Genomic DNA, 69,740 nt, shown 5'->3' with positions numbered 1-69,740 from the left:
GAGGATACTGGGATTCCTCTTTGGTCTTTAGCGGACACCAATAAGCGAATAGTATCGGTATCATCCTCCTCTGTTGCTCTGATCAACAAGTTGCTACAATGTATGCCAGTAGCGCCGCTATTGATCAATTTCGACAAGATACCTACGCGATCCGCCGACGGACAACGTTCTGGAATACGGCCAACTAGCACAGATGCTAGTTCTGGATTCAAAACTTGTTTCTGCAAAAGAATCGTGATTATATCAAGTCGATTAGTCTGAATGGCATGACCAAGAGCTGCCGCCTCGTTAAAGTTGATATCTGCTCCATGAGCTAAAAACATATGGATAAGGTTGAGGTTGGAGAGCATCGTCGCTTAGGCCAGAATGTTTCGCGGTCCCTTGAGGATTGCCGCACAACAACACCTCTAGCATTTTGGCACATTCACTCATAATATGTGCTGGTTGGCTGGTGACATATTCGAGAGCACGGTCAACGATGACCCCAGAAGGCGGATAGTTGCTGCTCATGAGCAGAGCTGTTGTGATATCCAAACGACCAGCCTCGACGGCATGCAGAAAAGCTGATCCATTACTATGACTCGCATCGGCTCCGGCTCTTATAAGTTGAACAGTTGTTTTTAGGTGGCCCAACTTCGCCGCCGGAAACAAGGCTCGTGATATAGAAATGTTGGACAATCTTATAGAGGAACGTAAAAACAAATCCACTAGTTGATCGTCTTTCTCTACAGCTTGTAAAAACGAAGCTTCGTGTGGGGACGGATCCGCTCCTTAATTGTTCGTCAGCATGCAATGGCTAGCAACAGTGATTTAGAAATACGAACCGTATTGCAACAATAACTCTACAAACTCAAGCTCCCGTATCAATATTGCAATTCGAAGTGATTCGTTAAGGCTGAGTTGATCAGCCAGAGGTGCCAAGATCTGGATGTAATGAAATCTTCGTAGTTCCGTTGCCCTCTGAAGGAGCGTTCCTCTCTGCTCAGGTAAGCTCGAGCTTCGAAGTTTTGCCATAGTGCCGGTTTTAGCCTTCCTTGCAACATTGATGTTTCCATTGTTGCTCCTGAACCTCCGAAGTAGTATCTCGAATACACCAGGTGGGCCATTCTCTTCCAACGCCCGTTCTAAAGCTGCATATAAATCGACATATGTTGTATCTGGCTTCGATTTGTGAAACGACGGACGTTTAAAGCTTCGGTGCTTGGGTTGATGTTCAGCTCCCTCGATCTTCATCTGACCTATAATTGCATCTGCCCGCCGTTCGTCATCAGGAACGATGGAGGACGGCACCTGGCTTGGTCGGCAGAGCAGCTTCTCTGGGCCATCGGGCACCGCACCATATTCTTCAGCAATTTCTCGCAATCTCCTCGAGCGTTGAGAGCTTTGACTTTGATCCATTGTAGTGGTGATTTGGTAAGGCTGGGAGCCTCGACGTGTCCAAGATTTGAAGTTACAGAGTCGTGTGGTTATAAAAACTGTATGGTGAATATTTATGTGGCAAGAAAGGGGACCTGCTTTAGTGAATATGACAATTTAGTTTGTTGTAACTATTGAAAGAGTATTGTCTCATGCAAATTATTACTGATGTCCCTCAGCTTGGAGTACCTCAAGGGCTTCGGCGGCGTCCAACGTGGTACATGAGGCTGCACCGGCAGCTCCATGAAGGTACCATTGCAGATGATTGGACTTGAAACTTCATGACAGAAGTAAGCTTCAACAACAAATCAAATCAAAAAGCAAGAGGTTGCACACGGCCGAATGGTGATAAATTTGTTTATAGTTAATGGAAGTCAACAAACGAACATTTTTCTTTGGCGGCGATGCTGATTCCATGCGGACCGAGCCGAAACTCTCCCCACGTTTTCAGCGGCCCCGCATTCGGTGAAAAAACGGATACATCAACAGGTGGTGATGGACAATATGAGTGGCAGAAACTTATATTTGTATTCAATGCAGTAGAAGATTATGAGATAATTCGTCGACCAAGTTGAAAATTTATCGCAAGTTCTGGCTACTTTTCAGTAAATAAGAAATTTCCAGACCCCCTTTCTGTAAATCAATAAGTGAAAGTTATTGCCACTTACTTAATATGTCTACCACGAGCCGAACATTATTTTCTTAGTACCAAGAAAGAGTCGCATCAGAGAATGGTTACAGCTCAGGACCGAAAACTTTCTGATTAACTTACCGACTATCTAGAAACCAAAAAGTCACATGACCTGGATATTGTCATTCATTTGTGCTCAGCTTTAACAGAGGCTATGGAAAATACGTGATGTATTATCTGATTTGTTGAAATGGGCTTCTCTTATTCCAAGGACATTCACTACAAACGGGCTCTTCCTTCGTTACAGATCTCATGTAGTCGTTTTAGTGAATTGTTGCCGAATGAGAACTGTTGAACTGACTCACTCTTGAGCCAACGAAAACAACCAGATTCTGGGGCTCGAGACGTGGTAGGCTACCAAAGCTTGTTTTGCAGATATTAATCAGGGTAGCATCGCAGCTACGCGGATATAACATCGTGAAGCGTCGTCCCTGGGACTGCAACCAGGAAAACACTTGAAGCGTGTCAATGCGCGGTGAGGGATGTCGATTGCCTGAAGTACATACATGCAGTTGAAGCATGTAGGTTTCGATTGGGAGAATAAAAGCGAGTTTCTTGCTGATTCCTTTCAGGTTCTGCTGGTATGATCTACAGCAATGAATCAGCAGCTATTGCGACAGCAGCTATTGCGACATTCTTTGCTTGGTGGCCTGATTATACTCGGGAGCGTCATAATTGATTGTATTGAGCCTTGAAGCAACTTGGAACCTTCAATCAAAAGAGGATTGTGCCTGATGCGAAGCCCACCTTGGCGAAAACGATTCCCTTCGCACTTTGGTACAAGCGTCAATCCGAGTAAGCATTCAGCAGCGCAGATCGTACCCAGTACGGCTCAACATCAGTCCATCTATTCAAGTTTCCAAGGCAAAGGTAAACTTTATCGTACATATAATGATGCTCCATTCTTGGGGTGGATCATCTTCGGATGCAATTACACGCAAAAGAAAGTCAATGATCCGCTTCGCACCCGCATATCATTGGTGCGGAAAGCAATGCCAAAATTCCAAGAGGCAGAATGTAGATGTTAAAAAGATTGTGGAGTTGCGTTGAATTTCCCAGCTTATCTTCGGGCCTACCTCCTCGAGTCCAAATACATACTTGCACATAGAGTTTTTGATAGGTGATGTACTTAGCAGCCGTCCTTCGCTTAAGTCCGGAGAAAGCCAATGATGTCGAACAATCTATGATGCTGACCAATTAGATCCATGTCCTTTGAGAAAGGTCTCGGCCATCCCCAGGTTGTACAATGGTCTGAAGTCGTCCCTTTTTCAGTGGATTTGGATCTGGAGCTAAGATCTGACAGCGATAAGAAGCCTCTTTAAGTTAGCCGGATCTCATGGGACATTGTCTTTGGCTCCTCAACAATGTACCAAGTATGATTCACGATAAGGAGCTTTCTTTACTTGCACTCATCTCATATGCAACTCGGGGAGTTATACACAGGGGTTTGGTGTTAGTCTATTTCGTAGCGTGGAAAGCATCTTACCTAAAGGGACATGTAGAGTCGTATTCTGGATGCGAACTACTGTACGACATCTTGTAGAACAGATAGTACAGTATCTTCGTTTCCCCAATTTGGATCCCTACCACATACAAATGCACTGGCTCTCAGGCGAAAAGCTGCGGAAGGGTTGAGATCGTAGCTCAATATGCAGGTACCGGCGGCTTCCGGATCGCCCGCCGCTACAATGTACCCCTCGGTCAATTACCAGGTAATCAGTATTTGGTTCGACTTCTAGATGATTTCATGAGTTTAAGTTAATTAAATAATGCACTAGAGCCAATATGGATGTGGGGGTCTGTGGCTTTGGCTGTGCTATTCGATTCTATACCCAAAATCACTTAGTGGTACACTCAGTAAGTGTATACTTCATCGGATACCAAGTTATTAATTATTAGTTGGCTTGTTCATCTCTAATGTTTTACTTGTAGCCATTACAGATGATCACACGAGCCTCTTGTGTATTATGGATTTTCTTGGAGTCAGTCTCGAGCATTTCATTTTCTGTTTCTCCTTCAGTAATTGATCTTTGTACATACATCGCTTGCTACGGTACGCATTTTGCACCAAAAGATCAAATCCCTAGAGTCATTATCAGGGTTTATGGATAACCTAGTTCGGGTTTCGATCATGGGTGTAATCATCCTTACCATTCCATAGTTCGGTACTACAGAAAACCCTGACGGGTAGATGAAGCTACTGCATGTCGAGATCGGGAATATAGTGCAACCATCGCTCTCAATACGTTGACACATTTGAACAGGGAGCATAGTGTGTAGGCATTTCCGGATGTACTGCTGGGTCGTCCCGTTGTCCCGTACATTACTGGTTCAGTATCCATGGTACCGATGTCTGTGGTACAACATATCTGCTGAGATCCAACGTGGTTGCTTGCTTCAAGGACTTCTATATTATCGACGCATTGGTTCAGATACGCACTCTGCAGCTGAATAATGTCTGGGAGGGAGTGAGAAATTGTTGGGAAAGAGGTGATGGATCGTCTGAGTACCCTTGGTACATTTGGTTATGCCTCACACCCTCACTTGTACGATAAGCTAGATCATCTCTTAACTCGACGGTTCTCCGTTGTCTCTGTAGTATCTCTCATCTGTCTCATTCGGTGATTCCCCGTATTAATCGTCGATTTTGAAGCATGAAAATAGCATGTCGATATGCTTCGCCAGAGCCTTCAATTGAACGAAGGGCACTCCCAAGTCAATACTGTTATAACTTCTGCAAGGAAAAACTTAAAGTGAAACGCTCGTACCAAGGGAGGCTGAAGAACCCAGGATCTTTCTTGGGATCCATGGGTAGTCGAAGATTTCGTGCGCTGCGGGATATGCGAGATCGTCTGAAAGGGGAAGACTATCGTCCCAGCAAAACCGTGTGGTGTGACTGCATTCTTCAGGCCTTACCCTTACACGTGGGATATGCGGTGTTTCTAAGCTGCAGCATCTGCTGAAGTGGTTAATATGAGAAGCTGTTGGTTGTCATTACGCTAATCGGTTTCCTGGAATAGAGTGAATAAAGCCTAAAGCCCAAAAGCAGAACTTCTTGGTTGATGCACGCATCCTATTCAGCTCTGAATTTCCACGATCATTGGAAGACTCAGGAAAAAGCAATGTTTGGAGTATCATCAATACGTTTCTAGACCTATACGGATGAGAAAGTTGATTGGATTAATTCCTGTCGAGGAAGCCACAATTCATGTCTATTCCGCACATCGTACCGTAAAACCGATTTCCCTACACCCTTATCGATATTATTTGGAATTCTGGGACCAGTCTGTCTGTATCCGTTCGAATTGCGAGCTCTGAGGAACAAATTCGCTCTCGAGGCGCAAGATTTTCTCAATTTCGACTTTCGAAGAAGCCCGACCGCGGCGAGTGAGCCTTCTTTCCGAAAGACTTCTATCTTAAGATTTTGAGAAGATTAAATGTGGAAGCATATTTACCCAGAGGTTGCAAAGCTCAGAGGATTGACTTGGAAACTTGAGGATAGAGCCCTGGCCACGGCTGCGATGAGCGATCGTCAACGTTGAATCCATCGAATGAGTGGCAGCGCCGCATTTAAGTGCATTGTTTCCAATTCAGTAGAAATTAAACCATGTTTACTCTCAACGCCTGGAGCACTATCAGTGAGAATTGATAGCTATTTTCATCTACCTTCAGTACCAATGACAATTTGACGACAGCATACTGTCGAACAAGCATAAAATCAAGACACTTGTGCGTAAATCACATGTAAATAATGATACAAAATGTTTAGTGATAGATTGAGTTTACCAAAAAGCAAGCTTGAGTTCTTCGATTTCAAGGGCTTCTGCCGGTCGGGATATGTACTACAAATATTCCCTTACCCTCTAAATTTGTGCCACAAAAGCCACTGTGCGCTGGGAAAATTAGACGAACCACTCATGCTACTTAGTAATCTAGAATGAAAATGATTATTCGTCCATTACCTCTCATAGTTGGAAACCTACAGTCTCAAACAGCAGCTTTGGTTCATAAGATTTCAGAAGTAGAATGTCAGTCAGTGCGACGCATGTTAGCGGTGTGTGTTATTTTGCTTATAGATCTACAGTCATTTGACTCTTAGAGTTCCCGCAGAGACAAATTGATGCTAGAACCTATTGCCTAGCCTTTAACTTAAAGTGTGATTCAGAGGACGGTAGATAAGCTTATCTTAATTTATGAGTTTTGTTTACTCAGCCTCTAGTAGGATGTATTTTTTGGAACTAATAGACAAACATGCAAAATTTCATAAACTTAATAGAAGAAAGACCGTGTTTCGACTGCGACCCATTTTGCCTACTAACAAGCTAAGCGAGGATTGGAAAAGGGTCACTTACAGATTTGGGAAAGCACAGATGAGGCCACCATTCAACTCGAGGTCGGGCATGCCAAATCAAACTTTGCAGTAAAATATTATTCCGTTAACCACTGAATAAAGAATGTTTTCTGGCGAGCAAGATGTTGTGTAGAGAATAAACGGTTGATATAGACTTGCAGTGAAGTATCACGACTTTGAAGTATAGCAATACATCAGCCTCAGATCTGTTATAAAAAGAATTAGATACATCAAATTTACAAGTCGGACATATGGAGCCTCGCGGTGGACAAAATAAGTGGCAGTCAAAACACGGTATTTTTCCGATTAAGTTGACAAATTATCGTTATTTAGTGGATTAATTTGGAACAATATGAGATATTTCGTGTATCATTTTGAGTAAATAAGACTTCTTGCGCTCTATTCGAAGTCGAATTATTTAGTCTAAGATTACATTGGGCAGGTGACTGACATTTATTTTGTCCTCCGCGAGGGAGCGACAGTTTACTGGGAGAGAGACTACTTTTAAGCGATCAGATACGACAGCACTGTTTTTAATGTGAGAATATCAAATTTCACAAATTTCATGTCGAGCGTAAGTTTTTGGTACACATCTAATCGCGAAGTTTTGGCTATATTGGACCAAATCAGATGTCAGTTAGTTAATGTAAACGTTGGACCAAGACAAGCGGATAATGGCCATGCCGAGGTTTTGCTCAAGTCGCTCAATATAGAGTAATGATCTCTTAATCGATTTATTTTATAGGAAATTCCCAAACAGATCAGGCTATGTTCTTATTCAATAATCCAATAGAATATCCCCTCGGGGAGAATCATCTTTTCAACATCAAGCTGGAGATGATATATACGTGGATGTGACTAAGCAATAACCATTGAATCAGCTGATGCCAAGATCAGAGTCGGTCTAAGCACTAAGACCATTCCAACTTTTTCATTTCGAACCCCCTTGATCAAAACGTCAGTGTCAACGCGACACAAACAACCCAAATTCCCATCATCCAAGAGAAGAGGAACTTCGTCCAAGGCAGTCTTTATAAGTCCTATATGCTTGTATTCCCACCACCGTACCTCTTTCTTGCGCCGACGACTATCCTACAAGAACAGCCAGATATCAACCTGGGTAGTAGTCCATGCCTTTATGAACAACGCGCAGAGTCCTGCTTTGAAGCCACGCATCGGTATGGCGCGGGCATTTCGATGCCGTTTATCATAGCAGGAAAATATGGTACGAAGCACGGCTTCTGTTGTTATGGCAGGGCGCCCAGGTTTCCTACGATCGATGGATCGGGATATGTCGAATGTCGAAAATTTCTCCGCTGCCAACGATCGACAACAAGATCACTATCTTGCCAGACAGGAACAGACGAACGATGTAGCCGCGTACTTTCTTTTGGAAATATACTTAGTGTTGCTGTAGTTGATGTGTTGTTCGATTCAACGTTAGAGCGGTCCGGCAACGGGCGTTCTTATTATCAATCGCTTCACATGAAAGATGCAAGCGCATTGCATTCCAGAGCACCATAGCTGCGCAATTTGGCCAATTCCTTGATATTCCTTTCCAAGTCTGTACCTGGGTATTGGTTGTTCTATAACGAAACAACAGTTGTGGTTGACTGGGAAATTTCATGCCTTCCCCTCTTGATTGTGGCTCGTTGCTTCTCTAGGCAGCACACTGGCCAATAGTCTTGATAAAGAGATTTCATCTGATGAAATTCCCTGGCGCTGATGAGTGTCCATGATTTTGCCTAGTATGAGTTTATGCTACTCAGGCGCGCCGGATCGTTTCGATGCTGGCAGAAGAAAATTTCTATGAATGTCTAGCTCTGCGGTTGGGCACGACTTGGCTAGCATTAACATTTTCCAAGGCTAACATCGTGAGTGACTTCAAACTTGCCTGTTGTTACAGAGGTCGCCATTGCAGCATCTCAATGATCACAGCGCTGCAGTGGGAAGTTCGTCGTGCCTCACCAGTTGACATTTCATTCGCAGATTTCGTCATTGTCCTTATGTATCTTGTTTGCCAATTGAACTGTTTCAATAGATCGCTTCGAACCAAGAAATGAGTTCGTATGCGATATTTTCAGATGGTGTCTATAGATGAGTAGAGTCAATTGGTTCCCTCTTGGTAGATTGGTCGGATACTTCAAAGGTCTCCTCGGATTACAGCTATGTTGCTATGCGCTGTCCTTTGTTGGCGGAGGGTATCATCTACCCACCATTCACTCTCTTTTTGAGGAGATATGATGCAATTTCCATGTGAAAGGCACTTCTGGTGAAATAGTGCCATCTAAGCTTATGGCTTATTCCTGACTGCTCCGTCGATGTCGTCTTAGCGTATGAAGAACAGCTTTCAGACCCGGAAGAGGGCAGGCACTTTGTGGCAACGTTTTTGTGGCAATGTTTCTTGCTGCGATTAAAGAACCAATGCAATACCACTAGTAGTAGCCATGCAGTCCGTAGCCTCCGCCCTACTCTGTGGGTAGCCTATCATTTGCGCAATTGCTATCTAGGAACCGGACTTCCTTTGCTTATGCCTTTACATTTCGGTTTTGGAATTCGAATTATGCAAGATAACCTGCCTTTTAAAGCCCATTTGAGCCTGCAACACGCTTGGTATTGAAGGCAGCCACGAAGTACCTGTACCAAGTCTTGGTAAAGAATTTGTTATCAATTGAATATGCCCGCAATATAAAACAAACAAGATACATGTATCCTGAGATTGTATAGGTTAAGTCCTAGGATGGTGTGTTGTTGTTTTAATTGCTGTTTCCATAATTTGTCTCTTAGCTCATGCACGGGTCGGCTTTTACATATAGGCGTTTTTGAGTAGTGCTAGCTTTACTCCCCGTTTAGCGATAGCCTTGCCACCACATACTTCCTAATCGCGCGGACTACCGTAAGGCCAGATTTATTTCGCAAAGCGGCACTGTCGAGATGCCGCATTCTCTCCGGTTCTCGTACTTCGGCACCGTCGCGGTTCCAACCACCAATGAGATTGTGTTGCTCAGAACCATCTTTCTACTTGACAGCGAACAACGGTTAGAGCCAACTTTGCAGTGCCGCTCTTTCCCTTTGCAAATATCAATCCGATTCTTACATTAATTGCTACCTCAAACAGTTAGATGATTAGATAGCAACCATCTTGCTGGAACTCTATGGCAACCTCAAATATGATCACGGCATATTAAGGTTTGAGACTTCCCAACGTGGGTCTTCATCTAGTTCATCTCTCTGATTCCTCTTTCAGGGGACGAGGGTACATGTCAGGAACACCCGCATGCGACGAAAATTCTCCTAGAAATGAACAGTCGGGATTGGATTACTTGTGCTCAGCTTTTGGCTTTCAGGCTATATCGGAATTCGAGATGATGGTATCGTTGTACCTGCTGTTGTTGATTTTTTAGGAGTTTTCCCCGTCAATCACGTTCGACTTTGTTGCACACGAAATCACGGGTAGATAACTTACAACCAGGTGTTGTGTAACAGCGAGCTGCTTCCGTTCCACCGTCTCGGACCTGCGTCTATAATGAACCTACTCTGAATCTCTGAGTTCCACTCCATACTGTTTCCTTCGTCTCTTCAAGCTTGTATCTCCGTTAATTATCAAATCTGGCAGTTCGTGTCGATATACTCTATCAATGATGGCAGGATCAAGGTACGAGGACGTCCGGGTGTCCCACTAGTGATCGTGCCTCGTTTATGAAATCCAAAACTCTCGCTTTTGTTGTTACCAGTATCTAAAAATGAGTGGGGATGTCCGCCGGAGGAATGGCCTACGGACTAAAAATATGTCAGTCTCCACTGAGACACCCAACCCCTGGTTCGGCAAGCGTAGTTGATTATGTACTCCCGTACTGAGCATCGTTCGTTACTCGCTTGTTGGTCGCCTTTTTGCTCGCCGAGATCTCTCTTTGACGCCTGTTTCGGTCTTCAAAGAATGGAACACGATGCTGGCAATTATCTTATCGCATGTGCGTTGACTATCCCATGCAAGCCAGTCTGATGGGATCGTCCCTGTCATAGAAAGTGTCTATAGTCATCATGACTTTGGTGTGGGTGAAAGTGAATATAACTGCTCAATCTGCTCGATGAATTGCTCTCCATCAACCTTTCCAATTCACAACTGGAATACACAGTCCTTGAAGATGTCGGGAACCTCTAACCAGAAGGTTTTTTTTCTCTTCGGGGACCAATCACTTGACACATATGGCTTCCTTGCGAATTTCCTTCATCGCAGCTCGCCTAGTCTACTGTCGAAGACCTTCATTGAGCAGGCCTCCGATGCCCTTTGCCGCGAAGTAAATGCTTTATCGAACTTGGAACGAAATAAGATACCCAGATTTTCCAGCCTTGAGGATCTCAACGAACGATATCATATTAGTGGGATCAAGCACTCCGGTATCGAGAGTGCGTTATTATGTGCCACTCAAATTGCACACTACCTTGAGTAAGTCTCCCAACCCCATGCAATGGCAAGTGTAATTGCTAACATGGCGCCTATAGCCGTGCAGAAAAGGTGCCAGAGGACTCTGCTTCTCCCAACAACACAACCCTGGTAGGCTTAAGTACAGGACTATTTGCCGCGGCCGCCATATCTTGCTCGGCTTCATTGTCTGCACTTATTCAGGTTGGAGTTCAAGCGACAGTCCTCGCATTCAGAACTGGCTCCTATGTTGCTGCGTTGGCTGATCAACTTGGTGGAGCCAACGACAATGCCAATCCGTGGGCATACTCCATATCAGCAGATGAAGCGCAGGCCGCATCGAAGCTTGATGAGTTTCATGCTGAAAAGGTAAGCTTAACTCTCTCCTAAATCTAATCCTAATAAATTTCCTTCAAGCAATTGACGAAATATCAATATTTCATCAATCGTTTTGGAGAAACCTCTTACGGACCTGTGACTTGCATCGGCCACTTTGAGTGTGCTCTATATTGGCATATTCCTCTGGATCAATCGATGCTCAATTCTTCAAAGTGATTGACGAAATATCGATATTTTGTCAATCGTTTTGGAGAAGCCTAATGCTTTGACCTATCACTTGTGTCGGCCACTATGAGCGTGCTCTAAATGGGCATATTCCGGTGAGCCTATTCAAAGCAGTGGACGAAATATCGATATTTCGTCAATTGCTCTGAGAAATCATCATCGTCAATCACTTATCTATCACGAGAGCTATACTAACATTGCTCAGGCGATCTCCCATGCTAGTAGGGCTTACATTAGCGCTACCACACCAGACTCTGTAGCCATTAGCGGACCACCCTCCACCCTTGAGGCTCTATGGGCTAGTGATGCATTCTCGGTAACACCAACGCCATTGCCGCTATATGGCCCATATCAGGCGTCACATCTTCACCCAGAGCTCCAAATCGAAAAGGTGCTAGGTCTTAAGAACTCTCGTATTTCCGATGTATTGGAGTCCTCCAGACCTAATTCTCGAATCTTGTCATCAGCAACAGGACAGTCATTTGAGGAGCAGTCCGCTCTACAGCTATTCTCGGCGGTTGCTGAGAATGTTCTCACCAAGTCGTCTCACCTACAGAATGTTCTTGATGGATGCAAATCTGAGAGCACTGGCCGAACTTTGGTCATACCTGTAGGCCCGACATCTTTCGCGACTACAGTCGTGGATTCGTTGAGGTCTGCAAGCGGGTCGGATGTGGTTCTCCGAAGAGCGCCATTCGGCAACAACGAACCAGCCCCTTTTGCTGGCAGTGGATCATCTAGCACCGGAAAGCTTGCCATTGTTGGCATGGCTGGAAGGTTTCCAGATGCCGCAAGCCATGAGTTGCTATGGGAGCTCCTAGAGAAGGGACTCGCTGTACACAGAGAAGTTCCCCCAGACAGATTCCCAGTCAAGACGCACGTCGACCCTTCTGGAAAGACTGTGAACACAAGTCACACTCCTTTTGGTTGCTGGATTGAGAACCCGGGCCTTTTCGACCCTCGATTCTTCAACATGTCTCCTAGAGAGGCCTTCCAGACAGACCCCATGCAGAGGATGGCTCTTTCCACGGCTTTCGAGGCTTTGGAGATGAGCGGATATACACCAAACCGTACACCTTCCACCAGACTTGATCGAGTTGGTACCTTTTACGGGCAAACCTCGGACGACTGGCGTGAGATTAATGCCGCTCAGGAGGTCGATACCTACTTTATTACCGGTGGAGTAAGAGCGTTCGGGCCAGGTAGAATCAATTACCACTTTGGGTTTAGTGGGCCTAGTTTCAATGTCGATACTGCCTGTTCATCTAGCGCGGCAGCACTTCAGCTTGCCTATACCTCCCTCTGCGCTAAGGACTGCGACACTGCTATAGTTGGCGGTCTTTCCTGTATGACGAACAGCGATATTTTTGCTGGTCTGAGTCGTGGGCAATTCCTTTCAAAAACAGGACCTTGCGCTACATTTGACAACGACGCAGACGGATATTGCCGAGCTGATGGCGTAGGGACGATTATCGTCAAACGTCTTGAAGACGCCATTTCCGATAAAGACAACGTTCTAGCTGTCATCTTAGGTTCGGCAACGAATCATTCAGCTGATGCAGTCTCAATTACTCACCCACACGGAGGAACTCAAGAAATACTCTATCGCTCTATCCTCCGCAAAGCCGGTGTTGATCCTCTTGACATCGACTACGTTGAAATGCACGGCACCGGCACACAGGCGGGCGACGGCACAGAAATGAAGTCTGTCACGAACGTCTTTGCACCAGCAGACCGTAAGAGGACGGCAGAGCAACCTCTGTACCTTGGTGCTGTCAAAGCAAATGTCGGCCATGGTGAAGCAGCTTCTGGTATCACTGCACTGATCAAAGTCCTCATGATGCTGCAGAAGAACGCCATCCCGCCTCATGTAGGTATTAAAAACACTATAAACGTCGGTTTCCCCAAGGATTTGGCCGAGCGCAATGGTGAGTTTCTCAACTTTGAGGGGATTAAAGTCATAACTAACATTCGACAGTTAACATCGCATTCCATAAAACTCCTCTTCGGGCTCGAGCTGGCATGCCCAGACGTGTGTTTTTGAATAATTTCAGCGCTGCTGGAGGCAATACTGGTGGGCATTTTCTTTTATCTTATGTGGTTCTTTTAAAATCATTTTTTTGGTGTTTTGGGAGTTGAAGAGAAGGGAGGTTAGGGGACCCACACCGTGGTGGCAGAATCACTCGCCACCCCTGAGCGGCCCCCACCGCCTTTTCGCGATGGAACAGAATCTGACTGCCCTGGCAATCGAAACACGATAATCCCCAAAACAATTGACGAAATCTCACATGTTTCGTGAATTGGTTACAGGACATATGCGAGATTTGGTCAATTGTTTTGGGCAAATATAACACCCTAAGAGCCAAATTCGTAGGGTACTATCTAACGAGAGGACGAAGTACTGACCTGTTACAGGAATTCTACTAGAGGATGGCCCAACATACAAGAATGCCACAGTTGATCCTCGATCAATGCATGTTGTATCGGTTACAGCAAAGTCCAAGTCTGCGATGTTTCGAAACGCTTCCCGCTTGGTCGACTACCTCGAAGCCAACCCAAAAACTACCATTTCCGACCTCGCATACACCACTACCGCTCGAAGGATCCAGCACAACTGGCGAATGACCTTTTCAGCATCTGATATTCAGCAGGCGAAGAGTATCATCAAGAGCAAGATGAATGACACTTTCGTCCCCGTTCACTCCGTGCCTCCTAAGGTTGCCTACACCTTCACTGGCCAAGGCTCTCATTACGCTGGTCTCGGCAAAGATTTGTACAACAACTCATCTGTCTTCCGAGAAAACATTCTAGAGTTCGACAGAATCGCCAGAATTCAGGGCTTCCCATCATTCCTTCCCCTCATCGACGGCAGCGTTACTGATGTTTCTACGCTGTCACCAGTCGTTGTCCAGATTGGTATGGTATGCTTCGAAGTCGCCATGGCTCGTTTGTGGGCATCCTGGGGAGTCAACCCTAGCGTTCTTGTCGGCCACAGCTTGGGTGAATATTCAGCCTTGTGCGTGTCTGGCGTGCTCTCTGCCAGTGACACTATCTATTTGGTCGGTGCTCGGGCTCAGCTACTTGTCGAGAAATGCACAGCCAACACTCACGCCATGTTGGCCGTTCAGGGCTCCGTGGATGCTTTGAACGAAGCTCTCCCTGAGATGGCAGGCAGCTTGAGCGTTGCCTGTATCAACGGCCCACGCGAGACGGTGCTTGGTGGTGAAGCAGGTGCTATGGCAGATCTTGCTGAAAAGCTCACGCAATCGGGCTTTAAGTGCACAAAGCTTCAGGTACCATTCGCTTTCCACACCGCACAAGTGGATGCTATTCTTGATGATTTCGAAAAACTTGCTGCCTCTGTTCGCTTTGGCTCTGCAAACATTCCTCTGATCTCTCCGCTCCTGGGTCGTCCACTTTCCGAAGGAGAATCGATCGACCCCACCTACCTCCGAAACCACGCTCGTGAAGCTGTCAACTTCCTTGCTGGCTTGACTTCTTCTCAAGAGCTAGGTATCATCGACGAAAAGACGGTTTGGATCGAAGTTGGTCCTCATTCCGTCTGCTCCGGCATGGTGAAATCCACCTTTGGCGCAACCACTATTACTGCACCTTCTCTTCGACGCAACGAGGAAGCCTACAAGACAATCTCCGCTAGCTTGTGCGCTCTTCAAAATGCCGGTATGAACATCGATTGGAACGAATACCATCGCGACTTTTCCGACTCCGTCAGACTCCTCAGTCTTCCCACATACTCGTATGATGATAAGAATTATTGGATTCAGTACGAGGGAGACTGGAGCTTGAACAAAGGACGCAAAGCTGCCGGTGCTCTTCCTGCACCAGAGATTGTCAAATCTTCATTGAGCACGACCAGCGTTCACGAGGTCGTTAAAGAAACGATCAGCGACCATGTTGCTACAGTCGTCACCGAAACTGATATTGCGAGACCAGATCTACGTCCGTTGGTGACTGGCCACGTGGTCAATGGCTCTTACCTCTGCCCATCATCTCTCTATGGTGATATGGCAATGACGGTCTGCGAATATGGCTATAAATTGATTGATCCTGATGTCAAGGATCTGGTCATGGATATCACCCATATGGAAGTTCCAAAATCTCTGATTGCGGATCCTGCTGGAAAGTCGCAGATATTGACCCTCACTGCGACAATCGATATCAATCGTCGATCAGCAAGTCTTGTCTTTTCTAGTGGATCAGACAAATCCAAGGTCGAGCATGCACACTGTCGTGTGCTATTCGGTACTCGCGAAGCCTATCTTTCCGAGTTTCAACGACAATCTTACCTCATCCAGTCCCGTGTGGACTGGCTCAAGAAAGCTGAGAGTGAAGGAGAAGCTCACAAGATTGGGCGTGGTCTGGCATACAAGCTCTTCGCTGCTCTGGTCGATTACGACAAGCGGTACAGAGGTATGGAGGAAGTTATCCTTCACAGTGAGAATATGGAAGCGACATCACGCGTTGTCTTCCAGACAACGCCGGAAGATGGCACATTCAATTGCAGCCCATACTGGATCGACAGCGTTGCTCACATCTCGGGCTTCATTGTCAACGGCTCTGATGCCATTGACTCCAAAGAGAATGTCTACATATCTCACGGGTGGGAATCCTTTAGAATCGCCGAACCACTCTCGGCTACAAAGACGTACCGCTCCTACGTAAGAATGCAACCAGTAGAGAAGAAGGTTCTTCAAGGTGATGTCTACATCTTCGATGGTGACAGGATCATTGGTATGGTCGGTGGTCTCAAGTTCCAGTGCATTCAACGAAGAGTTCTCAACATGCTTATGCCACCTGTTGGAGCCGCTGCTGCTTCGAAGCCAGCTGCCCGTGCTGCACCACCTCAAGTTACCACAAAGAAGCCAGTGAAGACTGCTCAGGTGACCAAGGATAGCATTTCCAAAGTCAACCAGAGGCTTACATCTGTCACCTCTGCCGTCATGAACATCCTTGCCACGGAAATTGGAGTTGGCCTTGACGAGCTTGTCGACAACCTGGCTTGGAACGATTTGGGCTGCGACAGTTTAATGTCCCTTACCGTTAGCGGAAAATTGCGAGAAGACCTTGAGATTGATGTTCCTTCCAGCGCCTTTACAGATAATGCGACAATCGGAGAGTTCAAGGCCTTCCTCTCAAAGTACGAACGCAAGGAATCTGTAGTAACGACCACTTCAGACTCTTCCTCTAGCCATGACACTGCCACACCGGAATTGGAAGACAGCGAGGACACTGAGGTCACCACTCCAAGTGACACATCTGAGGAGGAGAAGGAACCAAGCAATGATTCTGAACTTGGAAACATTATTCGGACTACCATTGCAGGTGAAATGGGTGTCGACATCGATGAAATAATTGATCTCTCGGACCTCACAGAAATCGGCATGGATAGTTTAATGTCATTGAGCATTCTAGGCATACTTCGTGAGCGGACTGGCATGAATCTTCCTGCGGACCTTTTGGCGAACAATCCTTCGATCAAGGCCATCGAGAAGTCGCTCAATATCGGAGGCACCAAAGCAGCAAAACCCGCTAAGGCACCTGCCAAGAAACCTTCTGCACCTGCAAAGTCAATAAGCGCAACCACTGAGCGTCTAGCTACATCTGTGCTGCTCCAGGGCAACTCGAAGAAGGCAACAAAACACCTCTGGATGGTACCTGATGGAAGTGGCTCCGCTACATCATACACCGAAATTTCAGAGATTGGACCCAATGTTGCCGTGTGGGGCCTCAATTCACCATACATGAAAGTGCCAGAAGAATACAAGTGTGGTGTTATCGGCATGGCGTCGTCTTTCATCTCGGAGATCAAGCGCCGTCAGCCTGTGGGACCATACTTGCTTGCAGGATGGAGTGCAGGTGGTGTCATTGCTTTCGAGGCTGTTAATCAGTTGATCAAGAACGGTGACGAAGTTGAACAGCTCATTATTATCGATGCGCCATGTCCCGATATCATTGAGCCTCTACCAGCTTCACTTCACAGATGGTTCGGAGAGATTGGACTCCTCGGCGACGGCGACCTCTCCAAGCTACCAAAATGGCTCTTACCTCATTTCGCCGCGTCTGTCACAGCTCTGTCAAACTATTCTGCTGAGCTCATTGATCCAAAGAAGTCGCCATTCGTCACCGCAATCTGGTGTGAAGACGGTGTTTGCCATTTACCAACAGATCCACGACCAGATCCATTCCCATACGGTCATGCCCAGTTCCTTCTTGATAATCGAACTGACTTTGGCCCGAATCTTTGGGACAAATATTTGAATGGGGAGAGATTTGTTACCAAGCACATGCCAGGAAACCACTTCAGTATGATGAAGGGAGACTTGGTAAGTTCCTATCCTTCGCACAACTCCTTACAATGACTAACATTTCTTAGGCAAAACAGCTTGGTAACATTATCCGAGGAGCAGTAGCTCAGACGGCTTGATATTATCACCACAAATATGTAATTGAGCTTTTTTGGGGTGTTCAAGATTTGCAGCATAAGATGGATGGCGTTCCGGAAACTGTGTTCTTTGCAGGCATTTTGCTGTCTTGATAATGTTATACGAGACGGTATGGATGCTTTTGGCTTGCTAGATTTATTTCTGTACTAATTGCGTGTTGACATTTCCTGTATCTTCTAAATTGCAATATAATGTACAAATTTCCGTTTAGATTGACTTCGGTACATCGCTTATATTTTACTATTTGAGACATTTCAGTTTATCCACCGTGGTATATGCGTGGTTCTTGTTATGGGGATTTGACCGACGCGGGAGGAGGAAATTCGTCACCGAGATCATACAATAACTTCAAGGCAACATACAATCAAGCGCCACTCGCACAGTCCAAGGCAATACGATACTTGTTCACTTGCAATGATGCTCGAACGTTCAATTGTTGCAATATTGAACATCTTCATGACTTGATTTTGAAAACGAGGGTCCTGTTGTGCAATAACTGCAATGCATGGCTCTGCCGTAACTGCATAATCAATGAGCTTCCATTGGGTGAATGCCTGCTGGGTGGTATCACCAAAACGCGACATCCTCTCACAAGCCTTCCCAAGTTCAGCGCTTTACGAAAACGAACAATCGCCTTTAGCCGCAGGCACTCCGTTTAATGCCCGCAAAGTGTTGACTTGCAACCTCCCGGAGCCTTGCCATCGCCTGGGTACAAGCTACAAGTAAGTAGTTACCTAGTGTTACCTTCAAACCCAGCCAAGAGTATCGTGACATATATCGAAGGATATACTCGAGCATGATTATGCCACCACCCGAAGTATATCAATGGTCTTCGGCTACGCAGGCGTCACAAAAGTAATTAAGTAACCCATAATCGACTTCCTTTCGACATATTTGCTACACAAAAAAGCGATTCCTGTTGGCGTCAAAAAAGAGGCAAGGTGGCGTTCTTGGGGTTGGGGAGAACAAGCCACATCCGCAAATGCAACACAATGGCTTTTATCATACAGTGTATTGTAGCAGTCCTCGTTACGAAGCTTGCATTCGATGCTCAGCTTAATCAACTACACCAACCAGTGAAGTACTAGGCATGATAGAGTTTGATGGGCGTTTCGGACCCCGCTTATATACACCAACTGGTCCCTTACCTATGGTAAGGTACAATCGATACTGTGAGATACTGTGATGTGCTTTTCTAGTACTTGTCTGCTGCATAATAGATATCGCAACAAAAGTGGTTCGCTTAACTTTCACGATGTCGAAGCCGCAACGAAACATAATTGTGGCATGATCCAAAGTCCAAAAAGGTATTTGGTCTGGAAGGCCGTAGATCTACACCCATCTAGTCCCCCACATGTTGAAGATATGTCTTTTCTGAAGACTGTTAATCTGGGATAGATCGCCCGGTTTGCCAGAAAATGGACTACAACTTAGTACTTACTACTTGTGGATCCCTTGCTTGCACCGATAAAGGGTCTGTAATGTCTTGCAGCGTGGCTATCGCACCGGACACAGAAATACGAGGGTACTACCTAAGGCGAATCGGCAGGTTAAGAGTGACTTCAAGGAACAAAGCCGCTTTCTTAGGCTTGTACGGACCGCCATCCTTCTGGCGTGTATGCGTAGCTGATTCGGCTAGCTCCGAGTGGTATTCCTCGACACCTCATCGTTGTCTTAAAGTTTATTGGTGCCCAGATGCAGATGCGGTTCGGATAATCTCCCGTTTTGAAGCGAGATCAAGACCCTTCATCCAATTTTCGGCCAGGTTTTGCAGCCTACATTTTTTGCACTCATCACAGGAAAATCAATTACAATGAACACAGCACTGTAAAAAACAACTCCAATGGTGCGTTGGTGGTTTTTTCGGTGTCTCAGGAGATTAGTTCCATATGATGATGTGTCGATGACATCTACACTACCACGTCGGCTACGAGACCGTCTAGTGCTTGTTTTTATACATGCCAAGAATTGACTTTAACGCTGCTAAGGTTTGACAGGAGTAGTGACATATCCACAAGCAGCAGCGTCTCGTCGACTTTATGTCAGTGTCTCAATTTGACGCGTAGTGTTATTGTACTCTATTGGACTTTGCCACGAAGCGCTGGTGGGAGAGAGGCAGAGCTATCGGAGGTCCGGGGAAACGTGACTCCCCTTGTTCCCTGGTCAGGTTCCGAGTACAAACCCACCTTCAATTATGAGTGCAGCGGACGTGCAGGCTTATTATGTTTTAGACTAACTTGTGAGAGGAGCTCTACGTGGTGTGCTCAGATACCGGAGTCCTGGCATGGCATACAACTTTAGCATCTAAAATAATACTCTAGAGCTCCCGGTAGCCTTTGAGACTGTTTTGAATGTCTCCAACGGTTCTCCAGTCTCTGGTCTATATGCCTTCCTCTACGGACGAATGATTCTTTTCGGCGACCCCAGATTTCCCATTCGTTGCACTCGCTCGTTACATATACTCGTTTTCTCAGCCTTCGTTCGCAATTTTATGTTTGGTCTTCTTGGAATTCTTCTACAAAGAAACGCTTATCAAGGGTACAGGAGCTTGGGAATTATCAATTCACTTCTCAACCTTCACTATTCGGTGTCACGTCAGCTTTCCGAGCCTTTCCACCTCCACATCCGCTCCATGTCTAAGTGTCAGAACACCTCGAAGCCACGGCAGCCAAAATTGAGGGCTTCTTGTGATGGATGCTTCCTCGCCAAGGTCAAATGCAGCAAAGAACGTCCAATTTGTTCTCGATGTCTGACTACTGGTGCGGAGTGTGGTTATAGTCCGTCATGTCGGACTGGGAAATCAAAATCTACGAATCCGGGAATGGATCAAAGGCCGTCCAATTCTTCTCTTGAGAACCTCTACGAAGAACCAGCTGTCACATATACAACCCTGAGTCAAGATATGTCGTACCCAGAAGAGCCTCCACCTTTCGCTTCCAATCCAGGATGGTCACCTATGCCTCCTCAACCACAACCAGATCACAGATTTCATCGACGGTCGATATCGACGTCAACCGCACCTCCAATGATCCGAGATCCAAGTTCGACCCCAGAATCCATCAGTAACACAGCGACCATGGAAGCATTTGATCCGCAGTTCCAATTCCCACAAGGCATGAGAGGGCCTGGCTCATCTAGTTTTCATTCCATGAGATCAAAATCCATGGCAGAGATCCCAGCATTCCCGCCGATGGAACCCTACTTTGAAGGAGGTCAGCCTGATGTTATGATGTTCGGACAGATGCCGGGCATGGGTCAATTTCAAAAAGATGTTTATCAGCCCAACGAAATGATCGCTAACCCTTCTACATGTAATTGCTTTGACAATTCACTCCAAGCATTACAAGCACTCCACCAGCATACAGCAAATAACATTCAATCACCATCATTCGACGTCGTTCTTGTTGTAAATAGGCGAGCGGTTGAGAGCTGCGCTATCATGCTGGACTGCCCGAAATGTATCACTGGAGGGAATGGAAATTCAAATACCAGTACGATGTTGCTGGCGACTATAGTTGGCAAGGTTACTTCATTCTATCGTGCCGCGTCACAAAACTACTTTGGATTCACAAGTCAAAATCAATACCAGCCGCAACAACTCTCGCTCACGATTGGGGCTTACAAGATCGCTGAGGAAGACGGGAGATGGTTAGAAATGGAGATACTTCTTCGAGAGCTGAGAAAGCTCGAGGATGTCTTGGGGAAGTTTCAAGACGTGGTTAGCAAGGACGAGATGGAGGAACATGGCGGCGTGCAGAATGCTGTTCTTAGTTATCTCAGGCAGAGCTTGAACGTGACATTCGAAGTCCTCAACATGAGGAGGAATATGCCACAGAGCTCACGTGGTTAATTAGTTTGAGCTCATGTATATACGAATTGACTTGGAGTACCACGCTGCAAATGGCATTTAACAAATCGGCAGCACGCTTTTGCCCATGATTGCAGTATCCCACATGTCATCCCACAAATGTGCTATCCCACATGGTGAATTTTCAGCCCTGAAGCAGGACGCCCGATACGTCTAATCTTCAAGTGATTCGTCAATTTCAAGGGTGTTTCACGCACCAAGAGCATTTCACTGATTGAATGCAGGACGTCATCATGCACAATCTATTAAGTGGCACGATTTTCTGGGAGTGTGTTCCTGAATCAATTAATTTGAATGCTTGCCCCGACGCTCCTCGTACTCTTTACAGTTCATATCCAGCACACCACGTGAATCCCACCCAGAATGAAGTTTCTCGGGATTTTGCCTTTAGTGCAACAGATGCAACGTTTGAGTAAGGGTCTCGTCGGCTCCAAGTCTTCTTGTATCAAGCCGGAGGAATTCGGTTGGGTGATCACGATTACACAACCCATAGGATAAATCAATGCAGTGCCACTCCTCGTGCATCGTCTTGCTGCCGGCTAAGGTGACTTTGATGCGGATGTTCCAGAACAAATGTCGTGAGGGAGATACCGAATTCTATCCTCAAATGACATTCAACTCGTGGGACAGGGAGCACTCGCTTTCCATTTCGGGAAGTGCAGCACTGCGTTTCGCACCGATGGACACCACTTCAAGACAAGCACACACCCCTCGTTACAACAAGCCGAAAGAGCCAGCAACGTGCATTTCGGCAGGGGTAATCTGCATGTAATGGAAGGCTGGAAAATGTACCAACCCTATTGTCGAGACATCTCCTCGATGTCTATGGTACCTCGTTATCACGAAATTGCTGTCGACTCACCTCACTTTACCAAACATGTAAAATCAATAATAAGCCCAACATACAACACGACAAGTACCGCCACCGGAGTTCGAAATCGACAGGCTGAGTGTAGTTCTTAGTATGCTGAGCATCACTCCGTGAGGCGAATGTTGTTGTATATACGTGAAGAAAATGAAAAAAAAAAAAGTATGAAGCCGAAGAAGCGAATTTAACGGCGCAACTCTTCCCGACTTGTGTGAGTTGTGAAGCCGTCAGTGGTTACCACACATCCGAAATCTTCGACTGCACTGCATTGTGAGTACATGTAGAGTTTGTGGTCTTTTGGGAGCGGGTACTATTGAGGTGTCTTGAATAACTCTCGTGTTGGGGTATGACTAGCTGCGGAAGCGAAACCTCATGGCATGCAGCTGTCGAAGCTGGCCAATCGCCAAATGTTGACCGTTTAGGGTAAGAGGCTAGGTCATATACGTCTTCTTTCTCTTCCACGATAATGTATCTGAGGCTGATAAGCCCCGTCCAAGAGTTCAAGATCTCGCGATGAGCCGAGATTCTCGATCCTGCAATCTCGCAATAGTACAAGTTCCCACATGATTAGAGGACTAGCGGATCCCAACATAATACACTTTGGATTAATCCTGGGTCGACTTTCTTCGACAGCCAATGATTCCGAGGATCTGGGTTCCGGCTCTATGAGATGGCAGGGTGTCATGATGGAACTATCAGATGTTGTTTGCATACACACAAACCCTTCTACCAACAAGCTTACCAGCGAATAGACACATCAGAAGTCCCTAAAGTCAGACTTGCGTAGACTACTGCGCGTCTAAATCTAGTGTGCGCTTACCGGCTGATGCATAGATGGATCCGACCGCGAACATCCCTGGAACTCGAAGCTTTTCGTGTGACAGACGGCAGATGTCAGAATTTTGGCGTCAATGAGCATCTTCGCCACTAAAACCCGTAAGGTTTACCGGCTAGTAAGCCTTGTAGACGATCTTTGGCCGAAATGCAGTCCAGGTTATCGAGTGCCCTGAGAGGGCTTGAAGAGGGAAAGCGGATGGAGGAAGGAGGGCTAAGATCGTCGTCAATCGTCGCCAATTGTACATCTCAGATGCTGGGGTTCAGCCTCCATTTTTTTCTTGATTCAGCACGTCAGACATGACCCATTCTGCTTGACGAAGTGAATCATGATTCCTGCTAGTATACTCATGTCTTTTGTATGTAGAGTGTGACTTGAGGACTCGTGCTCTATGGTTGTGTTTTGTGTACATGCACACACACGCTTTATCTGAAGCAGTAAGCAAAATGCGGTGCAGCGACAATGCCTATTGTTATTTCTGGAAACCTTCTTGACGTGGCACCGCTGCAATAGGTAACTGCACGGCGGTAGAGCCCAATACAATGGACACGAACATGTGATGATGATCTTGACATCTGCTATGGTTTGAACGCCCTCAACGGTTTCAAACGTTGAAAGTTATGCGAAGTGATGTGAAATTCGGCACAGCGAGAGATAAAGGACGCAAACGATTTGAGTTGACAGGACCTTCTCATTGGTGTCTTTCAATGACGGAGGAATCACCTTTGAAGCTGTTTTTAGAATGCAACAAGCGCGTGCTAATCTCGATCAAACTTCTTTAGCGTATACTAACTGCTAAAAGCCTAGAGAATAATCCATCATCTAGCTGCAGAACATAGTCCAAAAGTTTAAATATACGTCGCACAAGCAATGTTCCCGTTCAGTATTCGGACAGTCCTCATTCTGACAGTAGTTTCCGGCACGCAGGGTTATCCTAACCACGACTACTCCGTAGTTCAATATTTTCTTTCAGCCCAGCTTAGCCATTATTGTTAGTTCAATCAATTGCCGTCCGCGACGTTCTGTTTGCGAATCACCACAGTCTGTCAGACAATATGAGTGCTTTTAAGCCTTTGACGTATATATTTGCAGCGAGGCGGCGTATCTTCCCACAAACGGATTTACCAGTCTCTGGATGAAACTTTCAGTAAACAACCCAGAACCACTTTATCAACGCAGAAGGTTGCTTTGTTTACGGCCCAAGCGACATCTCGGGATGTTTTTCTCGGCACCTACGGTTCGCCGAATCGTGCATGCATACTATCCCCCCCCCCCTTATTAAAGGTGATACGGTGGGTAATGTGGAGCTTGACGGACGAGTAGAATTTTTCGGATCGAGGAAGACTTACGCATAGTTTATGTGGTAAAGATGAAAATTTAGTATAGGTTCCATAATTCCATGGCACTTCGACCAGTCAGATAACGAGCCCACCGTATAACCTTTAATAAGGGGGGCGGGATAGTATCATATGAACCCATGCTAGCGGAGACGCAATGGAAAGGCGGAGGAGTGGAGAGATTGTGGCTGGGGGAGCAGCTGGAATCATGGGAAAGGGGGATGGTTTTATGGCAGAAAGGTAACATTTGGGTGTCTGTATTCTATAAGCGGACTGGACTCGGCTCATAGCCGTAGCGGCGTCCAAGGTTGGTGGGGGCGGGACTGGTAAAGCCTTGTCAGCGCGAACTGGTGGAGCAGGCATCTCACTTCCGACAGGAACCTCACTTCAGTATGGTAAACAGCTTTGGCTTTTGCCTTTTCCATTCTGGCTACGACCACTTGAGGCTAGAGCCCAGGGCTTCACTAGTCCTTCTTGCGTCTTATCGCCAGTTGACGGCTTTACGCCTTGCTCACCAGCTCCTCCACAGCACACCCCACACACCAGATTGCTGCATAATGATGATGTGTGGTTGATAGATGGCTATTCAGTGAGTCTTCGTGGTTAGGTTCTCCCGGCAAGTCAAAGTATGCACGAAGTACACTCCATCAGACAAGCGAGATATCCAACCGAAGCCGTTGTGCCTCGCAGGGTCGTTGCGGCCGCCTGCCGCCATCAATTTGAGTGTCTGTGTATACTGGGAGACAGTTAGTCCGAGCGATGAGATGAGAGGGCTTCAAGATGAGACGGGTACGTAAAAATGAAGAAAAGCAACTCTCTGCCAGCAACTCACCTGCCAGGTAGTATGATGATGTTTGACTCCAGACTGGCGCAGTATTCAGCGCTCAGCATTCTGCTTGCAGATGCATGCAGATCATCTTTGCGAGTGTCAATCTTATCTGAAATCCGTATTCGGAAGTAATTGTTGTGCCCAGGACGGGAGAGAGTCACTAGGGTCTCGGGCTTTAGCTACTTTCGAGTTGGCTCCATGTGCTGCAGCAGCTACATCAAAGTAAATTAAAGCCATGCTAGTTGATCGATATGGTGTGAAGCTTCGTGTAATACTACTATCTCAGGTACCATCTGCCATAACTCATTGGCTTCGATCGCCTTTTCAGTTAGCGACCTTATCCGTTAGTCAATGCCTCCACATTGAGTCGACTATCTCATCATTCGCCCCTCCTCAGCTTTTAACAGCTATCAAGAACCTCTTCGCTCTACAAATTCCGAAAGACTTTCGATATTCTCGAGAAGAACATGGTTGGTTGCTTCTGTACCTATTGTGGAAAGAGCTTCACTCGAAAGGAACATCTGGAAAGACATATCCCAAGCCGTACGTCTTCAATTAACTTCCAGCGGAGAGGGAAATGACAAGAGCCTTTCTGATTGTGGGAATAGATACAAACGTCAAACCACATCGTTGTGGTGCTTGTCAATTGAGCTTTGCCCGAAGGTCCGTCTTTGAGTCGTACCGGAATGCAGCGAGACGTGCTAACAGATTGACAGGGACCTTCTCCAAAGACACCAAGCTAGTTACCACGAAGTCCAAGATACAATGCAGAACACTCCAGGAAGAACAACGCAGATGGCACGGAGGACACCAATTGCCTGCCTGAACTGTGCCAATGCAAAGGCTGGGTGTGATAAAAATGTTCCTTGCACTCGATGTTACGAAAAGAACTTGCCATGCGAGGCTCGCTATGCTCGTCGAATTTCGAAGGTGGCAGTTCGTGCAGCGGCATCTGGTCCAATCTCGCCAGTAAATGATAGGATGCCACCGCAGTTAAGACAGATAGACGTGAATATGGGGGGTAGTCCGTATGGAGATCCCCAACTTATTTCGCCAAAAAATACCATGTACCAGCAAGCCCTTCCGACCCCTGGAAACGATCTGCCATTCTCAGACGCCAGTCTCTTCGGAGCAGATCCTTCGTTAGACAGTCATGGATTAATGGACTTTGGCGAGAACTTTAATAGCAGCCCAAATATCGACTTCCAGGATTTCTTGTCGTGGGGTGGTGAATACCCAATGGTCTTGGATAACTTCAACAACACCAATCTTCCATCACATATCGAAAACTTCGACATGCCACCTTGTGAGTTAAGTGAATCAAATTCAAGTTCCTATGGTCGACAATCCAGCTCTTCCCGCGCTTCAGTCTCAACAGCACACACTAGACATTCAAGTAATGCTTGTCCGACACCAGCATTATCTCCATCCGCCGCCAAAGGTTCCATTGATCCAAGAATCCAGTCCGCATCAATCTCAGAATTCGAAGCTGTCGTTGCGGCGGAGGATGCATGGCCGCTCGCCCGGTGCAATAAACCAATTTTCTCCGACACATGTCCTCGCACCGCAATTGTTCATCTAGAGACACTTGAACACAATTCCCAGAATCTCGTGGCCTGGTCCTCGTTAATCGACAACCAAGAACTGATATCCGGACCACAATCATCGATTTCCATTGTACCTTTGAATCCAGCAACCCGAGATAAAATCCTAGCCATCACCCAAAGCTTCCTGCACAAGGCTCTCAGCACACACCGAAGTGGTTTCGGCTGGCCCAAATCATCTTCTGGTCATCCAAGTCCAGGCGGCGGCTTCAGCTTTCTTGTCCTTCCTCCTGCCGAAACCCTAGAATATTTCCTTCAAAATTATGTTCGAAGTCTAACCTCATATTTCTCGTTGGTTAATGGCGGAACGGTAGATCCAAATGAAATGATGGCGAATAATCAAGCTTCTACCTTACTCCTTCTGTTGATGATCGCGCAGGGAGCGTGTTGCCTAGCATCGCCGGAAGCAAGACAACTTACAGCCGGTCTGACTGAAACATGTCGCATAGTAAGTTGACAGTATCTTCAGCGGCGAAGAAAACGGCTGATTTTTCTAGTCTCTTTTCGATCTCGTCGAAAAAGATGTTGAGCTATCTGCAGATTGTACCGTTTTGAGGTGTGCTTTGATCTGGACCTTGCTTTCTGCATGGCAAGGAGATAAGTGGCATATGGATATCGCAATGGGACAGAGGGGAATGTACTTGGCTGTAAGTGTTAATCCTTTTGAATTCATTAGTTTTGGTTTGGATTATCGCCCTTGCGCTCGCGGTGGACAGACAAGTGACGATCGGAATGCGATATTCATCCGAAGGGTTTGACCCAGCATCGTATTTTGGTTTACTGTTCGAAGTAAATGAGAAGTGTTGAAATCTGCGCGCAAGAAGGTTACTGTCACTTATCTTGTCTACTCCGAGGCGGGGTAGAAGCAGATCCAAGCACTGTACTCACCTCTTAGAGCCTATCATCTTCGATTAGCTTACGAGGCCTGGCTGACCTCAATCTAGATGCTCAAACATTCCGGGATGATGGAGCCTCAACCTCCGTTCAATCCCGTCTTCGATAACAGCACCAGTAAAGACCTCCAATGGCGAACCTGGGTAAAAAGAGAGACAAAAATTCGGTATGTATAGTATTTTCTCGTTTCGTACTGTGTCATGATCGCTTGTTTTAAAGTTTCGCCGTCGACAGGCATGCAACGGCAGACACGACACTTTGCCACACATGACCTGGGGAACAGCAAGCTAACATACTATAGGCTAGTATATAACTGGGTAATGGTCGATCAAGAACTGTCATTGTTTCACGATACCCCTTGTGTTCTTTCCACCACCGAATTACAAACACCGATACCGAGCGAGGAAAACCTCTGGCTCGCGAGAGACGCCGATGAATGGCTCGCTGCCTTTTATGCTTCCAAAGACCGACCCGAGAGAAGAGCCTCTCAGCCTGGCAGCTCAAACTCCTACTTCGCTCCATCTATAGGAGACCTTTTCCAAGATTTGCTTCACGACAACATCCGTGCCCCTGGACATATTAGTCCTCTTCAACTTAAGCTTCTTCTTCACCCACTTCACTCCCTAGTCTCTCACCTCCGCCATGTCTTGACATGCTTCTCTGACGGTCCAAGCTCCCATCGTGGAAGCCGGACCATCACCAAAGCTTCAACAATGTCAAGACTTGAGGAGGTTCAGTCCTTATTACAGAAGTGGTATGGACTTTGTGTTTTCCATGCTAACGATGACTCGGTCTCTCCTATCATCCAGGAGAACTTGGTTCTCTACCATCTTATCAGCTTGAATGCTGTCACCTCCTTCCCCGACATCGAACGTGTAGCAAGAAAGGAATTTGCGTCCGATCCCACCGCAAACACGCCATCCTTCTACAAGCGATGTATCTACCGACGAGAGGAGGCATTGTTCCATTGCGGACAAGTTTTCCGCTTGATCAACGCGATGCCAAAGCATTGCCGACCTCATTGGTGGTCCGCGGCTGTCTACAGAGCTACTATGATCGTTTGGGTCTACAGCCTTTCACAGGCAGCAGCAGGGTCACACAAGGCAGTGAACGAGACAATCTTCGCCATCGATGCGGTGACGCCTGAACACCCGTCGGTGACTTCATATCTTTGGAATGGCGAAGGACTTCCCGTGTTGAGCAGAAAAGACGGTGGTGTGACGGCCCTCGATCAACCAGGGCCGGTGTTGAAACATTGTGCAGACCTTCTCACGGAAGGCATCTCTAGCAGAATGTCTGATGGTATTAGAAGGAAGCTTCAGACATTGCACAAGAATTGGTGTTTTGATACCCCTGAGGGTTTTGCATGAACTTGCTATCCTCTTTTAGACTTCTTAGGCGTTTGCAGGTGTTTTTTACTGGTATTTCTATTACGTACATACGACATGGTTGTCGAGGTTATGATTTGTTTACATTACAATTGGTGGCAGCAATAATCCGTGTTTTCATAGATTGAGTGGAGGAGTATTGAATTCCTTGTGTTTTGGGGAATAATTAGAAGGGGGTCCTTGGCTGGCAGTCAATTGGAGAAATGTAATAATATATTGTTCTTCAAAGTGCTTCTTTCTATTTGAATACAGATTTCTGTTCCAGTGCAAACATGTTTATCATCGTGTAGCAGTCGCTCGTCAACATGAAAGTGTCCGACGCGAATACTTCAGTTTTGCCACGTTTGTAAGTAAAAACCTCACCACAACCGATGTTGCTATGAAAATACGCTGCTGACATGATCAGAGAGTTGAAATGGAGGTTAAATGATGCCAATATTTCATCCGTAACCAAACTCTCAAAGACTCATTCTCAAAACCAGGAACTCCGTCAAGCTCACACTCAACAGCTCGCAATCTCATCCGCAAGCTCAACATCAACCTCCGTCCCCCCGACTACCCAATTTAAAGCTTCAAGATCACATACAACTGAGTCGGTACTCTTCCAAAAAGTTCCGTTCCTGCACTTATCGGTGATGTGCGGAAGTCCGGACTCAGAATCTGATTCGCTTAGAACAACCGCTGGCCAGCTTACGGGGTGGGGTGGAAAACGTGATCGGATAGCATTACGGGGGAAACGGACTTCGCAGGTTACGGACAAGAGTTTAAGATGGAATTGAGGAATTGGGTGAGGTGAGAAGGAGATAAGTACGAGGCTGGAATGCGGGAACAAGAAGGGTATCACAAGCACAACCGAACAAGCAAAGGTTAATTATAGGTAAGTAAAAGCTCCGTTTGGTCCTGATATTATACTGACAACTTTGAAGTTTGATACGTTTCTAACTTTATACCTTCCTCAAAAGATACCCAAAAGTCCTTCACTCAACACTCACAACCGACCGTCACTATGGCACCAGCAGCAGAAACCGCCACCTCCACCCCTCAAGACACCCAAACTCAACCCTACGATGCCGCCCGTCCCTACGCTGGCCGTGTCGCCTTGATCACCGGCTCCGGACGCGGTATTGGTCGTGGAATGGCCCTTGAACTTGCCTCCCGTGGTGCCTCCGTAGTCGTAAACTACGCCAAATCCGCATCCGCCGCCGAATCGGTGGTATCTGAGATCAAGAAGTTCGGCAGCAAAGGTATTGCCATTCAAGCCGATGTCTCCAAGCCAGCTGAAATCGTCCGTCTCTTCGACGACGCCATCGCTCATTTCGGACGTCTCGATTTCGTGATCTCAAACTCGGGAACTGAGGTTTGGAGTAAAGAGGAAGATGTCACACCTGAGGACTTTGATTATATTTTTAACTTGAACTGCAGAGGACAGTTCTTCGTCGCACAGCAGGGTCTTAAGCATCTTGGCCAGGGAGGCAGAATTATCTTGATGAGTTCGATTGCGGCGCAGATGTCTGGTATTCCAAACCACGCATTGTATGCTGGATCAAAGGCAGCTGTTGAGGGTTTTGCTAGAAGTTTCGCCGTGGATTGCGGACACAAGGGTGTTACCGTCAATGCTATTGCACCAGGAGGAATCAAGACTGATATGTTTGATGCTAATGCATGGCATTATGTTCCAAATGGAACACCAGACATGAGTATGGAGATTATTGAGAAGGGAATTGCGAGATTCTGCCCACTGCAGAGATGTGGTGTCCCAGCGGATATTGCAAAGGCGGTTGCTTTGTTGGTTAGTCCTGACAGCGAGTGGATTAATGGTACGTTTCTTCTTTTGGGTGAAAGATGTGAAAGTGTTTGCTAATTGGGTCACAGGTCAAGTCATCAGACTCAGCGGTGGTGGTGTTTAGGTTTTTCAAAGCATTTAGGAGGTTTCTGGGCGTGCTAAAATGAGCATCTTGGAGGAATTCATTGGGTTTGCTACTTATAGAACGTTATTAAATTGAAATGTTATTTCTACACATACCTTACACTTAACTTTGAACTCGTTATGAATAGACACAAGCCCAATAGCTACATATCTCCATAACACCGCCCAATATCACTGCCGGAATGAGTCTTACACCGATTTCTCATTAAAGGGCCATGGATTCTTGATATCCTAGATCATTTCGTTGTCCTGAAAGCTCGCTTATGAAGGGGGCTCCATCACGTGTGAAAAGGACAATGCAAATGACAGCAACTTCTCAAGCTTCCCCTAAAGGTTAAACCGACTTATGAAAACGAGTTGACGTGTCTCGGATACAACCAGACTGTCACAGAGGTTTACTTAAAAGGTCAATGACATCTTGTTTACTGAAAATTATAGACGAAGCACACGCTGCTTAATCGAATGTTTATCCTGTACTGATCGCTACCTCTAATGTTGACCGTGGGTACCTTAATTGATGGCAGTGTGCCTCGTAATAAAATTATTATGACCTATGATTTACTGAAAAGTGTAGACCAAATAAACAACATCGTCTACACGATTGACCGAATTAAGTATTCGCAATTCAACAAGATTCCCGTATCAACAGCTAGTTAGCTTCGCTAGAGTATTGCGGTAGTTTTCGGGGTGGATACACTGAAGCAATTATGGGTAGGATGTTAATTGGGCGACGAGATGATACTAGGTACTGTTATTCGCCCGAAGATCTTCGACATTTACTCCTCTGTTGTCAACGATTGAAAGTGCCGCATGAATACAGATGAGATAAATCATCCATATTAAATCGATATCAGTTGACATCAATTTTACTATGACCTCTCTTATTAAATGAAAAGCATTTACAAATTTCACACCATCTGTCAACTTAATTGACCAAATCATCAGCGCACTCGAACCATATTCAAGTTTCGATCGATAACTGTTCGATCTGATGATAGTAAGGAGCAGTGATACATGTATCTGAGATATGAAGATAACAATAAGAATTAGAAAATGGTTCACGAGATTTTTAAAGTAATGAGACAATGGTGTCGTTTGAGATTAATAACAGCGCCTACACAGACAAGACTCTGAACTGATGCCGTCAATAGCTTTGTCAAATAGTTTTGATTTACTCTCCTATCAGAGTGAATATGTCGTGCTTGATCGAGTGGCATTGTGAGCAGGAAGAGCTGGTACCGGTTTTATTTTGGTGTCTTTATGTATTGCTATTTTGCCATCCAGGAAGCGGGGTTTTCTTGTGACGAATTGACGGGTTGATCTAAGTGTACTTAGAGTTAAGTAGGCTGAGTTGAGTTGCCTTAAGTTGATAATTGTGTACTGTTGTGCTGAACGGAGGTAACTTGATCTTCAATCAACGACTCAACTCACCTAGACTAAAGTAAACTCACAAGCCATACTCCCCAAGAATGGCACAACAAACACGCAAACTCAAGAAAACATGTCATACAAACCACCTCTCAATCCCTCAATTCCAAGCCAAACACAACGAAAACCCCCCATCAATCCCCAATTCCCCATCAAAAAATGCATCTCGCCCTCTCAAAGGATGTCAACTTGCCCCTCGAATTACCCTTCATTGGAAATAATAATCGCGCTTCAAACTGCCCATACACCAACATCGTCACATTCCTGCCTTTCAAATAAGGTCGCACCGTTTCGCACCAAACCCCCTCGTAAATTACGTCCAATAAAATCGGAACACAGCCCTATTCCTTCAAGGAGGAAAACGGTCGTTCCCAAACGAAAAGCTTAAACACAACCAACAAAGTCTCACGTAATACGAAAAACCCTATGCACGTTTGTATTGCCGAGGGATCGAGGATCAGTACTTGATGAAATTAAGGGATTAGAAACAAAATGGTTTGTGATTCGTTAAATTAATATGATTCGTCTCAGCTGGCTTCCTGCTAAGCTTTATGTATTCTACATTGTACACCGGTTTCCCTGCTATGCGACAGACACTAAAAAAGGGGGGCCGAGGGAGCCCGGAACAGAAATACAACAGTCCTTCTTTTGGGGGAAGGACAGAAAGAGTAGAGTTTGGAGTTGGATGTCATGGAGGGCGGATGACAGAGGATTGTTGCGGTATTATGCGATTGCTGGGAAGCCTGTCTGGCCGGATTCTGCTGGGGGTGGGGGAGGTGGTAACTGTGATGGCTGTTAGATATGGTCAAGGGTAGGTGAGGAAAGCCTTACGTCTAATCTTGTGTTTTCTGCCATCATTCTCTGGAATCCGATTCCGACACCCTCGATAACTGCTAATAGACATGCGCATCCAATAGCGGAATTTCTCGCCGCCTTGTAACCTCCTCGAATAGCTAAAGCTCCTCCGGTGAAGAACCCTGCGATGACTGCGAGATGTTAAATTCTATCACATGCAAAGTCCGTCCCCCAAAATCAGAGGCACTGTGACCACTTACTGGCATTATATGGATCTTCCTTCTTCCTCACCCCCTTCACCGCGCAATCGAACGTTGAGAAAAGTCCTCCCCAGACTCCGAAATTGCCCCCTAATACCGGTGCTCGCGCTTTGATAGCTGTGAGCGCTCCAATCCTTCTCTCCCCATATGGTGAATTTCGGAATCCTTTAACACCATGCCATACTGCTCCACCGATGCCCTGCGAGGATGTATGTTAGCACTGGGTGCGGTACTGAATGCGCGAGCGCCAGCCAGCCTGGAGCGGAAATGCTTCTAGCAGTTCGGCCTGAGCCAACTTGGAAGTTTAGCAGATGCAATACGTACTCCCATACAAAAGGCACCTCCAAAATCGTTCAATGCCACCCACGGACAAGGGTCTCTGGTATGATCCATCTTCTATGATGTCTTTTTGAATGTACTCCTTTCCGGTCCTATTCCTCCAATCTCGCTCGGAATGCTGGGAGATAAAAACCTTATTGACTCAGTCGTATTGTCTGGAAGGTCGAAGTAATTAAGGTCGGGTTGTAATGGATGTCGTGAGGCTGGTCGAGGGTTGGATGCTGGATGATGCTGTCCTGGCCGTATTGACTTTTTTGCTCTATCGCAAGGCCATCCGAACCGGCCCAGTCTTTTTTTGAGATGACGCTAGTCTGATTTCGCAATGGTTGAGTCTCGTGATCAGGATCACGTGGCTGGCTGGACTAAGATCGTTCCAAGCCGGCCAACTCCATCGTTTCGTCTGGAGCTTTGACCAGAACATCAAGTCAACAAACACAATTTCGCAAACTCACAATCCGAGATGTCAAGATGGTTTGAACTCCGGAATTCCAACAAATATGAGTGCCACGGATGATCATTATTTGATCGCTCACTTACGCCAGAAACCGGGTGCTAAGCTTTCCCATCAATTGGAAGATCGATGCACGCGATGCTCCCAGCCAGGTGGAAGGCTGGAAAGGCTCGAAACTGGAGTGTTAGAAGACATGCCTGCGGACATCTCAATCATCACACCAACACTTTGCGTGCTGACAACCGAACTATCCGGATTTTCCTTTCCACTCCATCTTCTCTGGTTGCACATCAGGTAATCTTGGGTCATCTTTCGAGAATCGGCTGAAATCGGCTACCCCTTGGTCTGATCTTTGCGCTCTGTGTCTCGAGTTGGCCGCTGAAACGACTGATGTCAGGACGAGGAGATTCAGATGACCCCACCAAACAGGCTTTCAATGGAGCGTGGAATACGATTTTACGAGTGTTGTCGGCCCCCATGCCGTGAAGCCGACAAGAAGGGAGAGAGATATTTATTTGCAAGTGCAAACCAGACCGTTGGACTGTTGGAATACTTGTCGCTGCTATCGAGAGTCGCGATGCCTTTAAGTCGCAACTTCAGCGGCTTTTATGCGCCCACCTCACGGCATATAAGCGCTGCTGCCATCCGGTCGCATTGGACGGTCCCTCTCCATCGACGAGACCAACAACGACAGGCTCGGAGCCCTCGCTTACTAGCCCTTTAACGCCGCAGTCAGAACATCGTATCAGAATCCTTCGTCTGTTCTTCTCCTAAGCTCCTGTCTCAGCGTCAAGGCCAGGATGGACATGATCTTCGACAAATTCCGTCTCAAGAATTGCTTAACCCTTATCCAACCTCACAAACGGCTGTCCTTTCCCTATCTGACTTCCGCCTGAGTTACGCGAAATGAAGGTCGCCTCCATGTCGCGCATGAAAGAGAGCAATGGAAGGCCTCCCCACCCCGAGGCCCGAAGCCTGACTTACGCTTGATTGGCCTGCGCATTCTTCATGTTTAGTCGCCTGTACTGTACAACTCCCCTCGAAACTTATGAAACGAAGTCGCAGAACAAACGTGAAGCAATGAAGCCAGCCCTGCTAGTTCTCCACGAGAGAACGACGGCCCTTGCTCTGATCTGTACGCTTTGTCTGAGTCTAATTTAACGGCTGGGCGACAAGAGCCAAGACTAGTTATAAGTCGGCTCACCCCTCCAAGTTGAGCTTTCTTCTCATCGACCTTTTCGACCTACATTCTTTGGTATCTCATCGTTCAGTCCTTAGTTTGTTTTACGTTCTTTTTTCTATCGACTGTGTCGCTTCCGTTCTCGCATTCTATAAATTTACTCTAGGCAGGACCACTTTCTCATATACTATATTCTTACACTCCTTCAACTAAAGATCGATCGTCACAGAAATACAATATTTAAAATGTTCGCTAAAACTCTAACCCTTTGCCTTTTGGCATCTGCTGGCCTCGTCAGCGCGACTCCAACTCATGTTCTCCTACACAACCGCCAAGCTCAACGTCAAGGTGGAGGACAAGGTGGTGGACAGAATGGTGGGCAAAACGGAGGTCAAAATGGTGGTCAAGGTGGAGGTCAAGGCCAAGGAGCAACCGGAACAACCCTCCAAGCAGCTGCGATCCAGTCTGGGTCTTTCACAGATGGGTCTGTAAATGGCGCTCTCAAAGATGGACAATCGGCCTCTAAAACTTCCCAAAACAACTTCATTAATAACTGCGTGGGAAAGACGCTCACCAATGGTCTCCAAGTCCAAGAGGGGTCTTGTAATGGAATTCGTAAGTAATCTTGTTATCTCGATTGGGCTTTGCTGACTGGAGTAGCAATGGGTGATATTCCAGCCAAAGCCAACATGATCTCTTCGGTAATCACCTTCCCTCAAACTGGAGGCGATGCGCCTGCAGCAGACACCACTTTTGATATTTCCGTACAAGTGAACAACTTGGTTGCAGGATCTTTCACCAATGCTGCCTCTACTTATTACGCCGCCCCACAGGCTCTCCAAGGCGGAAAGGTCGTCGGTCATACTCACGTTACAGTTCAGGACCTGGGCAATTCTCTCAACCCCACTAAGCCATTGGACGCAACGCAATTTGCCTTCTTTAAGGGTATCAACGACAACGGAAATGGAAACGGTCTTCTCAAAGCTACTGTCACCGGCGGACTTCCAGCTGGAAACTACCGGGTGTGCACCATGACATCTGCTTCCAACCATCAACCCGTACTTATGCCTGTTGCCCAACGTGGAACTCCAGATGATTGCACCAAATTCACTATCGGTGGTGGCGGCGGTAACAACAACGCTGGCAATGGAGCCAACGCTGGTAATGGAGCCAATGCTGGTAACAACAATGCTGGTAATGGAGCCAACGCTGGTAACAACAACGCCGGTAACGGAGCAAACGCTGGTAATGGAGCAACAGCTGGTGGCAATGGGGGCAATTCTGGAAACGGAGCCAATGCTGGTAATGGAAATGCCGCGGGCGCAGGAACCGCAGCTTCAAGCAGTTCTGCTGCCGCTCCTGCCTCAACCTCCGCGGCTGCAGCTGGTGGTAACAACAACGGTGGAGGCGGTCGCGGAAATGGAGGTGGTGGCCGTGGAAATGGAAACGGAGGTGGCCGTGGAAACGGAGGAGGTCGTGGAAATGGAGGCGGCCGCGGCAACGGAACTGCCACTGCTTCAAGCGCTGCCCAGGCTGATCAAGCATCTGCCACTGCCGTAGCTGGTAACAACAACGCTGTTACAGCTTCTGCCTCTCCAGCTGCCGCTACCTCTGCTGTAGTATCATCTTCAGCCGCCCCAGCTGCTACAAGCGCCGCAGCAGGAAACGGAAATGCTGCTGGTGCCGCCGGGGCCGTTGGAGGAATCGCAGCTCCAGCCGTTCAACAATCCGGTAACAAGGACCGTCCATTTGAGGTCAACGGCAACACCTTCGTCAACGAGGCTGCTGCCAAACAACGAGCTTGCGATATTCAGAACAATGCCTGCATGAATGCCTTCAATGGAGGTAACAAAGCCATCACCCCTCAAGCGTGTTCTGCCCAACAAACTGCTTGCAACGCCGCGTAGACCATCCCACCAATTCATACCGAAAACCAGAAGCAAAATCGTAATTTCATGTCTACATAGATGTACGGACGAAGGGGGGGGGGGGGGCGGAGCTGGGGTGGACCGATCATTAAGAGTATTTTAGTTGTTATGTTTGATGTATATTTTTGTATGACTTAACCTTTGATGATACCATAGAAAGCGTTTAGGCGTTTTTACTTGGTGTGCTGGTGGTGGGTGTTTCTTCTATTTGGATAGGTGAGAGAAGTTGATCTTCCTTCATTTCTGCCTCGTTCTTTATATAATTCTTAACCTAACGTTCTTCTTATTCTCTTTCCTCCGGTGCTCACTGCCGCTTGTATCTCTGTCAACCCCTCAGGGTTATACAACTACCTGACTGCCACTTACGTTGTCATCCGGGAGAGTTGGTACACCGCGAGCTTAAATTTTGGGTCTAACCGCTTTCGCTTCCATTTGGTTGGTTGTCCTTGAACCTCTGAGGAAGGAGCGAAAATCACACCCGACCAAGTTTCAGTTGATAGCTCCATTGGGTTAGACCCAAATCAGCTCTTGTCAATTGATAGGGCACTCAAATTACGCTGAAGTTGCAACCCGATCCGATTACCTTGACGTTACTATAATATATTAGGTTGAATCCCGTTTCTATACTTGTCGGAGCGAAATAGGTTGTCCCTGGATTCTCGAACCCAATTCCTGCTTTCCTGCTCTTGCACGTTATAGCTTTCGTGTCAGACATGGCTACTGCTCCTGCATACGAACGTTCAGACAGTGTCGACCCGGAGGTCGTTGCTAAAACTTCCTTCACAACACTTCCTGTAAGAGTCAGTAAAATCGCATCCGTGCATAATCGCTACTCAGAGGAGATTTTAAAAGAGTGGAACGAGAAGGTTGGGAAGGTGATTGAAGGAACAACGATTTCAGACAGAAATGGACCTCATTCTTTGGCAGTGGGTTACCCTGAAGCTCTTGAAGAACGAATCAAACCACTTGTAGAATGCATAGAATTGGCGCTTCTCCACGACGGTATGTCCACCTCTGTAAATGACAACTTCAATTGTATTCCGGACCAGTACTGAATTTTGGTAGATATTGTGGATACCTTGGAACCAGCTTTGGTATGCACATCGACCGTTTCGTGATTGAGGATTCTTCAATCTCTAACTCTTTCACAGGCCACACTGGTTAATGGTAGTCGTTTTGACGGCTCCGTGCTTTATACGAGAACCCAGGAAATGGCTCGGAAGACAAGGGCCAAGAAACAATTAGAGTCCAGGAACTTGTGGGACTTTCTGAATATCGATCGAGATCATGGAAAGATTCTGATTAAATCCTGGCAAAACTACCACGATACCTCAAGCGGAAATCGAGCACCCGATTCATTTCATAATTTTGCTGACTGGCTCGAATATCGAGTTATTGACATCGCAGCTTGGTAAATCCCGAGGGCCAGTCCTACAAGTGGGTCGTATCACTGACAGCTATACTTTTAGGCCTTCCCTTGAATTAGCATGCTATGGATCCAGAATCAACCCTTCCCAAAGCGACAGAGCCTCTGTTGAACATGTCATGTGTCCTCTCTTCGAAGTGTACGCACTTACAAATGACTTTTACAGCTTCGATAAGGAGTATGCCTCATATCACCGAGAGGGCACCAAAAATGGAATTCCTAATAGTGTCTGGTTTTTAATGCGAGACTACAATATTTCGACTGCCGAAGCCAAAACAAAAGTGATTGACTTGATATTGTCGAAAGAAGGGGAGTATCATAGAAAGAGGAGAGAGCTGGAAACCTCAGGAAAGGAGATTTCTACAGAAGCATGGCAATATCTGGATCATGCGGTGTTTATGGTTTCGGGTGTCTCTTACTGGAGCTCTTTCTGTGAACGCTATCAAGGTGACCCTTCTAGAGCACCCACATCGGGAGAAGAATGGATTGTCAATGAACACGACAAACAGGCTACAGACACCAAGTCTGAAACACAAGATCGTCATGAGAAATTGGCTCTAGACTCTTCACAGATTGAAGAGCGGCCATGTTTACAAGCCGATGTATCCCTTGAAACCATTCATTTACCAATTTCGGAAGAGGTAAGAATCCAAGATGTACGGCGTGCTGTCGGAAGGGCACTTCACTAACTGTTTTCGAGACTGTAATGGCGCCATATAATTATCTCTCATCTTTACCGTCGAAGCATATCACAGCCAAAGTTATTGAAGCGCTCAATGTGTGGTATGAGGTACCCGAAATTCAGCTTTCGATCATCAAGAACATTCTGCGGCTCCTGCACAGCTCCTCACTGATGTACGTTCAGCAATTTCGCACGTTGTGTTCTTCCTGCTAACGTATATTAATCACTAGGCTTGATGATATCGAAGATGGTTCATTACTTCGACGAGGAAAACCAGCTACACATACCATATTCGGTATCGCGCAAACCATCAACTCTGCTAATTATCTGTACACCCTTGCGCTCGAAGACGTTGCAAAGTTATGTCCAGCAGCAACCACTCCTTTTGTGACGGAACTCAAGGATCTTCACCGAGGACAAAGCATGGACTTGTATTGGACACACACCGTCTCATGTCCAACAGAAGAAGAATACTACAGAATGATCGACCACAAAACTGGGGGGTTCTTTCGGCTGCTGTGTAAACTTATGGATGCCGAGTCGGAGGTAAAGCTTCTTCCGAAAGCTCTCCCATCGTCTGGTTGCAACTCAGAGCTGGACAAAGAATTTCCCATGCACAACTTGATCACCCTAATAGGCCGCTTCTTCCAAATCCGCGATGACTACCAAAACCTCTGCTCACCAGACTACACAAAACAAAAAGGCTTCTGCGAGGACCTAGATGAAGGCAAATACTCACTCCCTCTCATCCACGCTCTTGTCCAGACGAATATCAAAACGCAGATCGAGAAGGTTTTGCTGGAACGGAAACAACAAGGCAGTATGACGCTTGAGATGAAGAAATTCGTGCTTGGGGAGATGGAGAGGTGTGGGAGTTTGGCGTATACGAAGGGTGTTGCGGACGGGCTTGTGGAGAGAATTGAGGCGGAGATTAGGGGGATTGAGGGGGTGAGGGGTGAGAATTGGATTTTGAGGTTGTTTGTGGAGATGTTGAGGTTGTGAGTCTTGGGGAGGGAAGTGAAATCGTAGGCTGAGTCCATAACGGCAATGATATTAGTTTGAGTTGGGAATTGAGTTCTTTTTATTCTATTATTCGTTGTGGCAGGGATTGTGAGGCTCTAGGTTGGAATTACCAATTGTGTAAGTCGTTTATCTTCTGGGAGGAAGTGTTGCGGACATTCGGTAGCACCCACCTCGGACTAACTCTATGGTAGCTACTGCTGTCCCATAGGACAAGATAAGTAGCGGAATATCTCGATTGTTGTGTTGAACTGAAGTATGATTTAGAGTGGGGGAGGGTGGGTACTTGTTGATTTATTTAAGTAGGGCCTAGAAAGACGTGTTTTTCTGAATAGAACGAACGATATATACGAAATTTGATCGCCTTGATTGACGAAAAACCGACAGCCACATACCTTGTGCATTGGGTGCCTGCGAGAGAAGTGAGTATACGTGGATCTCGAGAGCAAGATACCTGTCAGCTTTTAAACACATGGATGACACCAAATCCAGTTTGAGACATAAGGTTGTAAGAATACTACAATAGTTAGTCAAGCATTTCAAAGTATCACACTCAGTCAAACAAAGCAAGATTAAGTAGGTAGACACATTAAATTAATAAGTATCCACTAAAAAAAAGCACCAGGAACAAGTCTACGGACCCCTAAAAGAGCACATCATAGCCCATCCCCTTAGATCTCATATCATAACAAGACCGCTTCAAACAAAGACAACCAATCTACTGGTATCATATCTACACAAGAAGAAAACAACAAACGCCAACCCCCTCTACCGTACACGAAATTTGATATCATTTATAATTCGAGAGGACGTTTAAGCGGCAGCGGCGTTGCAGGCCTTCTCTTGGGCGTTGCAGTCACCGACGGATCCGTTGAGAGCACCGGAGTTGACGGCGTTCGCACAGGCGTTGTTCTGGACGGCACATGAGCGTTGGAGAGCAGCGCCTGAGTTTACGAAGGTAGCGCCGTTGACGGAGAAGGGACGAGCTCCACCGGAGTTGATGACGGCTGGGGCTGCTCCACCGAGGGCACCGGTGAATGTTTGGACGTTGTCTGGGGGTTTTGTTAGAATGGAGAGAGAAGATGTGGGAGGTTTACTTACTTCCGACGGCGGCGTCACCAGTAGCAGCATCACCAGCGGAGGCATTTCCAGCAGCCTGGGTCGCAGCAGGAGCGGAAGCAGAGGCAGTGTTTGTAGCGACTGGCGCAGCAGAAACCACTGGAGCAGCAGAGACACAGGCATCTGCGGTAGCATTTCCAGCAACAGCTCCTGCGTCAGCGCCTACAGCGGGAGCGGCGGTTCCAGCGACAGCCTGTTATATCGAATTAGCTTCATATCTCACAGTTGACTTGAAAGGTTTGGAGTTACTCACAGCTGTGATTTCAGCGGCAGTTGCATCTTCAACCAAAAGATTCTGAGTGAAAATACATCCCTCAGCATCATCAGCGGTATCGCAAGTGTTTCCTGCTCCAGTGTTGTCGTTCAAATCTCCTGGTGCAAAGGTACCGGAGAGAAGAGCGTCCTGGGGATCACCACCAACTGCTGCAATCTGTTGAGCAAGTTCAAGGACGATGGCCTTGTTGGTAGCGGCAGCACCATCGGAGGCAGGATCTTGATGTTGCTGAATGGCCTGGATTTCTGGGTTGACGGCCTTGTCGGTGCAGAGAACACTCTTGAGACCGACTTTACCAGTGTTTCTCTCCAAAGCGGCGTACAAAAGTGCATCCGTCATTCCAGGAATATCGTTTGCAGCTTTGGCATTTGTGAATGCTTGATCAGCGGTTGCTTGGTGGAGACAGTCAAGGTTTGTGATGGTTCCTGCTCCTTCAGCAGCGGCGGCATTTCCGAGAAGACCAAAGACTGGGTCAGTAATGCCAGCTGGGTTATCGAGAGCCAAGCTGGTACGGACACCAGCGAGGAACTTGTTGTGAGATTGCTCTTGAGGAACTTCACGAGCTTGAAGTCCTCTGCGCATAGCACGAGGAATGGAGAATGTTGTGAAGGTGTTCTTTGCAACTGGAGTAGGTGCGGCAGATGCAAGACCAATCAAGGCGACAATGAGGGTGGCGGATTCGTACTTCATGATTGCGGTATTGTAAGAGTGACTAAAGTTCAACTGAAAAGTTCAAAAAAGGACCGGCCTGGGTATAGAGGTATAAGGTATAAAATGAGTGTGTTTGAATATAAAGTTCACAGAACTGGATGCTGAAAGAATGGATAGTGAACTGAAGAAAGAATGAAGATGGGATGAAGAGTATAATGCAAAGAGGAATATGGGAGTTATATACCATGAATCATTGAGACTAATCAAAGAAAGACTGGGACAAACCAAGGTCAAGGGTCCATGGTCCTGTCACGCTTTGTGCGAGCGTTAAGGTCAACGAGGTAGATCACACCCGAAGAACATGGCATACCTCGAGCAGTTCGTCCAATATTCTTCTGGAGAACTTCCCGGAGCCGCCCACTTGAGTCTCAGTCTGAGGAGAGCGTCATAGGAGCATGTCTCGATGTATTTTCCGAAGGGTGGGACAGACATTTTGGCTTCAGAACACCGCGGTATGGCTTGTTCAAGACTAGCTTCAGCCGTGGCATCGCGTTTGCTGGTCTCAGATGGGGGTTTGCTCATGCTATGATCGATATCAGATGAAAGGTATGAAGCCAACGATGTGCCTGTCAAATGCGAGCCGAGACGGAAGTGGACCGCGGAAGATGGATCGACCGTGGCGTACTAGGCCATGAGTGCCTCAAAAGGGGTTACGATTGGTGGCTTTCACCTCGACGGCGCTTTGGTTGAAAAGCATCTCGGATACACGACCGGACGTTGTCTCAAGGTTTGTGATCTCCAGGCGAAGCGGTTTTGGGTTGTTGACATGAGACGTCAACACGTGACCTACACAGGGGTTAACCGAGAAGGATCGCGGGTAATTTGCGCAGGGAGAAGATAAGTACGAAACACCACTTGAAAGTTCAAGCTGATGAGTCGTCATCTCAAGTTGAGCGCCTGGGTTTTATGAAATTGAAAATGATTCCTACCTGGTATAATTCCACTTCATCCAGCGGAATGGTGGATGCATTGCTTTGGGCGGAATCAATCGTGTGGGTATCGACCTCGAGACAGAACAAGACAAGTCACCGACTCTGGGAGTGATATGAGCTTATCGCAATCAGGACTACGCTATAGTTTGAATTACATTGATTTCATATACACCAGAAGCTTAAATTTGATCCTCAATTCCTTCTCCGGCACCTCCAGCAATCCGGGGAAACGCCATATCCAAGACGACAAGCCATCAACATCAAGTTGATCACGACACTCCTAAAATCTCAAATATAACAAAAAGCCCATCATATTATTTAACATCAGATATTAAGGCATAACTTATACCATAAGACAAGGGGCGTAGTATAATGCGCATGCGTGACCTTTGCCGCTCAGCAACTCGACCCGAGCGATCTAGATTCCAGATTTTCTCGCAAAGTTTGATCGTCGAGTTTTTGTGGGGTAGTGCGGAAAAGAAGGTTTTTGTAACTTCACGAATTCGTTGGGAGGAACTTGAAACTTCTTGATGAGCTCGAACCTGTTCTAGGAGGAGGTTGTTTGTTCCATCGTGAAGGGGGACCAGGAGCGAGGGGATCGAGATGTTATTTTCCGAGGGTTGGGAGAGGAAGTTCTGGACCACGTCTTCTTTTGTTTGCGTAGGTTTTTCAGACAACATGAGCGGACGTTAAATCTGTGAGACTTGAGATAAGAGATACTCGGTATCTAAAGCAGCTCATGGTTATGAATGATCATGATGTTGAAAGCATCGACATTGGCAAAGTTGAGACTGTTGAAAATGGCACTGGGTTAATTATCAATACCTCAACCACAACATCTCAATTAGCACTAGACGTGCTTAGAAAAGTAGAGAGACGTATGTAGGTAGCAACGCTCAGGTTCAGGAAATATGTTCCCATTCCCCACTCATCAGCTGTTAAATTCAGTTAAATTTTGACATGAACACACAACAGCCCCCATGGTCCTCCTTCAAGAAAGCATCTACTCAATCAGTAACACTTAAACCACCCCTTCTGCAACCGTCAGAAAAGCTTACATGTATCTCACCGATATCTTTTCGTATAACAAACTGAGCTCGATCCCAACCGAAGACGACAAAGCTTCATCCAATCTACGAGCAGCCCCCTCCCCCTCCTCCCAAACACCACCGCATCAAAAGATTTGTTGCTCATCGCAATTTTCTGCTCGCTCATCGAGTCAATAGAATCGGAGCGTTATCCAAAATTTCATGTTACTCTCGTAAAGTGTGTCACGAACCGCATGGGCCTCGTTCATCAATCCAATGACGGGGAGACTGTGATGCGAGGAATCGGGGGAGGAATAGTTTTACGAGGAGGGCACAACGACACATACAAGAAAATAATAGGTTCAGAGTATTTACATCTCAAAATCCAAAATTCGAATACCACCAAACCCTAACTCCATGCCATTTGGGCCTTTATTCTAAATGCCCAACCAAGTCTTACCCCGCTCATAAACATAAAAGCTAACCGCTACCATCGGAACCACCTTAACATAGCCAATCGTCAAGCCGATGAAAAACCCAGTGGGCCCTCTCTCCCTCATAATCAATTTCGCTGTTTCCGTTATGTTGAGTCTGTGGCCGTCGCCTACGGCTCCTCCAACTTGCATTCTCCTTCTAATCACTTCTAATGGATATGCTGAGGTTTGCGAGACTAAGCCTGCTATGCCACCTGCAAAAAGCTCCGCCCATGATCGGAGAGGTGGTGGTTTATTTGTGGGGGAGTTGGCGGGTTTCGGGAGGGTTGTGTATTGAGATATGAGAGGATGGCGTAGGAGATCTCCGGCGGTATCGTGGGTGAGAAATGACATTCCAGCGTAAGGCAACATGCCTAAGAATGTGGCAGAGAACCCTCTATAGAAATTCGAGAGCCCCGACTTAGGCGTTACAGCATGCGCAGCCGCAAGAATCGCGGGTTCGCCTGGGTTTGTTCGAGGAGGTGGAACCTCATTGAAAATTCGTTTGCAAATCTGAGTCAAGGAAGATCTGGAGTCTTTTCTCGTCTCGAAGGCCAGGCGCACTCGGATGACTTCGAGAGGATATGTGAAGAATACTGATGTGACACCCGCTAGTGATCCGCTAATAAGTCGTCGAAAAGGAGTCTCCTGTTCTGGACCTTTTATAACCACAGCCCGTATCTGCTCGTAGGCCAGGAATTTAATAGCCGCGTATGGAAATATCCGTAACAATGTAGCTGAGTGTCCGCGAAATAGGCCTGTTGATCCATCAACTCTGTAAATATCCTTCATCGCCTGAACCACCCCAAACCATGACCCGGTATACTTTGCGAATTGAGGACTGCTCGCTTGAAACAGAATCTTGACTCGATCAAGAGGCGCGACTATAGTTTTTGCCTATGCCAAAAATATCAGTAAGCCGTAGCTACATTCGACTTTATCAAGCATACCGCGCATCCTGCCATTCCTCCGGCAACTCCAGTCCTCCATACATAGTCCCAACTCTGCTTATTTGGTTTCCGCACCTTCGGTGCTACCACATCATCATCCGTTGGACATACTGCAATTTCTTTCTTCCGACCATCCTCCATCTCTCGTGGTTTGTCCTTGAGAATTGCCGAAGTGGAGAGGGCATTGTTGAAGAGGGCCGAGGGCATTCCTTGCCGCCCAAGAGGCTATTCTATGATCTGCTTGCGATATTTGAGTTGAGCATACCGTCGCGATGGTCGCTTATGTGTCCAAAGGGTATATATTGGGTTGGAATATACAGTCTGGTGTGGAATCTGAGGATATAGGTATATCAAAGGTCGTTAGATGTGTGTAGAATGACCCTTCTGATTGCCTCGGACGTCATGTTTAGTGTTCCCGGTCTCGGCAACAATAAGCCGCTCTTGCCCGAGCGAGGGGGAAAGTTCTTCTCCACGATTTATTTCTCAGTCACGCGACAAGTATCTGATCTTGCTAGTGAACTTATTGCATTTGTGAATTGCATTTACGAAAGAGACTTGCTTCCCTATTATCGGCGTTTCGAGGCTAGCGATTGTTGAACCTTCATCAATATCGCAGGCTTGGAAAGTTGTACCTCATTATTGCGAATTTCGTTATCATGTTTTAAAGCTTTTACTTAGCTGGGCTCTTTGCTTTGCACTTTTTGATATTCGCCTTGCTTCTTTTATTCCTATCATTTGCCTTTATGGAACCATGCATTTTGTATCAGGACGAAGAAGCTTCAGTGATATTGCTGGACATTCCTCGCTCTATTGAGCTTGCTCAAGGCCACCACAAGTACAGAATTGTGTCTTCCGAACCTTTACGCTCACCCTTCCCTTCTGTTGAACCCAAATCTGCAAAAGCAAAAGCAAATCTCAAAGAGGTTCCGATTGAAGATCTTGTGCTTCAAAAACACTTGCAGTTAGCACTCAACTCTGTTGCAGAGAATTACTCGTGCGAATGGAGTCTCCCTCGCACAACGAAAGACCCGCAAAATACAGATGTCGAAATAGGAAACGGAAAGAGGAAGAGAGTAGATGAGGGTCTTACGGTAGCAAATTCTGGAATACTGGAGAAGTCTACATTCAAATGGGATCAGAAAGAGTGTACATCACTTGAAAGAGAGTTTCCATGTCTCAGCCAGAATGCAACACAATCATCTATCTTTATCAAACCAATGCCAACAGAACTGCTGGTTCGCATGCCACCATATTCCTCCGCCTTAGAAGGAGATATCGCCCAGACAATAACAACTTTCAGTAGTACAGCACCTAAATTCGACTTAATAGTGCTGGATCCTCCCTGGCCCAATCGATCAGCAAGGAGGAAACAGGCATACGGCATCACCTATTCCACATCAGAAATAAACCAATTGCTTTCATCAATACCAATTGAGGATCATATGGTAGATAATGGTTTGGTGGCAGTTTGGGTAACCAATAAAGTAGCCTTCCAAGAATTGATACTTGGCGAAGGAGGTTTATTTGATCATTGGGGTATCGAGCTGAATGAGAAATGGGTTTGGCTGAAAGTTACCACTGCCGGTGAGCCTATATGCCCGCTTGATTCTGTTTGGAGGAAGCCGTATGAAATATTGCTAGTAGGGAGGAAAAGGGTGCAGGAAGCCAGTACTCCACAGATCAAGACTAAAGTGGTCATTGGAGTTCCTGATATGCATTCGAGAAAGCCGAATCTCAAGCATTTATTTGCGGCTATGGAGGACAAGCCAAATATCCTTGGACTCGAGATATTTGCGAGGAACCTAACGGCTGGTTGGTGGGCTTGGGGAAATGAAGTGTTCAAATTCCAAGCTGAAGAACATTGGAAGGATGACTATTGATAGTGATCGACTGGTGCCTTCCATCCAATCCACTACTAGGTATTCATACATATTATACAATCCAATATACAATCTATTCTTTCACAGCCTCAGGAATCTTCACCTCCTTTTCCACCTCTTGAGCTTCTCCAACGTCTTCCCAATCTGTCGGTCCCCATTTTTCGTCCCCCTCCAATAATTCCTTTGCTTGCTCAGCAATTGACTTTCGCTCCGCCGTCGGCTTGGTGACATAGTCTAGCTTCTGCGTCTCCCGGCTGTCCTCTTGCATCTGTTTTATAGCATCATATCTCTCTTTATCCCAACTACAACAAAACGTCGATTAGAAGATATTTCCCAAATACATTACGCCAATGAATCCTTCCAGCGCGCAAAGATCTATGGAAGTATTTCCGTTCCGCAAAAATGAAAGAATCACATACGGGCTGAAATCCTCTGGTTCTTGAGGCCACGCAAACGGTTTATCCATCTCGACCATCATCTTCTTGATACTCCTAGGTCTAAACCATCTCCGTGGGGCCGGCCTCTTCGCATTCGGTTTATCCTGTCGGACTTTCTGCATCTGAATGAACGATCGCACACCCCGTACTGACACCCCATATCCGTTCCATAGGTAATCGCGTAGGTCGAGCTTGTTGAAATTTAAGGGAACGATAAAGGCTGCGAACGTAGGTGGGAGCTTGGGATTGCGTATGAGGGTGATCTCGAAGTTTGGTCTGGAGATGTTAGTTCAGGGGAGCGAGAGTGCTGGGTTTGCCATTGTGGTCCGAACTGAGTGGTAGAACTGACAAGTAGACTTGTTTCCTCCCTAATTTGGGGCCTTTCCCGAATGCTGATCTTGCGGCCATTGTTGAGGGTTATGTGCTGGTCTGTTGAACTCGTAGTCCGTACATGAATTCTAGCATGAACGCCCTAGATAAAAATTAAGCGCGTCGCGCAACCATGTGATTTTAGGCGCGCAAATGTCTTGTGGAACGACGAAGTGGTGCGGAGTTAAGATTCAAATGGGTATTCCCGTCCGAGCGGGTGTACTAAGTGCTTTGTCATTCAACCCCACCATGAAGCGTATCACTGTCGGCATTTGTATGAAGCAGTGACACCAATTGTTCCCCTCAGCAATCAATTGATAGTTGATAAAATCCTTTCTCCTTCTTCTACTTTCTGTACATATTTCCCATCCTCAAAATCAACGCAAAATGGCCTCTTTGGCTCCACAACAATGCTGCGCGGTGGGCGTAAAGCATGAGTACGTATGACCCCGCCATACCAACTCTCTTCACTTCAATTGCATCAAAATTTGATAGCTAACAGATGTAATTCTTAGGGGCGAGCCCACCGGAAAATCATTCAAGATTGGTGACATCGAGGCTTACGTCGCAGAGCCAACTGGAAAGACAATCCACAAAGACACAGCTATTCTATACCTTCCTGATGTCATCTCCATCTGGCAAAACAGCAAGTTGATGGCAGACCAATTCGCCGCCAATGGATACTATACTCTTATCGTCGACCTGTTCAATGGTGACCCAGTGAGCCTCAACCAACCAGAAGGCTTCGATTTCATGAGTTGGTTGACAAAGGGAACTGATGGTAATAATCCTCATACTTTCGAGCATGTCGATCCTATCGTCGAGAAGGCAATTGCCTACTTGAAGGAGCAAGGCTTCAAGAAGATTGGTAGTGTTGGGTACTGCTTTGTATGTAACTTTCTCACACAACTTGCGTCCAAGCTGACGGTATCTATCAGGGTGCTAAATACGTTTGTCGATTCATGACTGGTGGAAAAGGCATTGATGTCGGATACGTCGCCCATCCATCGTATGTCTCTTCTTAATTACTTGTGTTTTCCTTTTCCTAACCATCCTAGTTTCGTCGACGAAGAGGAGCTTGCTGCCATCACCGGCCCCTTGTCAATCGCAGCCGCAGAGGTCGACCAGATCTTCCCCACCGAGAAGCGCCACAAGTCAGAAGAAATCCTACTCAAGGGCAAGAATCCATATCAAATCAATCTTTACAGCGGAGTTGTCCATGGATTTTCTGTGCGTTGCGATACAAGCAAGAAGCAAGAGAAGTTTGCGAAGGAGCAAGCTTTCTTGCAGGCTGTTACTTGGTTCGATGAGTATTTGGTTTGACTAGATGGACATAAGGAGAAAGTGAAATTATGAGCGGATAAGCGCTATAAGTTTTCCTGTAAATGTTAGCAGAGCATGATGCAGATATGAGTTGCTAAGTAGTTCATACTTCCCTTGCAATTTACATATTTCAAAGCATACGATTGATCTTGGTCCCTACATGAAGCTCTGTCATGGGCTATTAAATAAATCTTTTTAGATGACTTCTGCAAGTCTACATTCTGTCCCTGTCTCCAAAATCCCTTGATATCTGAATTGATTTTCCAATCCTGAATCAGGACCAAGTCAGCTACCAAGCATCTCTTGAAACCACACTCTAGCAATTATTCGGACAACGTACGCGCAGTGTGAACTAATTTTCGATTTCAGTGGTATTCAAACTGTCATTCCTTCCTCCGATCACTGGAGTGGTTATTGCGAAAACATCTTACCCCATCACTTGCCAAACTCCCGCCAAGCTCACATCACGCATGCTTAACTCCACCAACATAACTGAACCAGTTTTGCCAATGAAATTCTTGATTGTTTCACTCTGCTCATAGATCTTTGAAATTATCGAGTGATTCTCTACACAGTTGCCAAGAGGTAGCTTGTCTTGCGGAGGACCAAATAAGTGTCAGTCACCTTGCTATGATCTTGGATTGAATAAGTCGACTCCGAGTAGAGCGTAAGAAGTCTTGATTGCTTAGAGTAGGTGACGGATCATTTTATATTGTTCCAGGTTAATCCACTGAACATACGTTATTTCATCAACTTAATGAAAAAAATATAGTGTTTCGACTGCCACATATTTTGTCCACCACGAGCCTGTTCTAGAAGACACCCTTCGAAAGGTAATTGCAAAGTAGTCTCCATGGAGATGATATTTGTCGTCTGTCAAAACATCACTAACAGTAATAATTGGCTACATTAGAATGACCTACTATAACCAACCAAGTTATTTTGCATAGTAAATAACATATGAGAAACTGAAATGGAAGGTCAGAAGTTATTGGAAGCTTCCAAAACCATGAAGCAAAATGAAATGGTTTCCGGTGATAGTTTATTGTTTAGAATGAGTCTTTCTAGAATTGAAAACCGATGTTTAAGCCCAGAATTTTGTCTGTTTGTAATCTTAGCTCCTCATATATGATGAATTTTGAACAAGGCGGCATGGTGATTCGAAGAGAAAGTGACTCGTCTGCACGGACCTCAAAATAGCAACGAAATTTTGGCGATAAGTCAGACAGCTCTTATCGGAAATCAAACTGCAAACTTAAGACTACAACTGCTACATCATATGTACATCTTATTGACGGTACTCTTATAACACTCGAGTTTATTAGATCATTATCATCTTGTTTCAGGAGCACTCAGATGCCATTGACGCGTCCCACGGTGGGCAAAAGACCAGTGCTTCATCTGCAACCCCGCGTCCATCCGCATCTTCGGCCCTCCAAATAAATTGCGCGACTCCTTGTCCATGACAATATGTCAGGGTTCGTAGCCAGCCATTACCTTTCAAGATATGTAGAGCTTCCTGCTGACTATTTATCAGCCATTTGAAAGACCTCACAAAGGCGATCAACACCTCGTTCTCCTCCTCAACCGACTCGAACCTACCTCTGCCCGATGGCCTGGTTACCATCATCCACGCCTACCTTGACAAGCATGCCACTCACGACGAATCCGATGCCCAGCGCCTTCAAGAAGAGCTGCTTACCTTCTACCAAAACTCAATATTGGATAAACACGCCCACCTCGCGGCTTTCCTAGCGATCCTTACCTTCCTCAAACCTGCCTTTCGTGGCTCAGGGCGACTCATACAATGGTGGGACAAACTATCTACACCAGTTCTAAGCAACTTGGGGCAACAGAAAGGACTTGTAGATGCGGCGCGGGATGCACTGCTTGCAACTTTGGTATACGATGAGGATGATGGAGACATCGACGATGCCAAAATGTCTAGCAAGGTGATGGCAGAGCGTTTGTTGGCATTGTGGTTGGGGAAATCAAAAAATGCTGCTGAGGATTTTGACGTTCACTCACGTTTCGTCGAAGGACAACTCAGTCAAATCTTATTGGCGTATGGCAAGAAAAAACCCAGAGACTTCCTGACAATAATTGATACCTTCTTCCGTGAGAAGTCGAACCGTATACCAACACTATCGCTATTCTGTGAATTTGTACGACATGGACCACCTCATCTCGATCAGGTAGGAAGCTTGGTTCATCGTAACAGGAACCTGTTAACTTGTAATGTAGATCCTGGAAACACCACTTTTCGAAGATTTGCTTCGTTGTTTACAAGTTGACACATCGACAAGAGTTATATCTCTATCAATCACAGCACTGATTATGGTATTGCCACACATACCAACATCTGCTTCCAAACATTTACCAGCTTTGTTCAATATATATAGTCGACTGTTATTCTGGGACCGGGAAAGGAAAAAGGACGAAGACCGTCCGCTTAAAGTCGAGCATGGAAGCGATGGCACAAGTACACCAGCCAATGTGGAAGGAAACAGACACTGGGACAAGTTATCGTACTTACTGGAGAATGACGATGAAACAGTACCTGAATTGCTGCATTATTTCACATTCTTATATGGACTCTACCCAATCAATTTCATGAGTTATATTCGAAAACCCCAAAGGTACTTAAGACACGCGAATTTCCCTGGCGCAGATGACCTGGATGTCGATCCTATTGATATACAGCAAAGATCGGAAACATTCCGTCAAGTCCATGCTCTTCATCCGAATTTCTTCAAAACAACCCTCGAGAGCGAACTTACGGACAGTAATCGATGGATGAAGAGTGCGGCTGCAGACGTCGTCGCGGAGTGTATGTCATTATACTGCCCTGTAGATGACGTTGAAGGTGTCCCTACGAGATCTCAGCGAGCACCAAAGGCGCCAGAGCATGCAAATGTTCCCGATCAAGATCCAATTACTCCATTCCGCAAAAGCAGTTGGAGAAGTACCCAAACACCAGAAGCTGCAGCAAACACTGATGACCCTCTACCCAGGCGAAGCACATCGCAGAGGAGTCACTCTATTTCTATGTCACCTGGGTTTCGCCCGGTTGATATGAGAGCTGACAGTCCCATAAGTCCTGCGATATTGACTTCTCCGTCACAAAACCAACTTCATGAACTTGTCAACACACAAAATTCTGTACGAGGAAGTATCTACCAGACGCTCACCAACGAGTCCGTTACATCACTTGCCCTTTCAAACACCCAAGAGACTCCTGCAATGGCGTCAATTCCCATCGATGCCTACCTTCATTCTCTTAATTCAAGAGATTTGACTGCGAAGTCCACTCGTTCTCCATCGCTACGCCCTTCGTCTAATGTTGATTCTAACATGAAAGTGGCATATCTTCATCGTGAGATTCAACTGTTACAGAATGATCTGAACTTTGAGAGATACCTCAAGCAACAACATCTCACCGCCATTGGCCAACTTCGAAATAAGCAAATTAGGGAGGCGAGAGGCGACGCAGAAATACAGAATTTGATCATGTCAAACGCCGTCCTGAAGTCAAAGCTGGCGGAAGCACGATCTCACAGTCTACAACAGAAGAAAGAGACTGAGAAAAGCAAAACGCACTCGAGGAAGTGGGAAGGTGAGCTCGGTGCTAAGTTGAAGGTTCTTAGAGACGAACAAAAGAAGTGGAACATAGAGCGGGATGAACTTAAGAGAGATTTACAACTTGCGAAACAGAGGACGGAAAAGCTCAAGCAGATTGTAGTCACTAGTGAGAGGCGGGAATTGGCTGCCAAACAAAAAGTGCAGTCGGTCGAGTCGAATTTAGATGAGATGGAACACCTGCGCGACGAGATTGATAAACTTACTACCTCACTACGATCATATGAGGCGGCAGAGTTTGAGACCGAGGCGGCGAAGACAAGTGAGGAGAATGCTTTAAGGCGGGTTATGGTGCTGGAAATGGAAATACGTGCTCGCGACGATGAACTTGCTAAAACTAAAGAAGCTTTTGAAGAAGAGTATAACGGACGTGAACAACCGCTGGACAGTCATAGAGACATCCAGGGCATTAGCCAAAGACTCATTGATGAGGCTTTGGCAGTGAACAATCGACGAATGGAGCACATGCAAAAGGTGTACGATCACTTGTTGGAACGATATCAAACTCTGGAGCTTCAACTGGTCGATTTGCTAGACTTCAAACAGCAACACACTTCTCGGGAACCACAGGCACTACTTGGTGGTGAAGCATATGGCTCTAGTTTCAGTCCTACCAGACACGTCGATCCGAATATCATGACCGACCCATCTGAAAGCGCCACGCTCCTCAGATGTAGACATGATAATGCCGACCATCAGTCTCGACCGTTCAGTCCTCAATCTGTGTCGAGTCCAGGGGGCAATGGTAGCATAGACAGCGATAGATTGTCTCTCGATGCGCATGGAAAGGTCAAGCCGAGACCTCTGAATTTCAAGGCACAGGCTGACACGAGAGTATACGGTAGAGGTAGGTTGGTAGCATTCTCGTAAAAGCAGAAGCTAACATTCAGCAGGCGGCGCGCAAAACGTCGGAAAGGCAAAAAAAGAGAAGACAAAGGATGGGGTTAAGGAATCGGAGTCTAAAAAGGACAAGAAAAGTTCTGGCTTTAAAAGTTATAGAGGACTGATCTAGAAGAGCTGTAGGATATTTGACTAGACGACAGCGACGACTGAGTGATTCTCAGTCCCAAGACTTACAATATCTCGGTGGAGACCAATTGACCGACATGACGAATTCCCCAACAAACAAATCCCACTTCAACTGCCGGTACAAACAATTACCAAAGCATTGGTATTATACCGCATTTGCATTATTGATTCTTTGAAATCAACCATAAGTGGCGACTGGACCGTGATATGTCCCAATCTCCGAACTACGTCCGATCTTTCGAGCAGATTTGCATGCCAGCAAAAGATGGACTTTTGAGATTCCCCTTATTTTGATGATGCCGAGGAAACTTTTGTATACCGGGGGGCCTTGTTGCTTGGGCTAAACTCTTCGCGGTTGGTATTGCGGATTCCAATTATTTCGTGTCAGTGCTTCGCAGAGCTTGAGAAGTCACAAACTCAAGCCACCTCGATATTGATACGAAAGCCAGCGTTTCTTCAATCAACTATTCATTTTAAGTGTTAGAAGTAGAGGGAAGATTCGTTAGGAGACCTTTTACTTTCCAAAAATAGGACGAAGTCTGAATTCGGAGGTCACCATTTTACTTGGCCGGACCTTACTCCGCTAAATCTTGTCTGGGGGACAGACGGCTGTGGCGTCACAGCGCCCAGATACTACCACGACCCCACTGGTGAAGCTCAAGCTCCCCTGGTTCATGACGTTGAGCAAAACCTCTCTCACAACATCACGGTACAACTACCAGTCCCCAGTCCAACTACCAGTAGTTGTTGCTGTGAGGAAAGTCTTGAAGTCATCGCCTGCAGTGTGACAGCTCTAGCGGGCCCATCGACTTGACGATCGAATTGCAGATGCACGTTCATCGCAGACATTGGTTTGGCTGGTCCACACGGCGATGGACCTGCGTTGCCATTATTTGTTCGGTGTCGCCAACCGCATAGATGCGATGTGCGAGAAAGAGCTCGAGGTTTGCTTCCTCGACGATTTACGAAAGTTTTTCAAGCTCACAATTACCGCGACGTTCTAACGTTTGCGTTAACAGTAGAGCAATCTAGCTCGCTTGAATTTAGGAATACGACTTGATCGCTCAATAAGTCAAGTCGTCAGCTCCTCCCAAAGTCGTTTGCCACCTGGGTGCAAGAACCCTAGACACTAATACAGATCTCGGTAATCGGCTGTGTCCAGATCTCTATGAGAAGAGCATGGTAAAAGTCTTCATTACAGACAAGGTTGTCTTGAAAGATTAAGCGATGCGATTGAGATCAATAATAATGGTCGATCGGAGATAGTGCTCGTCCAGCCAGATCAATTGATGGTAGGTCTGCTTGGCTTGGCTTGCGAGTTATACAGAAATCCAGAGCTTGAGATATCATTATTCTTGGTTATCGGCCGACGACCTCAGGAAGCTTCAACCTCTGCCCAATTCGGGCTTTTGCCATTGTTCCGGGCAAGCTGTAATTCTTCGTGCCGGACCTCAACTCAAGGCACAACCCGCAGTCTAGAGATCCACAACCTTAATTAATCACCAGCTGCCCAATAAGCATCGGCACGAGACATCTGCTGGGGTGGTTTTTGGGTTGGACGCGTAACGAGCCTTTTCGACTGCAGCTGGTGTTGTGCCATTGCTGTACAAGTATGCAGGGTTCGAGGAGCTTGGGCCCAGCTTCGACTGAAGGCGTGCCTGACAGTCCCCGGAAAACTTCTCTAGTCAAGCTAGCCTGGCCGAAGTTTGTCAACAATTGCACTTTGCAGTCCAGTCGTGGAAGCACGTCTCCTTCAAGCTACTCATGACGTCTAGTCTTATTCCGCTCATTGCCTCTCTCGAGCTATTCTCCGCGTCGGCAGAGCTACGCCCCTGCAGCTTCATCAGAGCAACGCTTGAGATTTCCCCAATGCTCCGGCTCTTGAAGCTCTTTCGAGCTGGGACCCAAGCTGGATACTCCACTATCCAATGGAATGGGACTCCAGTTCCTTAGTAGGTGACATAATACCTGAATCTGTCGGCGTCATTCCATCACTGCCGTTGAAAAACGTGTGGCCATGGGACCACAGCCACTGATATAAATACATTCCACTACCCATCACTCAAACATCATTCTCACAAGCATTTTACCCAGCGCAAAATGCTTTTCAGAACGACCTTAAGCGCCGGCTTCATTGCCGCGGCGCATGCGCTTCCACAAGCCATCAGCCAGATTTCAGATGGACAGGTTCAGGTTCCCACTGCCACACCCATCCAGCAGATTTCTGACGGACAGATTCAGAACCCAGCTCCAACAGCAACACCTGTGGCTGCAGCGACGGGCAACTACTCGCCATTGCCATATTCCTACAGTCAAGAGCCTTATGTAGACAGTTCCGCTGTCTCTTCGGCCGCCTCTGTTGCTGGACTTCCAGTCAGTGCGATTCCTGGAGCTACCAACGCTGTTCCTCCACGAGTTAGCAGTGTAGTCACTGGAGTCACCAGCCATGGCCCATACAGTGGTACACCAACAACCACTGGAGCTGTGAGCAACTCCCCAGCTGGAACCGCCATTCCAGCACTTCCACCAAACCCAACAGCGTTGACATACAATCCCAACGGTACTCTCAACGACCAGCAACCAATCCCATACCAACCTGCTGGAGGTTTGGGTACAAACGGCACCGAGCCAGTTTACCGTGTTCAGTCCGATTTCGACTACCAATCTATCCTCGTCGGTCTTTACCAGGTAAGCATTTCTCATCAAAACATGGCAGAACATGACACTAATAACTTCAGGAATGGATCGAGTTGGATCTTTTCAACCACATTCTGGCCACCTTCAGCGAAGAGGAATTCACCGAAGCTGGCTTGACTGCTAGCGATCGATACTTGATTGAATTCATGGCCGTTCAAGAGACTGGTCACGCCACCCTTCTCAGCAATTTGTTGGGAGGACCAGGAGGTGCAACTCCACAATGTACCTACAACTACCCATTCACCACCGTCCGTGAAGCATTCGATTTCACCCAAAAGCTTACACGTTTCGGAGAGTCTGGTGTTTGGGGTTTCCAAGCTCATCTCGATTCCCGCGAGGTTGCTCAATTGCTTGATCAATCCATCGCCACTGAGGCTCGTCAACAGATGATCTTCAGACAATTCGCTGGCTTGTTCCCAATGCCAGTTTGGTTCGAGACTGGTATTCCACAATCCTGGGCATGGACTTTGCTCGCACCATACATCTCCGAGTGCCCAGCAAACTCCAAGAGATTGGCATGGCAAAACTTCCCAGGACTCAACGTCCTCAACCAGCCCAACAGCGCCCGCTGGAACGCTACCCAAACCCCATTGAACGAGACAGTCGGATGGGGAGGAGCTCGTCCTTCAAACTCCGACGTCCCAGCCGAAGACTCCTGCGTCGGCCGCAACATCACCGGTGAGGACTGCTCAGCCGCCATCTCCCAAAACCGAACCATCCCTCTCTCCTACCCAGGTCGTGAGGTTTTCCTCGAGTGGGAGAATCCAGGCAAGCCAGTCGGCCCAAACAACTCCTACATCACCGCCACCATGGCTGGCGCACCCGAGTTCGTCCTCTGGGTCAGTCAGCTCAACATCACATACTCGCCTTTGACCAACATTAGTCAAAACGGTGAGATGTGGTATGGACAGACTATCCAACCGGATGTTAGCACGTACGAGGGTGATCCTGCTATCAACGGCACGATGTTCATCGCGCTTACTGATGCGGATTTGCCGTTTACCGCGTTCAACTTGAGCATGGTTAACCCGCACGTGGCTGCTGGTCCTTTCTTGTACCAGGCTGGATAGAGAATGGTGTAAAAGAAAACTGAAAGGAAAGAATGTACTATAGTGGTTGGGGAATGTGTAAATAGCGTGTGTGTTGGTGAAAATTAATTTAATGAGCTATATTATCTATAATACCTTTGCATCATTTGAGTCATCATGTGAAGGCTCCTGAATCATCTCATACCGTAAGCTCTTCGTGTGGACTAAGAAGAGCACTAATTCCAAGCCAAAATCTCAATCTTCCATCAACCACACAATCTTCCAATGGATTCGGATTTGAATACCATACCTTTTTTTTCTACATGAAAAATCTCTCTCACCTCGCAATCTCCCCACCCTTAATATCCCATCTCGCGTCCTTGACATACTCTAGACGCCAATCCCTCCTCACGAATATTCCACAAGCGATAGAAAAAGACCGTTCATATTTCCGACACAAAACGTTATCACGTCTTGTAAAAAATATCTCCATTTTAAATCTATCTATCTCATAAAATTCTCATATTGCGTATGTGATTACTCTTTTGAAAACATTCTCATATTGCGTATTATCTGATCCATCTATCTTTTCACATTTGCGGCCAGGTCTGCATGTCAACCAAGGTTCAACGACCTGCGTTTCTGGAATCTCACACCCCCCTGAGGGTTTGTGTTGTGATTTTATGTTTGAGGTGTATGGGGGGTGGAGATGGGGGATGGGGGATGGGGGATGGGGATGGAAGGATATCTGTGGGTGAGTGAGTGGGGCAGTGGGTGAGTGGGTAGGTAGGTAGGTAGCTTGTTCGAGCGCTCAGCAATTCTCGTGTCGAGGTGAGGGGAGAGGGGGTTTGAGGGAGGGAGGGGTGGGGAGGAAGGGGTAGAGATTATATATGCCATGCGAAGACAAATATAAATAATCTTCGTAGTGTCTATTCTGTTTGGATTATGGGTTTTCGGTGGCGAGTTCAGTTTCGGTGACAACCTCCCTCCTCCCTCCTATTTCCCAACCAGCAAATCCACGTCCTCGAACCTACTACCTCAACACTCCTCATACCTGCTTAAACCAGTTCCTATTAGATTTATCTATACACAACACCTCCTCCACCTCATCAACACTAGTATTAATTACCGAGTCATCGACCAAGAAAGCATTCCGAGAGTCTAGGCGACGATAAATAAGCCACGCAGTCACTCAATACTTCCTCCACCTAACATATTTGAAAACAATTCGACCTCGCAATCTCAACCCTTCAAATATCAACGACCCTTCAGACCCCAACGATCCTTCAGACCCTCAACGATCCTTTAAATCATCGCTAAACCGTCGACTAACAGCTTCCAAGACGTTGAACATTTATGTGGAAATGGCCAATTGGGTTGTGTGAAGAGTGTCGAGTGATAAAGCGAATCAATGTGAGCAGAGGAGAAAAAGTGAAGTATGGTCGCTGGTATAAAATAAACTAACATTATATAACGACGACGAAACGGAGGGATGTGGGTTTCGTTGTAGTGACACGACGGCCGGATTTTATAGCTTGGATCTTTGAGAAGAAGAGAAGGAAAAGGTGGGAAAAGAATTTGGAGTTTATTAATATGGTAGTAGGGGACTTGGTGTGGGATGAGGGGGATGGGATGAGAATGATTAAAATCAATATCCCAATCTTCAATCTTCGGAAGATATGCTTCGATAATAAAAACCATGTCCCCTCCCCAACTCCCCAAATCTATAATCCTCTAAAAACACCCCCCAAATTCCCTCGAACCCCATACACTCGGCTATAGAATAACCATAAAATGCTCTTCTTGCTACCACAAACCAATACGGGTCATCAAGTTAACACATGGAGGAGATGGGAGGCTCTGTGATTGAGGGGATGGGATGGGGATAGGATGTGACAGGTGTGGGAGGGTAGGATGTGAGGTTTGTTTTATGACGAGAGGGGATTGATTATAGTCAACTTCGTAGCCTGTATTTTGTTTTAATGATATTAGTATTTCGGTGGTGAGAACCCTTTCGACGACAAACCTCCCCCTCTTATTATTATTCCCATCACCATAAAACCGCTTCCATCCCTTCCCCAACTCCCTTCGCATCACCCAAATCTCTCACCTCCCATGACAAATTCAAACAAAGATCCGCTTGTTCATCACACTTTCTGTATCTCAATCAACGACTTCGGTTCCAACTGATGAGAGTTAGTCTCTTAATATCGGATTTACAAATAAGTCATGAAGCTGAAGATACTAAGGTTTTTGTGAGATAGTTTGGGATTTGGGGGGTTGGTTATGGTGGTGGGTTTGGTTTCTGGGGATGAGAGGAGAGGTGTAAGAGGGAAATTCGGGTGGTGGGGAAGGAGTGGAAGGAGAGTGGAATGGATGGTTTGTGATATCTATAAACGAGAAACTCAGGAGTTTCCTTGTGGAGATAATAACACCATTGAGCTCATTTCACCAGGGGTGTCTCTGTGATCGGATTAAGGAGATGGGATAGGATGGGCTGGGGATAGTGGGGAGAAATGTAGTGAGATGGGAATAATTGCATCGGGGCTTTTTGGATCTAGTTGAAACTTGGGAGGACGTTGACGATATGATTCGTCGATTCGGTAGTGGACTTAAATTCGATGACAACTATCACCCCTCGCAACTTATTCTCAACAAAGCATTATTGCTAACATTCTCTAAGGCTAAATTTAAGGTTCTTGTTAGATTAGGGTCTAAGTTGAGATTTAGTTAAAAGCCTCTTTATTCTATTTCTATCCCGAGGTGGCATAGTTGAGATGATGAGAAGTGTTTCATTGTCTAGTCGTCTGATGTTTTCTAGGGGTCTTATATAATTAGGGCTAGGTAGAAGAAAACATTATGTTTTTAGCATCTCTTCCTGTGCTCTTGAATTTCTAATTCGTAAATTTAACTCGAGAGAATATTAAAAAATCTTCCTTAATACCTAACACTTTTGAAAACCACGAAACGTTCTCCTAATTCACTCTCCAATATTTTGGCAGTACTTCAAACCCCCACGTACTGACCGTCTAAGTACAAAATTTGTCTCCTCCAATACCCTACTATTCTATTATTTGAAAATCCGTATTTATACTCGATGAAAACTACAGGAATGCTCATTCCTTCCTTTCTCCCTTTCGACTCTTGCTATGTTAAATCGGAACACGTTCGACAGCCGTAAAGGATGAAATCAATGTATAAAAGACTTACTATCTTACTAGTACTAGTATATCCAGTAGTCTTCGATGGACTTAGCCCGAAGAAACCGGTGTATCTGTCAGTTGAGTGATGCCAGTCGTACATTCAATTAAAAATGCAAATTTAAGGACATGACGGTATCGAGAAAAAGAGGTGGGTGGTGCGCTTTTGACTATTTAAAATCGATGTGGATTTAAGAGTGAAATTGATTCGGTAGTGAAATGAATTTCAATGACAAACTTCCCCTTATATATCGGTTCACGTAATCCTTACATGAACGCAAAAGTAGAAGAAATAGGGAATGTGATCTGAAAAGCGTTATTTACGTACACTTCTAGGTATCATCTAGTTATTCTCTTCTTCTGGATTCTTAAAGTCGATGGAAGATTTGGTATTCAATTTCTCGTTTGCTCGTCAGTGAAGAGTGGGGAGTGGGATTTTAAGGTGTGGATTACTAGGCTGTAGGGAGTTGTGGGAGGGAGAGCGAATTAATGAAGGAGAGGGTTTGGAAAGGGTTTGGTTTGTTTTAATTCTTCGAAACTATTAGGGGATGAAGTCTTTTGAAACACTGTAATTTTGCGATTATTGGAAATCGATGTGTATTCTAATCCGTCTTTATCCTCCCAAGTTCCTCCCAAAAACTCAAGCTGAAGAATAAACATAGCTTAAGATTACAACTCTAAAACTCCCAATACCCATAAATCCAAGTCTTCTCTAACTACACTAACGTCCGAATCCATAAAATCCACATCAAATTCTCTACATTTACACCTACATCCACATCCTACCACCTCTTTCTTCCCTGGCCCCCTGTGTTATTTTGTTTGCAACCTTATTTCCTCTAACCTCGAACTTCAAACAGCTTTTTCAACCTATGACGCTCCTCCCACCCAAAAACAAATCACTCCATAAAACGCCATGCCACTAAGACTTACATCCATAATAAAACAACAACAAAAAAGAAATATAATGTTTGTGCTAGGTCCCTAAGTATGTGGAAATTCTGGGTTGTGCTTTTGTCTAGAGAGCAGGTATGGGGCTTTTGGTGGAGGAATGTTAGATGGTGTTCTTCCAATAGCAAATCTGGGGGAGGGGACGGTTTGGTGAGGGTGGTTTCGGTAGTGGTGGGGGTTTCGGTGACAACATCTTCTACGTTTCGATGAAATTGGAATTGGAGGAATGTTCGTTATTTTATTGAAATGAGAGATATGAAAATAAAGAGTATGGATTGAAGTATTAGCGTCCAATGTTCCAGTCAACCTCGACTAGCCGCTCGAATGACAGCGAGACTGCGGATACCACGCCTAGTGATGTCCAACTAAACTAGGACAATTCTCACATATATGCTCGTGTTTGAAGGGTTTGAAAGGCTTGGATACTAGTTACCGGCTTGTTGTGATACATAGATTATTGTAATTTAATTGACTGTTCGGAAATTTGGAAAAAATAGCTGAGAGTTGGTGGTGAAAACAAGAATAGACAAAGACTTTTTGGAGCGAACAAATACATCTAACTTGTCACGAGTATGTCCCATCTCTCAACAATTTATTTACTTACAGTTGTATTATCAGCTTCCATGTTACTTTAATAGTGATTTGTCGGGGGATACTGGTAAGGACTGGGTTTTGATAAGGGCATAGGTGTAAGGATTATATAGGATAAGGATGGAAAGTGGAGGGGGTGGACGATCGGGAGGGTGGATTGAGATAAGTAGAAGTTCTGGCAGTTACGACGATCTAAAAACACAAATACATTTGTTATCTCACTTCTCCCCAAGCCATGTTAATCCTCCCTTACTTTCTTCCTACTACAATACCGCCTATCTAATATTAAACATATCTCCCTTCCCTCTCTCCAAACCTTAACACAATCGCCCTCGATTTTGGCTTTTATGCATACCTGTAAAATATGTTTCCAAGACAATAGTTCTTACTACAAAGCAGTCCGTTTCCAATTGATTTACTCAACTAAACTGATGAAATAAGACATACGAAGTAACAATACTTTATAGTATAGTATCAGATAAGTACCTTCGGCAGTAAAATCAATTTCGGTGACAACTACCCTTGTAATAAACACCAAATAATCAAACCCACAAGACCACGACATCTTAACTACTCATAATTTCTTTATCTAAGAGCAACACTTCATTTTTGACACCGAGGTAAACAAATGTGATCCTCGCAGACTACTCTCCAGAGCAGATGCATACACTAGGACATAGTGATTGCAGATGATTATTCGTTTCAGTGAAAGGGGGTGATTTATGTCGCGGTTTCCTGGCATTGAGGTTTATCTAACATTAATCTCTTTCATTCACAAAACTACTACTTAACCCTTCTAACGTCTCCTCCCTTCTCCTTCTACTTATCTCCCCTACCCGGTAACTACTATCCTTTTCTCTTTAAGACACTACCTTAGAATTCTCTTTAAACACTACAAAACCTACTATAAACCCCCTTATTCCGACGAGTAATTTCTTTAACTAACTTTACGAAAGAAAGAAATATAGACCTACGTTCTCCCTAAAATAAGACGTTATACTATAGTAGAATCGTACTTATAGAGTACGTACCGGGCTATTACGTTCTAGCTTCTACCTTTAGAGAAAGATAATAGTTTTATAACATTGCCTTATCTTATAAGGTAATGTTATAGTATCTATATAAGATTATATAGTTTAATAGCGCGGATAGAAATAAAAGCTAGATGTTACGAGTAGCGTCGGCCTCGGCGTCGTGATACTCCTAGGACTAAAGGTCCTAGGATTAGGCGAGGTCACGGGAATTAAGTAGTTCCTGGGACCGCCGTCTAATAGCTTAATTTGGTTAATATTAGTAATGTTAATATTAGCGGATCGGCCCCGGTTTTGGGTAGTATTACGTGACAAGTAAGAGTTCGACAAGTTCGCTAGGTTCGCTATCGAACTCGTCGAACTCGTCGGAACTTAGGTAGGGTAGGAAGTCCTATATAATAATTGTAATTTTCTTAGGTAGGAGCTTTGTGCTCAACTCACTATAGTAATAGTATATTATCTGTTTAACCTACTCTTATTATAACGAATAGATCTCCGAATCTATAAGTAATAATCTAGCGCCTACTTCTTAACATACTAACCTTACAATAACCCTAGTCTACCCCGGGTAGAACCGAATCGTTACACTAGAGAGGCGGCGGATTTAGTAATAAAACTATTTTTAGTAATAATTCTTCTGTCTTTTATTACTAATAAATATACTAAGACGAAGTTGGAAATTCCTTAGCTTATAGAAAGAAATATTCGATAAGAGTAAATTAATATAGTTTGTATTTTTACACCTTATAATAAATTAGTTTTTACTATAAGGTATCTTGAAAGAGAACTAGTAAGAACTTACTAATCTTAGATAGTAGGAAAGAATAATATAATTTAATAATTCCTTAAACTAGTAGAGAATTTAATAGTGAAAATTTATTGTAAACGAGGGGATATGTATAATCTAGTATATAGTAAATACAAATAACTAAGATAATAAAAGAGGTAGTTTTTAATAAGTAAAGGAGATAATATTTTAAAGCTATCTAGTAACGAGCTAATATATAAACCCGGAATAGAATAACTATAACTCGAAACAAGTCTACCCTATTATATCCGTCCTCTCTTAGAATACTAAGTCGCCCCCTAACTTAGCTACGTAATATAAATTAAATAATTAAAAGAAAACCTAGATTCCTCTACACCTAACCCTCGGTAGCCTAAGGTAGGCCCTCGGCCGCCTAGGGCTCCTCCGACTCGTTAGAATTATTAGAAACTCTAGAACCCTTACTCTTACTACCCCTTTTAACTATATTACCCCCTAGTACCTTATCTTCCTTAGCGGCCTCTCTAACTACCTTTGTCTTCTTATAAAGATTCTTTACTCCTAGGGTAATCTCTTTTTTCGTAAGAGGGAATAGTGGAATCCTATCGTCCTACCTAGTATAGTAGTTAGACCCTCTATAATCCTATCTACTAGAAGTAAACCCTACGAAACGCGCTCCTAAGATCCCCTTCTTTACTTCCCCTAGATTTCGGTAGTAAGATATATTACTAAACTTCTTTTCTTCCTTACGTCGAAAAGCCTTAATCCTATTCCGAACCCTTTTCTTTACTTCCTCCCTCTACTCGGCTAGGTACTTATCGGATTCTATAAAGTCCTTTCTAAGATATAGCTTCTTCTACCCCTTAACTCTAGTATCTTTCTAAGAAAGCTCTCCGAGTAGAGTATTAGAAATAGCTCCGGGTAGTAATAACTTAACGGTAGCTAGGAAACAACTAGTAGTATAGTAAACGTATAGTAGGTAGTTAGGAATAGTAGGCGGAGACTTTAGTTCCTTCTACGAGAAGGCTACTTCTTTAGAACTTATAGGTTTATCTCGTATAAATCTACTATATTAATTTACTTCTCGAAAAACCCCGAAGACTCCTCTATATCGTTCCTTAGGCTTAGCTAAGAATCTAATAAGAGTAGTTTATTAGAAAAACTTTACTTCGCCTTATTTCGCGGGTTCCTTTTCCTAGGCTACCCTAAGCCTCTTATAGTCTTTATAAGGGAAGTTAAATTTTAATAATCGTAAGACTCCTTATTCGTAGATCTCCTCCTAAGTAAGTTTACTACGACTCTATACCTCTCTAACCTATAGTATTATAGCTCTCTCGACCTTCGAAACTTAGACTAGAGCGCTCTCTTCTCCTTTATTATCTAAAGAAGTAAACCCTACGACTAGTCCGGTTTTACTGTCTATTAGATCCTATAGTTTTATCGGAATAAAGGCGTAAACTTCTCTAGCGTCGCCTATAGTATCCCTAACGTAGAAAGGTATAGCTAGTTGCCTCTAGTTGTCGCCTATAGACAAGTAATATCGAATAGTCTAGTAGAATAGGTCGCCTATTAGAATTTATTAAGCTATAGAATAGTAATAAGAAAATATCTATCTATTTATCTTATCGCCGGAGTCTAACTATTAATACTACCTTATTACCTTAAGTTCCTCTAGTAGTAAAGGGCTAATAGAATTCTCCCCCTTCTACTACTAAGAAAATATATCTAACTTAACCGGCTTAGAACCTATAATAGCCTTACCCTTAAACGCCTCTAGAAAGTAATATTATAGAATAGCTAATTTCTAAATAGGCAAGTCTACGGCGGCTATAGACTTATATCTAAAGCCCCGGTATATAGTAGGTAAAAACTAATTCTCCTCTCTTTCGGAGTCTATATCGAGGGTGTCTTTAATTAGTCGGTTTATAAGCCTATAATACCGATTTTCTAGAGTCTTGTTCGATACCTAGTAGGTTTTTAGACCTAGCTTATAGTAGAAAGCCCGCGTATAAGAGTAATAGCTTCCTCCTTACTAAAATTACCTATTAAAAGTAATAAGCTCTTCCTTCCCTAGTTCTACCGCCGTCTTAATTCCCTTAAAAAACTCTAGTAGAAACTTCGAGTCGTAGCTATAGCTCTATTCTTTATCCGCCTTTCTTCTCGATAGGATACTAACTTTCTTATCTAGTCTCTTTATTTTATTATTAGGATTATTCTTCTCGTTCTCTAAATCCTTACTATTTCCCGCCTCGCTAGATATTCTCGGAATCTACTTTCTTCTCACTTTAGCCTTCTTCTAGAAGCTAGTGTTATTAAATAGCGGAATAAATACTTAGATCTTAGAAGTACCTTTCCTACTACCTTCTCTAGGAATCTTCGGGCGAGCCGAAAGCTTTATCTTTTTATTTAATTTAACTACCCCTTTACCCCTAGCTCTTTTAGTAGCCTTACTCTTACCTATCGCTTTAATTAAAGGCAAGCCGCTACTATTAGAAGTTTTAGAGTTAGAATCGTAGATAACCTCGATACTAATAGCTTCCTTAGACCCCTTACCTTAAGAACCCTTTTTTACTAGCTCTTCCTCGTTAGGATCTTTACTATTAGTACCGATTAGTAGCTCTTTATCTTTTTCTTACTCTTTCTACTCCTAGAATACTTAACTAAAGTATATATCTAAATCTAGTCCTCTGTCCTTATCTAACGAATTATCTAAAAGCGTGTCCCCCGATAGTTTTAGAGCTAAACTACTAGGCCGCCCTAGGCTACTACTAATCTTCTTATCTTTCTCGATAACTATAAAGGTACGAGAAATAGCCGGGGCTAATAATTCGTTAAACTATACCTCTTCTTCTAGGATCCTAGTATCTTTGTTTAGATATATCCTATATCCGACTAAGAGTTACTTTATTATTACTAATAGTATTACCTTATCTTTAATTATTTTAATAGCTAGTCGAATATTAGTAGTTATTACCCTCCTATCTTTTCTTCTACCTAGCTTATTACTTAAAAGACGATCTATAATAGCTACGTTAATATATAGTATAGCCTTAGCGAAGGGTATATCTCTACTTAGTACCCTAAGAGCTTAAGTAAAGGCTCTTATCTAGATTTCTTCTCTATTCTTTCTAACTTAAGTTATAATAGTATTTATCTAGGTTAAACCTCCTTAATCTTTACTCTAGTTCTTTTAAGCCCGGCTTTTTGACTCCTCTCCTCGGTCTCGTTCGACCTTATTTAAGTTTAGAAAAGTCTAAATTACTAGGAAGTATCTATCCTTATATTTCTTTCTTATAGTAAATTCTTCTAGCTATAACTTATTCTCTACTATATAACAATAAACCTCCTCTAACTTTTACGACATATTATTTGTTTTGTCTATTAGTCCTTTACTCTATACCTCTATTATAGTATTCTTATTCTCTCTCAAAAGCCTCTCTAATAATACTCTAATCTTCTTACGATCTAAAGGTAATTAAGTCGGTTTAATTACTAAAAGTTCTACTAACCTTACTACCTATTAATCTTTATTTTTTATAAGGTTTACCTTTATTATAGCTAATTAACTGTCCGCTATCTTAAATCGTAACCCGGAGAGTCCTCGGCCGCCGAGGGTAGTATAGCTAAAATCGTAGTGTCGTAGATCTATAGAAGATACCGAGTCTAGGCTCCTAGCGGGCCTATTAATATAGGACGAAAAGTTACGTAAGCCTCCCGTACGTAATTTAGCGCGGCGTCCGTATATATATAAACCCCCCCCTAGACCCCTTACCTTAAGCCTTAATAACTACCCCTCGGCCGCCTAGGCCTCGCTCTTAAATAGATTCTTTATAATTATTACTACTCTACTAACTATACCGACTAATATATCCTCGGCCGCCGGAGTATTAGCTAATCCTAAGTAGTATACTCCTAAGAAGAAGAACCTTACTAATAGACAACTTACTACTCTTCTAGACTACGACCCTAACCTAAATCCCGATAATACTTTCGACCTTAGCTTTCCGATTACGCCTACTACCGCTAATATAGTACTATTCCTAGACGCCGCCGCGGGAGAATATTACGTTCTAGATCTATACCGAAATAGAAAACTTTACTAACTAAACTACTTAGATATAACCTTCGGTATCCTCTACCTAGCTATTCGGATCTAGCTCCTTTATATTCTATAGGTTTATAGGTTTGTCCTTCTATTCGAGGTAGATCTATTAAAGCCTAATAAATATATTCTATAGAAGAATCGTTAACCTCTTAGAGATAGCCTTCTATACCTAGACAGAAAGATTACTATACTTAGTAGTATTATACTTTAAGGCGAGAATAATAAGTTAAGTAGAATCG

The 69,740-nt window shown here is 45.3% G+C and overlaps 15 protein-coding genes across 15 annotated transcripts in view; 10 read left to right on the top strand and 5 right to left on the bottom strand.

Annotated features, from left to right (window-relative positions):
* GLAREA_10586 (Ankyrin repeat-containing protein) overlaps positions 1-1,398 on the bottom strand; it is a gene marked incomplete at both ends in the record, with an annotated part of 5,611 nt that extends 4,213 nt beyond the window's left edge. The window contains 3 exons of the mRNA XM_008079687.1: positions 1-221; positions 322-770; positions 825-1,398. The exon at positions 1-221 is cut by the window's left edge and continues 4,213 nt beyond it. Of these exons, the coding sequence (XP_008077878.1) occupies positions 1-221; positions 322-770; positions 825-1,398 (1,244 nt within the window). The remainder of the gene's footprint in view (positions 222-321; positions 771-824) is intronic.
* Positions 1,399-10,603: 9,205 nt separating this feature from the next.
* Positions 10,604-17,890, top strand: GLAREA_10585 (Thiolase-like protein; the record flags this gene model as incomplete). Its single annotated transcript, XM_008079686.1, has 6 exons — positions 10,604-10,905; positions 10,962-11,250; positions 11,651-13,373; positions 13,424-13,519; positions 13,861-17,789; positions 17,840-17,890. The coding sequence occupies 6 exons, from the start codon at positions 10,604-10,606 to the stop codon at positions 17,888-17,890; spliced, it is 6,390 nt and encodes a 2,129-aa protein (XP_008077877.1).
* Positions 17,891-20,541: 2,651 nt separating this feature from the next.
* GLAREA_10584 (TrN) lies at positions 20,542-21,759 on the top strand (the record flags this gene model as incomplete). Its single annotated transcript, XM_008079685.1, has 1 exon — positions 20,542-21,759. One exon carries the CDS (start codon positions 20,542-20,544, stop codon positions 21,757-21,759), a length of 1,218 nt encoding a protein of 405 aa, XP_008077876.1.
* A 4,122-nt stretch (positions 21,760-25,881) lies between these two features.
* On the top strand, positions 25,882-29,514 carry GLAREA_10583 (Zn2/Cys6 DNA-binding protein; the record flags this gene model as incomplete). Its single annotated transcript, XM_008079684.1, has 5 exons — positions 25,882-26,189; positions 26,363-27,698; positions 27,748-27,897; positions 28,195-28,310; positions 28,446-29,514. The coding sequence occupies 5 exons, from the start codon at positions 25,882-25,884 to the stop codon at positions 29,512-29,514; spliced, it is 2,979 nt and encodes a 992-aa protein (XP_008077875.1).
* A 323-nt stretch (positions 29,515-29,837) lies between these two features.
* Positions 29,838-30,247, top strand: GLAREA_10582 (uncharacterized protein; the record flags this gene model as incomplete). Its single annotated transcript, XM_008079683.1, has 3 exons — positions 29,838-29,878; positions 29,939-30,128; positions 30,206-30,247. 3 exons carry the CDS (start codon positions 29,838-29,840, stop codon positions 30,245-30,247), a joined length of 273 nt encoding a protein of 90 aa, XP_008077874.1.
* Positions 30,248-30,538: 291 nt separating this feature from the next.
* Positions 30,539-31,439, top strand: GLAREA_10581 (NAD(P)-binding Rossmann-fold containing protein; the record flags this gene model as incomplete). The annotated part of the gene is made up of 2 exons (XM_008079682.1): positions 30,539-31,349; positions 31,405-31,439. The coding sequence occupies 2 exons, from the start codon at positions 30,539-30,541 to the stop codon at positions 31,437-31,439; spliced, it is 846 nt and encodes a 281-aa protein (XP_008077873.1).
* A 2,171-nt stretch (positions 31,440-33,610) lies between these two features.
* On the bottom strand, positions 33,611-34,335 carry GLAREA_10580 (uncharacterized protein; the record flags this gene model as incomplete). Its single annotated transcript, XM_008079681.1, has 4 exons — positions 33,611-33,670; positions 33,719-33,873; positions 33,943-34,141; positions 34,267-34,335. The coding sequence occupies 4 exons, from the start codon at positions 34,333-34,335 to the stop codon at positions 33,611-33,613; spliced, it is 483 nt and encodes a 160-aa protein (XP_008077872.1).
* Positions 34,336-36,157: 1,822 nt separating this feature from the next.
* On the top strand, positions 36,158-37,819 carry GLAREA_10579 (uncharacterized protein; the record flags this gene model as incomplete). Its single annotated transcript, XM_008079680.1, has 2 exons — positions 36,158-36,527; positions 36,573-37,819. The coding sequence occupies 2 exons, from the start codon at positions 36,158-36,160 to the stop codon at positions 37,817-37,819; spliced, it is 1,617 nt and encodes a 538-aa protein (XP_008077871.1).
* A 734-nt stretch (positions 37,820-38,553) lies between these two features.
* Positions 38,554-40,950, top strand: GLAREA_10578 (Terpenoid synthase; the record flags this gene model as incomplete). The annotated part of the gene is made up of 6 exons (XM_008079679.1): positions 38,554-38,842; positions 38,906-38,934; positions 38,992-39,251; positions 39,310-39,907; positions 39,967-40,121; positions 40,179-40,950. The coding sequence occupies 6 exons, from the start codon at positions 38,554-38,556 to the stop codon at positions 40,948-40,950; spliced, it is 2,103 nt and encodes a 700-aa protein (XP_008077870.1).
* Positions 40,951-41,781: 831 nt separating this feature from the next.
* Positions 41,782-43,051, bottom strand: GLAREA_10577 (uncharacterized protein; the record flags this gene model as incomplete). The annotated part of the gene is made up of 3 exons (XM_008079678.1): positions 41,782-42,020; positions 42,070-42,280; positions 42,341-43,051. The coding sequence occupies 3 exons, from the start codon at positions 43,049-43,051 to the stop codon at positions 41,782-41,784; spliced, it is 1,161 nt and encodes a 386-aa protein (XP_008077869.1).
* A 2,418-nt stretch (positions 43,052-45,469) lies between these two features.
* GLAREA_10576 (Mitochondrial carrier) lies at positions 45,470-46,662 on the bottom strand (the record flags this gene model as incomplete). The annotated part of the gene is made up of 2 exons (XM_008079677.1): positions 45,470-46,402; positions 46,456-46,662. The coding sequence occupies 2 exons, from the start codon at positions 46,660-46,662 to the stop codon at positions 45,470-45,472; spliced, it is 1,140 nt and encodes a 379-aa protein (XP_008077868.1).
* Positions 46,663-47,198: 536 nt separating this feature from the next.
* On the top strand, positions 47,199-48,335 carry GLAREA_10575 (uncharacterized protein; the record flags this gene model as incomplete). Its single annotated transcript, XM_008079676.1, has 1 exon — positions 47,199-48,335. The coding sequence occupies one exon, from the start codon at positions 47,199-47,201 to the stop codon at positions 48,333-48,335; it is 1,137 nt and encodes a 378-aa protein (XP_008077867.1).
* Positions 48,336-48,408: 73 nt separating this feature from the next.
* Positions 48,409-49,180, bottom strand: GLAREA_10574 (Ribosomal proteins S24e, L23 and L15e; the record flags this gene model as incomplete). The annotated part of the gene is made up of 3 exons (XM_008079675.1): positions 48,409-48,637; positions 48,755-49,048; positions 49,122-49,180. 3 exons carry the CDS (start codon positions 49,178-49,180, stop codon positions 48,409-48,411), a joined length of 582 nt encoding a protein of 193 aa, XP_008077866.1.
* Positions 49,181-49,528: 348 nt separating this feature from the next.
* Positions 49,529-55,115, top strand: GLAREA_10573 (alpha/beta-Hydrolase; the record flags this gene model as incomplete). Its single annotated transcript, XM_008079674.1, has 9 exons — positions 49,529-49,578; positions 49,657-50,029; positions 50,080-50,150; positions 50,200-50,451; positions 50,834-50,871; positions 51,359-51,413; positions 52,002-52,659; positions 52,709-54,950; positions 54,997-55,115. The coding sequence occupies 9 exons, from the start codon at positions 49,529-49,531 to the stop codon at positions 55,113-55,115; spliced, it is 3,858 nt and encodes a 1,285-aa protein (XP_008077865.1).
* A 2,117-nt stretch (positions 55,116-57,232) lies between these two features.
* On the top strand, positions 57,233-58,899 carry GLAREA_10572 (uncharacterized protein; the record flags this gene model as incomplete). Its single annotated transcript, XM_008079673.1, has 2 exons — positions 57,233-57,820; positions 57,871-58,899. The coding sequence occupies 2 exons, from the start codon at positions 57,233-57,235 to the stop codon at positions 58,897-58,899; spliced, it is 1,617 nt and encodes a 538-aa protein (XP_008077864.1).
* Between the last annotated feature and the right edge of the window lie 10,841 nt (positions 58,900-69,740).

The sequence above is a fragment of the Glarea lozoyensis genome (assembly GCF_000409485.1).
Source record: "Glarea lozoyensis ATCC 20868 chromosome Unknown GLAREA12, whole genome shotgun sequence".
In the NCBI taxonomy this organism is placed as follows: Eukaryota; Fungi; Ascomycota; class Leotiomycetes; order Helotiales; family Helotiaceae; genus Glarea; species Glarea lozoyensis.
The sequence above is the reverse complement of the archived record's forward strand: the minus strand, read 5'-3'. Positions and strand labels throughout refer to the sequence as shown.